Source organism: Panulirus ornatus, chromosome 72, assembly GCF_036320965.1.
Source record: "Panulirus ornatus isolate Po-2019 chromosome 72, ASM3632096v1, whole genome shotgun sequence".
NCBI classification, from domain to species: Eukaryota; Metazoa; Arthropoda; class Malacostraca; order Decapoda; family Palinuridae; genus Panulirus; species Panulirus ornatus.
Genome location: NC_092295.1, coordinates 3,280,657 through 3,352,745, shown reverse-complemented (window position 1 = coordinate 3,352,745; position 72,089 = coordinate 3,280,657). Strand labels below are relative to the sequence as shown.

The 72,089-nt window shown below is 39.8% G+C and overlaps 4 protein-coding genes across 5 annotated transcripts in view; 3 read left to right on the top strand and 1 right to left on the bottom strand.

Annotated features, from left to right (window-relative positions):
- LOC139748106 (uncharacterized) overlaps positions 1-4,381 on the top strand; it is a 21,342-nt gene extending 16,961 nt beyond the window's left edge. For both annotated transcript variants that reach the window (XM_071660742.1, XM_071660743.1), the window contains exons 11-12: positions 291-437; positions 4,031-4,381. In XM_071660742.1, the coding sequence (XP_071516843.1) occupies positions 291-437; positions 4,031-4,081 (198 nt within the window). In that variant the 3' untranslated portion in view covers positions 4,082-4,381. The remainder of the gene's footprint in view (positions 1-290; positions 438-4,030) is intronic.
- An 8,098-nt stretch (positions 4,382-12,479) lies between these two features.
- Positions 12,480-21,592, bottom strand: LOC139748107 (uncharacterized). Its single transcript, XM_071660744.1, has 3 exons — positions 18,973-21,592; positions 16,896-18,937; positions 12,480-15,162 (listed from the first exon to the last, which is right to left on the bottom strand). Exons 1-3 carry the CDS (start codon positions 21,320-21,322, stop codon positions 14,695-14,697), a joined length of 4,860 nt encoding a protein of 1,619 aa, XP_071516845.1. The 5' UTR covers positions 21,323-21,592; the 3' UTR covers positions 12,480-14,694.
- Positions 21,593-23,705: 2,113 nt separating this feature from the next.
- LOC139748088 (mucosa-associated lymphoid tissue lymphoma translocation protein 1-like) lies at positions 23,706-45,285 on the top strand. The gene is given in 17 exon segments (XM_071660700.1): positions 23,706-24,016; positions 25,145-25,321; positions 27,178-27,329; positions 28,512-28,686; positions 29,128-29,284; positions 29,470-29,571; positions 30,220-30,312; positions 31,444-31,540; positions 33,487-33,693; positions 34,230-34,246; positions 34,248-34,462; positions 35,943-36,130; positions 37,909-38,025; positions 38,911-38,972; positions 39,564-39,770; positions 42,921-42,989; positions 45,148-45,285. Coding segments are annotated over 16 exon segments (2,124 nt in total). The 5' UTR covers positions 23,706-24,016; positions 25,145-25,172; the 3' UTR covers positions 45,265-45,285.
- Positions 45,286-63,774: 18,489 nt separating this feature from the next.
- Positions 63,775-70,936, top strand: LOC139748033 (uncharacterized). Its single transcript, XM_071660597.1, has 5 exons — positions 63,775-63,906; positions 68,215-68,312; positions 68,799-68,919; positions 69,784-69,870; positions 70,446-70,936. The coding sequence occupies exons 2-5, from the start codon at positions 68,221-68,223 to the stop codon at positions 70,563-70,565; spliced, it is 420 nt and encodes a 139-aa protein (XP_071516698.1). The 5' UTR covers positions 63,775-63,906; positions 68,215-68,220; the 3' UTR covers positions 70,566-70,936.
- Positions 70,937-72,089: the final 1,153 nt, after the last annotated feature.

The window sequence follows — 72,089 nt, the reverse complement described above, 5'->3', positions numbered from 1 at the left end:
TGTGCCATTTTGATAACTGCTACTTTCTGTACACCTCAAAGCTTTGGAACTCTCTTCTCATGTCTTTCCCAAGAACTGTGACCTGGCACATTTTAAAAGATGGGTTTTTCATTTCCTCCAAAGTTCATTGATACTTTCCCTTGTCTTTTCTTTTTCCCTTTCATAATTCTCTCTATTTTTCAATTAAGGTCAGGCCTTGATGTGGACTTTTGTCCTTGACTGGAGAAAGGAAAACAAAATTCTTATTCTTTTAAGGTCTCATGTTAATGATATATGTTTAATCTTTTTAGATGGAGTGTCTAGAAATGCTGATTGAAGATAAAGACATGCAGGAGCTACTTGTACAAAGTCTGTGGGTACTCACCAATAAGCTTGAAAAGTACTATCATCGAACAAACGCACTGTTCCATGGTGATGGTGCAACTTATCCTCTCACGGTAAGTAATGATTTATGATATTATTCATGTTTCTAGAATATATAAACATTACATGAACACTTATATATGTTTGTGGTAATTTGTCTCAGTAGGCTAGACTAGTCCTCTGCCAGTGGCCTCTTAAAGGGTGAGGCACAAAAGGCTAAGAAGTGGCACTAGAGTTCATTCACAAGTTATGGAGACTCTGTTGCTGTGGCCACTCCCTTGAGGGAGTTCCTAAATGGAACAGGCATCAGAGATATAGATAGATAGGTACTAGTTGGTTGGCAGCGTACGATCAGGGAGGTATATTACCAGTACTACCCGCTGGGGTATCGGGAGGGTTAGTGATGGCTGCATAGTGCACCAGTGTTTCAGTGGTTGTCAAGTGCACTCCTCTGACCCAGGTAGCTGCCTTTTCTTTCTGTCTCACCCTCACATGGACTTCTGGCATTCTGTCCACACACATACAATCTCTCCTTGTTACACAGAACTCTTAACTCACACAGCTCATTCTTCGTAACTAGATTTTCCTGCGGTGAGCGCTGTGTGCTAGCCCTGGCTTTTGGCATAATGATAGGAGCAATAGATAGAAGTAGTAGGTAGGAACATTTAGTTAGGAGTATTAGGTAGAAGTCGTTGGCAGCACATTAGGTAGGAGCCTTGCGAACACTATGTTAGACTTGCCCTCTGCTTGTAGCCTTTTAAGGGTGAGGCACTAATGGCCAAGTAATGGTATTGGAGTTCCTTAGTTATGGAATTCCAGGAGGAAACAGGCTTCAGAGATAGATAGATAGTGTATATCTCACTATCAAGTTGGCTTTCTGTTTTAAAGGTTATGGTACAACTTACCACTGTCCTTAGTAGAACTATGATTCATGTAGAGTTGACCATTGGTGATTTGCAAGAGAAATTCTCCAGTAGATGGCTAGTTCCTATAAACAGTGCGTACATTGCAAAGTCGTTTGTACTGTTGCTATGCCCACATATGCAACATAACTCAAGCAGTCCTCAAGTTTCCTCAAATTAATGAATTTCTACTACTGAAAGTTATTGTAACCACAGAACCCCTTTTCTGGCTCGTCTTCAGCTTCAAGGCCATTTTCTATGTAGAAATTGAAGAAAGTTGGGCATGGGTTCCTTTGACATGGGAATGTTCTCCATGATCCTATACTCCTTACCTTCTGCTTATAATGTTAAGCGTCGTCAAATGTGACTTACGACTTTCTATGTTACAACTTCAAAGGTAGTGTCCAGGAACACTTGGCATTGATAGCTGACATGTATTCACTAATGACTGCTTTGACATGATTCATTTGTTTTTCAAAAGATTCATAATAGCACATATTTTTTTTATATATATTTCCTGTATTAATACGGCAATGCCCAGAACAAATGAAGAATAGCCAAATATGTTCACATCAACCCTAGTTGTCTTGTATAATTTATCACAGATATGTATAATGCCCCAAAACCTGATCCTCCATCCACAGACCTTTATATTGATGTGAAAGATAAAAAATATTGTAAGAAGCAATAGGAGGATTAAATCCCATCTCAAAAAGTTAATTTTTCTGGCCTAAGAATTATGATTATACATAGATGTAAAAGAAGTTCTGAAAGAAGCAATAGGGATTTTTGATCCCTACACAGAAAGTTAATTTTCACTGGCCTGTAGCATCTATGTTCTGTATTGAAAAACTTCTGTGAGTCCATTAGAGGTGTTCGAGAATCTTTGTTAATGAGACAAGAGGGCATGTTTTGTGTGCAAGAAGCCTGCATGATGACATGATGAAGTATGCATTGTATCTTATGCATGGATGCTAACCATTTGTTGTCATAGGTTCCTGTAGGTGAAGAATGAAAACATTAGTAATTAACTTGTATAGTGAAGTAGGAATATTGACTGTATATTGTATAAGCTATAAAGTTGTAAGAAAGGCAGGGTGTGAGAGAAAGTCTTTAGAAAGATGATGGCAAGACATCTAAAGATGATGTGTTTCTAATGTCCATGTAGAATGTGACATTTCTAATTATTTTCACAAAGTGAAAACTGCTTTCATTTATCCCTTTCTTCAAACTCTATCCTGGATGACTCTGACTTTTCTTTTCCCTCTAATACACCTTTTACTCAGCTTATGCCCCTCCTTGTAATCTCTTTTCATACTCTCTAAGAGTACTTCTCTTTTTGGATACAAGTAAGGTGTATAGAGCAGATGGCATCCCTCCTTGTATTCTTAGGCGGTTTGCATTCATGCTGGCTTATCTGTCTGTTTTGTATCTTCTTAAAACCCACTGTTTCTTTTCTTTGGAAAATGGTTTTTTACAGCCTATCCCAAAGCAGGATGATCATTCTAATCCCTCCAACCAGGTTACCTGTTGCTCTGACTAATACTATTTCCAAGGCCTTTGAATCTCTTTTGAACCTCTGCTTTTGTAAGCATCTCGAAATTTCACAGTCTGCTCTCACATGCCTGGTCATCCAGTATCAGAGACTTTAGAAAAACCTGTGTTGTTGCCCTATACTAATATATATCAAAAGTTTTTAACAAAGTGGGATTGTAGGGTCTAATCTCCAAGCTCCCTTCCTTTGGTTTTACCACTTACTCTTTTTTCTTTCATGTCAAGGTTACTCAGTGACACATCTGTATCCATAATTGTTGGAGTCAAATTATCCCTTTTTCTGGTCAACATAGGTGTCTCATAAACTCTTGACCCTTTTTAACTCCAATCTTTTTTTTCCTTTTTTTCAACAAATAATGAAATGTGCTCGTACATTGTTTCCATCACAGCTTCCATTTTGCCCCAGGCGTACAATTTCAGTTAATTTACTGTCTGTGATTCTCACCTTATCAATTTGGTTGTTTTTGTCTTCTCCGATTTCAAATCTGTTTTCATTTTCCACTACTCTCCATGTTCTGTCATCAACTTTCATTGCATTCTGTTTGCATCTCTGTCTGTGCCTATTCTTGTTTATCATACCTAACATGGTCAGTCTTGTTTTTCCTTCTGTATCATTTGATGCAAGTACTTTTGATTAGATATTACATTATATATAAAATCCTTGCTTGTACAGTTTCTGAGGGGTTTTAAATTTTGCATCTTTTTCCTCATTTACATTCACTGAATGTATCACAGTGGTTTTACACAACTTGGTGTTGGTGTGTAGAACCACAGTTAACATTTAATATCCTCTTATGTTGTACCTAACACAGTAGAGCTTCTGAATTCAGAATAATGGATGTTCATTTCTTTATTTGTGGTCAGATTCATATCTTACTGTATGATAGTTCTTTTATGTTGATTTCACCACCACATCAGTGACCATTTCTTCCCTATAGAATTTGAATTCATCATTTAACCCACTTCCTTCTATCATTCCTAATTTTTTCTTGTGATTTCATTTTTTCCCCTCAGTCGTAGCCACCTGATTGTCTTGCCAGTTCACAGTCATTTTTATCATTGTTTGTGTCAGAGATACAGATAGATATTCCCCTTGGAAATAAGCTGGATAAACTTTTAGAAAGAGATCCTGGTTAGCACCGGGATTTTTTTTTTTAAATTAGTCTTGGGGTGATAATGATAAATAAATTACATTGTTTTTTCTTCTGCAGAGCTGTACACGCAAAGTGAAGCAGAAAATCAGTGAGCTCGAGATCCTTTGAAATAATATTACAATTCTAGATTTTTCCCCCAAGGGGTTTGAACATCATGCCTTCTGGTAGGTAGTCTTAAAAATCTACTTCCCTTTGTTAATCTAGATGTGTTCATTATTATAAAGGACAGTATGCTAGTTTTCAAAAACCTTGTTACTTTCATGTGTCCAAGCCTTAATCTAGATGTCTTTAAAATTACTTAAAAGGGGCTTCATGTCATATTCTAAAGCCTTGTTCTTTTGAGTATCAGACCTTAGGGATGCCAGATGTAAAAGCTGTTACTTTTTTTAAATAAAACTAACAATAAGATTTAACTCAATTTTCTTCCCTTATTGGAATCTAATTCATATTTGACATGATTTTGCCAGTGAGCAGGGCTAGTGAATAGTACTTACTGTAGGAGACTATATGGGGTTATGCCAAAAGTCATGTGAGCTATATGTTGTCAAGTGTTTTGTGTGAAAAGGAGAGGTTGTATGTTTGTGAAGTGAATGTGAGCATCCCAAGTGTAGGTGAGGTAGAAGGAAGAGGCAGAAACATAGGCCAAAGGAATGAAACTACACAGCCGTCACTAAACCTCCCAGTACCGAGGTGGGAATTACCAGTAGAATTTCCATGGTCAGTGGCTGCCATCAGAGTACTGCCTACCAAGGGAGAAAGAGAGAATCTTCTTTCATACGTGTTTGACACTTCTCATGTTAGCAAGGTACTGCCAGGAACAGATGAAGAAGGTGTATTGTGTAGTGTGCATAGTGTAATATTTCTGCTTATATTCATCTTCACCACCAAGTGTACTGGGATTGGAATAAAGTGTACTGGGAGTTTGAGTCAAGTGCAATGATTGTCCAGTGTAACCAAGTTGTACGAAAGTGTCAAGTGTCATGGGTTAGTACCCCACTTTGCTCGTGTGATGTACTGGTGAAGATTTCTGTAAACAAGCAAGTGTTCATACTTGTATAGAATTTGTGGTTAGGTGATTCCTGTCAAGAGTTAAAATATGCCTGACAACACAAAGAAATTCAGGGAAACCCAAGATGTACATTTTCTGTACCAGTACACTAAAGATGAATTAAACCAGGTGGCATCTATTTATGAAATTTCTGAGGTCACATACCAAAAGTGATATGCAGAGAGAGTTAATTGATGAACTGGTGTCTTTGTCAATGTTGGAGGAATCTGAAGGTATTGGAAATTGTAGTGGTGGTGAGATGAAGATGAGTGAAAAAATGGCAATGGAAAGATTGAAGTTAGAGTTTGAATTTAAGAAAATGCAGCAAGAGGCAGAGAAAGAAAAAGAGGGGACACAGCCAGACAAAGAAGTAAAACTTATGAAGTTACAGATAGAGGAGAGGACAGTTATGAGAAGAGGAATTGGAGATGAAGATAATGGCATAAATCAGTTACCTGAGTTTGTAAAAGAAGCTGAGGACTTTTTATTCAGTTTGAAAAAGTTACAACTATTAAAGAATGGGATGAAAGTGACTGGGCTATGTTGGTGCTGTAAATTTAAGGGTAAGGCTAGAGGCATATGCATCTCAGAGTATGATGGAATCAGTGGATTATAAGGCTGTTAAGGAAGCAGTGTTGAAGACCGTGAAAATAGATGCAGAAGTGTACAGGAGGAGGTTTAGGGACTTCAAGAAAACTAGTGAATGAACTCATCTTGAAGTGGCTAGAGAATGTGGATTGAAATTCAACAGGTGTTGTAAGTCTGAAGAAGTAAAGGCAATGGATGAATGAAGACAACTAGACCTGTCGGAGTATTTCAGAAGTATTGTATACCCTGAAATTAATTATGAAATAAGTGAGAATTTGATGGATTGATGACCAGTTAGCAGTGGCACACAAAATGTATAAGGAGAAGGTTTCACATAAACAAAGTGGAGTAAGGCAGAATTATGACTGAAATTATAGCATGAGAACTATTCAGATGTTAAGCAGCCTAGTCCACATTATTAAGTGGAAGATCCACCTAACTATGTGTCACAAAATACTGTAGGGAACAGATCCCAAAGACAAACACAATACAAGTATCCAAGACCTCAGTCCAATTATAACCCTTATATTAGTAGACAGGAGAGACCACCAATGAAATGTTTTGGTTGTGGAGAAAATGGTCATGCTAAATATCACTGTCAGAGAATCCTAAAAGTATGTGGGATTAATTGTTGCTTGAGGAAAACCCCAGAATATTTGTGGTGTAAGAGGTAGTGGGTACAGTGAGTAAAGCAAAATTGTAAATTTTGGGTCATTTATTACTGAAGTTTGGATTAAAGGCATTCCTGAGGAAAAAATTATGATATTGAGAGATCCTGGAGCAAACCAGAGTTTAATTCTGAAAGATGTATAGAGTAGACAGAGGAGTCTCACTCTGGTGAAGAAGTGTAAGAGGGTTAGGGATGACTGTCCCATTACATAATGTGAATCTTGAGAGTAGGTTTGTGAGTGGCAGTGTAAAAGTTGAGATAAGGAACTTCCTTACCTGGAATGCAGATGTTTTTGGTGAATGATTTGGCTGGCGACATGGTAGTCCTAGTGTTTATTATGTGTGAAAATCCACTTGATGTAGAGACTACTGTAAAAGTGAACCACATGACATAAAAATGTGGTGGATGTCTCAGAGGAGTATAAACCTGATGGACCTGATGGTGATATACAGTATAATAAAATTGTTTACCCAGCTTGTGTTGTGACTAGGGCAATACCAAAAAGAGGAGAATAATTTGAGGATGATTTAGAATGATATATTTGGTAAAGAGGAGTCTGTAGCCAGGAATAATACAGTGAAATTGGGAAATGAGGAGTGCACTGTTATTTACATCCTGTCTGAACCACTCACACCTACTAGATATTTTATCTAAAACTATTATTGTTCCACTACTTAAGGATAAGAATAAAGACATCATTGTTGAGCAGTTATTGGCCTACAGTGCTATCTTCTTTGATTCTGAAATTACTCTAATGTGTTATATTAAACATGTGCAAGGGGTATATGCATACATCTCAGCACCAGTTTGCTTACAAAAGTGGATTAGTTACTCAGATGGCTGTATATGTTCTCAGACATTTTATATCATTATACAATAGTAAAAAGACTCCCATATATACCTGCATCATGGACATGAGTAAAGCATTTGACAAGGTTTGTTGCAAAGTTTTTTTTTTTTCAGTCTCTCACATTAGCGAGGTAGCGCAAGGAAACAGACGAAAGAATGGCCCAAGCCCCCACATACACATGTATATACATACACGTCCACACACGCAAATATACATACCTATACATCTCAACGTATACATATATATACACACACAGACATATACATATATACACACGTACATAATTCATACTGTCTGCCTTTATTCATTCCCATCGCCACCTTGCCACAATGAAATAACAACCTCCTCCCCCTCATGTGTGCGAGGTAGTGCTAGGAAAAGACAATAAAGGCCACATTTGTTCACACTCAGTCTCTAGCTGTCATGTATAATGCTCCAAAACCACAGCTCCCTTTCCACGTCCAGGTCCCACAGAACTTTCCACGGTTTAAAGAAGTATTTACTAGTAAAGCTTCTGACAAGGCCTGTTGTGAAGAAGTCCTCACTATCTTGTCAAATAAAGGCGTACCTGTACATTTTATGAATATACTATGTGTGTGGTACATTTGACATCAGTTGTGTTTGAAGTGGGGGATTGCTGTGTCACAACCATTTTTGACGTGTGGCAAGCAGCAGGGAGGAGTATTATCTCCATACTTGTTTAACATTTATATGGATGGGCTTACTGATAAACTGAATGTGATCAAGGTTGGGTGTTCAGATAATGAGAACATTGTGGTATTTTGTCCCTCTGTCCAGTTTACAGTATCTAATCAATCCCAGTCATACATTCATATCAATGCAAAAATTTGATTTAAATACTAATAAATAAGACAAAATGTATGAAATTTCAAGCAGTTAGGGCAGTGGCATACTCATGACCATCAGCCAGCCTTGACGGTGTTGACCTTGATTTTGTGTATCGAGTATAAATATTAAGGGAATGTTATAACAAATAATGGGTATGATGTCTTAATAATAATATATATCTATTCTATCTATGTCTCTGATGCCTGTTCCAATTGGAACTCCCTCAGAGAGGTGGCCACGGCAACAGCCTCCATAACTAAAGAACTCCATTACCACTTCTTGGTCTTTAGTGCCTCACCCTTAAAAGGTCAGTGGCAGAGAGCAAGTCTAGCATAGTGTTTGCAGAGGCTCCTACCTAATGTTCCCAATGGCCACTCCTATCTAATACTCCTGATTCCTACTTAAGTCTAAATGTTTCTATCTACTGCTCCTATCGTTTTGCTAGAAGGCAGGGCTAGCACAATAATGCTCACCACAGGAAAATTAAGCTATGAAGAACGAGCTGCGAGAGTGCTAGCACGTAGTGCTAACTGCAGGAAAGTCTAGTTATGAAGAATGACCTGTGTGAGTTAGGTGTTTGTAAAGGTTACATATTATAATTAACCATGGAAAGGTCTGTGGGGCCTGGATGTGGATAGGGAGCTGTGGTTTCAGTGCATTACACATGACAGCTAAAAACTGTGAACGAATGTGGCCTTTTTGTCTGTTTTCCTGGCGCTACTTCACCAAAGCAGGGGGATGATGATTCCTGTAAGGCATGGTAGCATTTATATATATGTATATGTATATGTGAATGGATGGGCCATTCTTTGTCTGTTTCCTGGCGTTACCTCCGATGTGGGAAGCAGTGATCATTTATAATAATAATAATGATAGGGGATAGGGGAGAAAGAATACTTCCCACGTATTCCCTGCGTGTCATAGAAGGCGACTAAAAGGAGAGGGAGCTGGGGGCTGGAAATCCTCCCCTCTCATTTTTAATTTTCCAAAAGGAGGAACAGAGAAGGGGGCCAAGTGAGGATTTCCCTCAAAGGTTCAGTCCTCTGTTCTTAATGCTACCTTGCCAATGCAGATGGCGAATAGTATGAAAAAAGAAATGATAATAATAGTGTCAGGGTCGACGTGCTGTCAGTGGATTGAACCAGGGCATGTGAAGTGTCTGGGGTAAACCATGGAAAGTTTTGTGGGGCCTGGATGTGGAAAGGGAGCTGTGGTTTCGGTGCATTACACATGACAGCTAGAGACTGAGTGTGGACAAATGTGGCCTTTGTTGTCCTTTCCTAGTGCTACCTCACACATGCGCGGGGGAAGAGGGGTGTCATTTCATATGTGGCAGGATGGCAACGGGAATGGATAAAGGAAGCAAGTATTGATATGTACATGTGTATATATGTCTGTGGGTGTGTATGTATGTGTATGTTGAAATGTACAGGTATGTATATGTGCATGTGTGGGCATTTATGTATATACGTGTATGTGGGTGGGTTGGGCCATTTTTTTGTCTTTTTCCTTGTGCTACCTCGCTAATGTGGGAGACAGCGACTAAGTATAATAAATAATAATAATAATAATAATAGTAATAATGATTTTCTTCTTTCTGTTGTACTTGTTTAACATATCCCATGTTAGTGAGGTAGTGCCAGGAACAGATGAAGATAAGGCTTCATTCTATAGCTGTCATGTGTAATGCACCAAAACTGCAGCCCCATAACCCCAACCAGGCACCTACAACCTTTCTGTGTTTTTTTCCTGCTATTTCATATTCTCTAGTACAGCCCACTAACTGAACATCATCCCATTTATCACACTACTTCAATTCACTCAGTCCCTTGCATGCCTTTCACCCTCCTGCATGTTTAGGTCCAAAGCTCTCAGTCTTTTTCCCTTCCAACTTCCTATCTTCAGTTTTATCTTTGCCTTCATCTTCACTTCTGACATATATAGCCTCTTTGTCATCCTCTTTTCACTTGTTGAGCACACCTTCAGCTCTTTCAGCCAGTCTTATTATCACACTTCTCCTCTCTTACTCTGTCATTACTTACACAATCAACTCTCCTCGCATCACATTTTGTTCTCAGATTTTTAATTTTCAACACATGCACCCTCAAACATTCTCATTTTATAGCCCATGCCTTGCATCTCTACATCTACATTATCAGTGGAATAACTCTTCCTTCAGATATCCCAGTTTTCAACCTCCCACATATTTCTCAACGCTCATAGTACCTCCACCCCTCACACACCCCATGAATCATCTCCATTCCATTTGTTGCTTTGTTCTGTTCAAGGTATCTAAAACCCCATTTCCTCCAAATTTCTCCATTCAAACTCACCCCCCCCCCTAACTAACCTGTCCCTCTACACTGCAAGACCTAATAACCTTATTTTTACTCACATTTGCTTACAGTGCCCTCCTTTCACTTTGTTCTAAATTCAGACGCCCACTTCTGCAGTTTCTTACTTGAATCTACCACAAGGGTTGTGTCATGAGCAAACAATAACTGACTCACTTCCAGGCCCCCCTCACCCAATACAGACTGCTTACCTACCCCTCTCTCCTGGACCCTTGTATTTACCTTCCTCACCATGCCATCCATAAACAAATTAAACAACCATGGTGACATCACACACCTCTGCTACAGAATTACCTGAAGGGAACAGGCATTAGAAGTTGGTGACTGAGTTTGGTAAAGTGTGTGAAAGAAGAAAGCTGAGAGTAAATGTGAATAAGAGCAAGGTTATTAGGTACAGTAGGGTTGAGGGACAAGTCAATTGGGAGGTAAGTTTGATTGGGGAAAAACTGGAGGAAGTGAAGTGTTTTAGATATCTGGAAGTAGATTTAGCAGCAGATGGAAGCAGAAGTGAGTCACAGGGTGGGGAAGGGGGTGAAGGTTCTGGGAGCATTGAAGAATGTGCGGAAGGTGAGAATGTTATCTCGGAGAGCAAAAATTGGCATTGTTCCAACAATGTTATATGGTTGTGAGGCATGGGTATACATAGGGTTGTGCAGAGAAGGGTGGATGAGTTAGAAATGAAATGTTTGAGGACAATATGTGGTGTGAGGTGGTTTGATCGACTAAGTAATGAAAGGGTAAGAGAGATGTGTTGTCATAAAAAGTGTGTGGTTGAGAGAGCAGAAGAGGATGTGTTGAAATGGTTTGGTCACATGGAGAGAATAAGTGAGGAAAGATTGACAAAGAGGATATATGTGTCAGAGGTAGAGGGAACAAGGAGAAGCAGAAGACCAAACTGGAGGTGGAAGGATGGAGTGAAAAAGATTTTGAGCGATCGGGGCCTGAACATACAGGAGGGTGAAAGGCGTGCAAGGAATAGAGTGAATTGGAACCATGTGGTATACCGGGGTGGACGTGCTGTCAATGGATTGAAGTGTCTGGGATAAACCATGGAAAGTTTTGTAGGGCCTGGATGTGGAAAGGGAGCTGTGGTTTCGGTGCATCACACATGACATCAAGAGACTGAGTGTGAACAAATGTGGCCTTTTTTGTCTTTTCCTAGCGCTACCTTTGGGGGGGTTGCTATTCATTGTGTGATGTGGTGGCAACGGGAGTGGATGAAGGCAGCAAGTATGAATATGTACATGTGTATATATGTATATGTCTGTGTATGTATATGTAAGTATACATTGAAATGTATAGGTATGTAAATGTGCATGTGTGGGCGTTTATGCATGTGTATGTGGGTGGGTTGGGCCATTTTTTCATGTTTCTTTGCGTAACCTTGCTAACACAGGAGACGGCGATGAAGTATAATATAGAAAAATATATATATATATATATATATATATATATATATATATATATATATATATATATTCCAAAAGAATGAACAGAGAATGGGGCCAAGTGGGGATATTCCCTCTAAGGCTCAGTCCTCTTTTCTTAACATTACCCTGCTTACATGGGAAATGGCAAATTGTGTATGAAAAAAAAAAAAAAAAAAAAAATATATATATATACCAGTATCCCTGGGGATAGGGGATTAAGAATACTTCCCACGTATTCCCTGCATGTCGTAGAAGGCGACTAAAAGGGGAGGGAGCGGGGGGCTGGAAATCCTCCCCTCTCGTTTTTTTTTTTTTTTTTTTTTTTTTCAATTTTCCAAAAGAAGGAACAGAGAATTGGGCCAGGTGAGGGTATTCCCTCAAAGGCCCAGTCCTCTGTTCTTAACGCTACCTCGCTAATGCGGGAAATAGCGAATAGTTTGAAAGAAAAGAAAAAAGATATATATATATATATATATATATATATGAATGGATGGATTGAATGAAAAAACAAACAGGAGAGGTGGTGACTACAGGGAGTCTCCAGCTTACGAATGAGTTATGTTGATGAACCCAGTTCATAAGCGGATTTGTTTACAAGTTGGAAAATGTTAAGAAATGATGGTAATTCACATAAAATTTGATTAAATACCTAGACCTAACTAAAATAATGTATTGAATATTGTATTCTGAAGCAAATATGGCTAATGAAACATTATGTCATGCAACATTTAATGAAAAAAATACATATTTAAGTGGTTCCGTGGTTCATGAGAAATCAATTGTAAGTCAGATGAGGAATTACATATAATTTTTTGGAGCTCATTCATAAGTATGACTGTTCATAGGTCTGATGTTCGTAAGATGGGGTCTCCCTTGATTCTGTGTACATTACGCCCATACATATATAGCTTATTCATTTCATTTCCAAGTAATAATTGTATGATTAGTTTACCCTTAACAAGATTCATGGATAACAAATTTCTGCCAAAATTTAAATCTAATCAATTTAACTTACACAGGTATTTATGAACAATAACATAAATATGGGAGTGTAAAAGATACATGTTTGATCTTAAAAAATTCTAAGTTATGTAAATTATGTAGCAGTCATTATAAAATCATAATTCATAAACCTCATTTGACTGTAAATCACAGAACTAAAATACCAATACAGCCCTACCAGTTCCTGGAAAATCAATTTTTAAACCACAGCAAAAATTCCAAATTTAGCCAGTTAAACTTATTAGTGTTATTGAAAATTTAGCTTTAAATGTGCTCCTGTGTCATGCACTTTGAGCAATTCATACAAGTAATACTATAATCATATGCGTGAAATTTATGTCACTGGCTCATTCTCTTTCAACTTAAACCCAATGCTTCCAAAATGTTGACAAGCAAATACTGCTATCAAGTTAACTAATGTTTCCTATTTTACGTAATCATTTCATGCTTAAGGTTTATATGTCTTTTCTACACTAGTGATACATCACATCACTTATTAAGAAAAATGAGCCAGCCACATGATGTCTTCCTATATTTTCTGGCTACACAAGGTTTACTTGTTTGTACTTCACAAATTAATTTATAAAATAATCAAATCTTATAAAAATACTTACAACAAAGTATTATTCTAAAGCTTTCATTCAGTAATACTACAGCTGTGGCAAAGATGTGGAAATGAGGGCATCAGTGCCATTCATATTTGTACAACTAAACATACTTCCTCCATCCCTAAACAGCTATACTGTAAAAGTTTGTACTTTTCACTTACTTCAAATTAGAAAGTGTCTTTTCTGTACATGTACAGAAATGTAAAATAACTCAGTTTTCAAAGGAAACATTGAAAATAAATATCTGCTTAACCAACTTAGACATCTAAAGCTCACAAACACAGAAGTCATCAAAAATTACTTGTGCAACTGTATCTCCCTCCCTGACCAATGCCTGCCTTCATCAATCATATTCAGTCCCCTTTACAAACAAAAAAAAAAAAAAAAAAAATCATGATTATGTTTGTTTTTATAAAGTTCACAGAAGTTTCAAGTATATTCAGTATTTTTCTCAATTCGTTGTCCCATAAAATGATGAAACAGTATACACAGAATTGATACCCTTCTGAAAAAAGTAAGGCTAAGAGGAAGTTAAAATGTATAAGAATTTAAGCTTTGTTTACAATTCCAATATGTCAAACAGAAACATAGCAAAAGCAGTTATGTGACCCAGACCAAACTATTAACTGTAATTATCATTTAAGTTACTCACATCAGTTGCATATAAAAGAGCCATAATGAATCATGTCATTGTCATAATTTATGAATGAAAAAATATCACAATATAGCACCACATTTCTGTATTATCCTAATATATCTCGTTACTTTTTTCAAGTATACCGCACAGTAAATTTTTACACACCACAAAGTAAAAGCATTATTTGAAAGCTATGTCTGCAACACTGATTTTCTTTACAAAAATACAAAATATATGATATACATTGAACTGTCATATACATTAAAAGATTTAAGTTATCAACCACTTAATTATGGTTGTCCTCCATGTGATGGATAAGGGCCCACACTGTTCAGAGATTTACAAGATAATTTTAAGGATATGATTCATATTACATTAAATCAGTTAATATAACACTGCTAAATCTGTATTCTTTTTATGATCATTCAAAGGAGATGAACACCATAATCCCTTTAAAAGCTGGCAAAAATTTACTGCCCAAGGCTGGTCAAAAAATAAGTTAATGTCAACATTAAAATTTTATAAAAATTTATTTCAAGCTGTTTAAAATTCTAAACAGGAAACAATGTGATACTTTATAACTACTAAACAACCCTGCATATCATCCATAATGATAATGAAAACAGTGCATTTTATTTAGGCCATTATTGCTATCAACATAGAAACCTGTATTTTCTTCATACTTTCAAAATTGCTCACCTTGCAGTGTAACAGTAAACATACCTCTGTTTGCTTCATGGAAAATATAACCACTTTTCCTTAGAAATTCTTTTATTGTTGGTTTCAGTCTAGCTTGTCCTCCAAAACTATGAGCTCCTCGACCTGTAATCAGAGACACCTGCATGCGGTGTAATCCTCGAGCTGTTAGCACTCGTTGTCTTTCATTAAGGAATGCTTGAGCTGCACTTAATGCTTCTGTAACATGCAAATGGTGCAGATCTAAACAATTGGCATCCTTAATATGGGCATTGGTTGTTTCTAATATCTTCTTAGATGCCCGTTGATTGGCCTCACATAATTTGATTGAGTGCTCATTTCCTATGCGAGCATAATAAGCTGCTACAGCTTTCATCCCCTGACTGGATGCTTCCTGTGCTTTTTTGAACGCTTCCTGACGCTGGCGATAGTGTAACTGAGCCTCATCACGATAAACCTGTATCAAAATTACACATACCTTTACACATTGAAATATGTATGCTACAATAAACATGAATGGATATCTTATATGTACAATAGAATTATCTATTATGTTGAACTCCATTTCCATAGTTTGGGTCAAGTGTGCACTTCCTCTCAGTTCATTTTTTAATAGTGAACAACATGGCATGAGCATGACATGTCCCCATTCAAAGGCCATCTCAGGTGACAGGAATACACTATCAGAAAAAAAGTAAAATTTAATCAGGGCTTTGCAGGCATTTGTAAACTTGACTCTTGAAGGTAAAAAGGTTCTAGGAAGAGGTAAAGACAAAATGGGGAAAAGAGTTCCATACTTTAGGTGTCTCAAGGAAGAAGGATGTATCATATAATGTTCAGCCCATCAATCAGGGAAGTTTTATTGTCTAGATATTGGAATGGTCCCCATTCAAAGGCCATCTCAGGTGACAGGAATACACTATTAGAAAAAAAGTAAAATTTAATCAGGGCTTTGCAGGCATTTGTAAACTTGACTCTTGAAGGTAAAAAGGTTCTAGGAAGAGGTAAAGACAAAATGGGGAAAAGAATTCCATACTTTAGGTGTCTCAAGGAAGAAGGATGTATCATATAATGTTCAGCCCATCAATCAGGGAAGTTTTATTGTCTAGATATTGGAATGGTTCATGACAACATCATGGTGAACCAGCACTGTGCTGTCCATCACATTCCCCTTCCTGACCTGTTAGCAGTGATGACCTTTGTGAATACAAACTTGTTGGTATTACACTACTGTGTAAACTTGCTTAATGTTCCCGTTTTGCTAAAAAACTTTTAATGTCATCCTCAGCCATAATAATACTGTTGGGGAAAGTCTTTATCAAAAATTCCATAACTGCTCAGAAGGGTTGTGTGTACAATATTCACTGTAAAGAGTGTGATCAGTTTTACACTGGTCAAACTGTAAGGTTTATGGAGTTAAACATGAAATAATGTTAGGTATGGTCAAGAATCTAATGCAATATTTGTTCACCGTTGAAAAATTTTTAAATATGTTACCCAGAATGTAGGTTAACCTGATTTTGTAACTTGAGAGAGGCGAGGATGACCTGTGCCCTAATCCATTTGACTGTCTCTCTACTCATTTCCGAAGGCTTAGGCTGGGGTGTCTAAATGTGTGAGGATGTAACAAAGATGAGAGGAGAGAGTAGTGTGTTTGAGATAAGAAACATGGATGTTCTGGCTCTGAGTGAAACAAAGCTCAAGAGTAAAGGGGAAGAATGGCTTAGAAATGTTTTAGTAAAGTCTGAGGTTGGTGAGAGGACAAGAGCTAAGGAAGGACTAGCACTACCACTGAAGCAGTTGTGGGAGTGTGTGAAAGAGTGTAAAGAAGTAAATTCTAGACTGATGTAGGCACAAATGAAAGTGAATGGTGAGAGATGAATGACTATTATTGCTTATGCACCTGGCCATGAGATCATGTGGCAAGTGTTTTGGAAGCTTTTTTTTCCCCGTAAGTTTTGATGCAAGAGACCAGGTATTAGTAATGGGTGATTTGAATGTCAAAGTAAGTAATGTAGCAGTTGAGGGTATAATTGAGGAGCATGGGGATTTCAATATTAAGAATGGAAATGGTGAATAGCTTCATAATTCAGAGGTTTTATGTACCTGATCCACCTCATGGAAATGAAATTACATATTCAGATAAATAAAATTCCAACAGAGATTCAGATAAAAGATATTATAGATCACCTGAGGATCATCTGGCAATATGTCTTCATTCTCCTGCAGAGCAAATGATTCTTCTTGTTCCTGCTGGGCTAAGCTATTTTGCTGTGCCTGTCGAATCATTTCTTGTTCATACCTGTACAGAGCCTCAGGGGCTATCACAGTTTTGGGAATTCCTTGTTCTGTCCTGTAGCGACTACAAAGTTTTTCTGAAGTATCTTTGTAAATGAAACCACTTCTTGCAAATTCTTCTCTTAGTGCAACAGGATCAACTTCAGGATATTCTGCCTGTAGGCGCTGTAGACTGAGACGAGACGAAAAAGGAAGGTTGTCAAATACTTTATCTCCTTGACTTAATTGTAATGCTTGCTCTAAATCCATAATTTCCTGGAATCGCTGTGGTGGGTCTAATTGGAACCCCTGATCCAGATTTTCCATTTTATTTCCACTCCTTGAACATGCCTCTGCATCTTCCTCCTCCTGCAATCGCCTTGCATAACTTTCATCCTCACGAATAAGGCTGTCTAAAACCTCTGTTTCGTGCTTAAATTTGCCATCAAGAGTATCCGTCCAGTATTTATGAATCATGTGACAAAATTCTAAAGGAAGAATAACGCTACGGTCCTCTACTGTCAAGTCGCCACTGATTTCAAAAGAACCTGATGGACCAAACATGCTATTGAGCTGTGAGGCAAATAAAGGGTCCATTACTAATGTTATGTATTGGGCTCCTCCTCCATCCTCGTCATTGTTATTATTCTCTGTCGACTTCTTATTTTCAACTGTTGCATTTTTCTTCCCTCCATGTTTCTTCTTGGTCTTCATACGTTTAATTTTTGTCATACTGAGATCATTAAAATCTTTCCCAGTTAATCGGGTAACTCTATCATCAACAGAATCAGGAAAATTGAAAGAATTTTCCAATGATTTTTTACTATCCAAGTCCTTAGGTTGCTGACTTTGCTTAAACTTCCTAGTTCTTTCTTCTGTCAACATATCTGATGATATATCACTGGCATCAGCGAATGACGAACGGTCATCCCTGCCATCCCCGGTGCTTGTTGTCTCTGAGGTTGATTCTGTATCCATGTCTAGTTCCCTGGGTTCTTCACAATTAACATTTGCATCAGTAGGATCTGACATTTCGTATCCACTATCCAACAGGACATTCATTGCCCAGTTTAAGTTATATTTGCATTTCTCAAATACATCTTGAAGATCCTCCTCAGGAATCTTTGGAAAGAATGCAACCAAATTTCGAAATGGCTCAACCAAAGTGATGTCTAATATACATTCAGTCATCGTGCCTTTATCTAATTTAAGTTTACCAGTAGTTAAAGGTCCATTTTCAGGAAGAAGGTCATCTCCGATGTTCTTGGGAATATAATCTTGCTGGCAATACATTATCTTCATCCCATGAAGATTATTATCTTGCTGAACAGCTTCAAAGTCAGTAGACTGAGTTTGGGTTTCTGCATCAGTTTGAGTTATACTAACTTTTGAGTTTACCACATGAATATCTGAATCTGGCAAAGAATTACTAGAAATATCATATACCTCCTGGTCATCTGAATGACCAGAACTGGTACTAGCTGCTGAAAGAGCTCGAGTATGCTGTTTCTGTCTCCTACATTTTCGTACAGCACCAGTATGTGGCTGTGGTTCTATGGTAACACATTCTCTCTCTTCCCTTTCTGTATTCAGGTGACTTGTGGAGCTAGGTAATAACTCTGGTTCACTTGTGTCCCAAGAGGGTGTGCCGCTTTGAACAGGATTCCATGAAGCTACACTAGGATCTTCTAATACATTGGTCTTTACATCCACATTTTTTAACCACTTTGTTGGATCTCCTTCTGTTCTTTTACGTCTTGTTCTAGTTGGCTTACAAGCACGTATGTCAGTGTCATTGATTTCTTTTCTTGGAGAATCCCAGTCCAAAAGGCTTACTCCTCCAGCTGTATCAACACACTCCCATGAGGCTAAACTGTCGTCAAGTAACTGGTCACCGAAGCCTTGGGAGGAATCCTCTACAGTCACTTTGTGGGATAATTCATGTTCACTAGTATCTTGTTCAATCAGAGTGAAAGAGAATTCTCATTACTTATAAGGATATCTGTGTCATTTTTAGTTAAATTCTTTTCTTCACACACTTTTTTTCCATTCTCTGGAAAATCTTTCCAAGCTTCCAAAAGGATATCATGTGGTTGTATCTGAACATCAGTTTCAGAACTACATACGAAATTTACCTTACTGTGACTCGAAAAAGAGTTTTCAGGTATTACCATCTCCACATGTGCATCACAGCCACCAGATGGGACATAGTCATCATCAGGTAAATTTTCATGTTCTTCATCACTTGCGTCTGGTTTTTCTGCCTTTCCCGGCAAAGCATCTGTATTTGTCTCATCGCTATCATTCACTGTTTCTGACACAGCTTCTGTTAAACTTTCCCTCGAAGAGACACGTTCTTGATTATGATTTATTGGCAAAAACTTGTTTTGCTCCTCATTTTCCTTTGATCCTGTAATAAGCAGTGACTGAGATTTATCATTTTTCTCTTCCATATTGCTACACAGTTCATACATGATTGAATCTTCATCAAGAGTTTCATTTGCATCAAAAGTTACCGTGCCTGTTTCTAGTCCTGCGGCACTTCCACCAAGACGTTTCTGTAACTGTTCTTTCATGGCAAAGTCAAAACTCATGACCAGTTCACTGAATTTCTGGTCAGTTATTTCCTCTTCCCCAGAAACCTGTAATGTAATATCATCCCAATCTGTCTCATTTTCAACATTAGTGTTAATATATGCTTCCTTAATTATTTCTATTTTCTTTTTCTCGGATACATCTATCCCTTGCAACCCATCTGTAAGTTCTGGTTTGCAATTTGCCTGCTTACATGCAGATTGATCTTCCATGCTCTGTGTCTTCTCCTCATCCTCATTTTCTGTCCTTTCATTTTCTTGTTTGGTAATTTTAAAATCTTCATGACAGGCTGTATTTTCAATTTCATATTTGCTGACATCTTCCTTCTCTTTTGTTGACCCTCCTACATCATCACCTTGAACATTGCTTTTTTCATTAATATGAGGCACTTGCAGTTCCCTAACTAAATCAGTTTTATCGCCATCATCTTCAGTTGTAACACTGGGGGGAGACCACATGGAATCGGCTTCATCTCCTTCAGACTCGTATCCTTCAATTATTACATCTGCATCTTCATCCTCTTCACCAGAACTCCAGTCATCCTTTTTACTTAAATTAGCTTGAAACTGTAACTGTGAAGTGCTCACTCGCTGTGCATTCTGGTTATTTCCTTTCGGCACTTTATTCCAAACTTCTTCCAACTCGGGTCCACAACTCCATACTTCATCATTTTCATAGTTTTGTTCACTCAGCTTAAATCTTTGCAGGTCAGCAATTAGGTGTTCAACCTTTACATCTGACTTGTATCGGCCTTTCATCTCTACTATTTTACTTTTAGGTACTCCGTGAATATTTCTTTTCGCAAGTTCTTTTGGGTTTAGCCTCCATGGGGTATCTGGATCTATAATATCCACTTCATAACCAAACTGAAGAGCTAACTTGATATATGGCCTCATTTCCCATATCTCTATATTTGTATTGTCGATTATTATTGGAGTCTTACCTTCTTTAAGCCTCTGACGTGCCCTGTGCTTATTCCACTGATGCGCATTGCTAAGCTTATTGGCCTCGTATTTATATTTCCCATGTTTATCATGGAAAAAGTCATCCGTGGAGAGGATAACACCAGTCCGGCCCTTCAGTTCTCTGGCCAAAGTTGTCTTGCCAGAGCCAGGCAAACCCCGCAGCAAGACCAATATCTTAATATCCTGTAAGACTTTACGAACAATTTGATCTTTTTTACTGATTTTTCCTGTTTTCTGTTTTGCTTTCGACTGTGTGGGCTGTTGCGGAATGTGGACTAAGCTGCGGCTCATTCCTAAAGGCCATATTCCATTAGTTGACGTATTTTGGTAAAAAGCATTAGGAACAAATTCTGGGGCTAAGACCCACTGAGAAGTATCATGTTCCCGAGCGACCTCAGCATCTGCCACACCAACACCCCTCAGGGGTGAACATGATGGTGATGATGAATCACTGTCTATTGCACATAACTTATTAATGGGGGACGCCATGACTTTCTCTACATTGTCACTAGTTACGGCTGTATTTGCTTCCTGTCTTGAGCCTAAAGAGTCACAAGGGGAGTGTCTTACCCCATCCTGAGGTAGGGAATCTGCGTTTAATAAATCCCAGGCATAGCCTGGCAGGTCAGTTTTGTCTATCATGGCCAGTAACATCTCAGAGGCACTACCTGAATCCCAGTCACATGACTGGAGGATCATTTTGATGACTTCATGTTCAACAACCGTCCCGAAGATCTCCTCAAGGTTTGTTAGCACTTCACCATGGTCAGTCCCCGCCATAGTAACACTTCAAGTCCCAGAAACTGATAATAGGATAAAAGTGCGCCACATTCGTGTACAGACATTAATAAACTACTATTACCCTCTTTATCTCGACTAATCACGTCTCGAGCACCTGTAGGCAATATATATATTACTTGTCTTCCTCCACCTTTACTATAGAGTCTATATTAAGTTTATAGACTCGTAAAATCAGCATGTAAAGTACTGCTTCACGGGTACTGCCATGGACTTCACCTCTCACTATTCTTACCACACGACAACTATAAGGAATGGAATTTACGCAAGACAAACAAACTTGGTCAGCCATACATGTATGTGGCAAGGTGTTGGATCCTATAGAAAGCCGTTGTTCCCTCCGCGATCGTCACTTCGATAGAGTTCAACATGGTTTTCAACCCTTTATTCCTTACTAAAGGGATGGGATCCTCCTATTGCTGTCACAGGGTGTTGGTGATCATGTCTTCATTTTGCCACAAGATCAGTTTTTACTTCATCTTGTTGACAAGGAACTTCTATGTATTCGCTCAAATGTTTACAATAGCATGTCCAGAAGGCGCCATTTTTGTTGTCGTTGCTTGAATGATGCAGTTCTGATCATAAATCTGGCTGGGTTGTATACCTTGCCACCTATAACTAAGCACACTTGGTGCTTATTTAAGTCTCAGGTGGTTAGATAATAAAGCTAACTGAAGTTGAAATATTTTTATCTTTTACGTTTTCCTTTGAGACGCATCATACTCTTGTATGACCTGTTATTTGTTGGGGGACATAGACATTTTGTTGGCAGGCATGTCATTATTGCAGATCAATACTGTTTATCATAACAAACCACTTTGTCACCTAGTTATCAACATTCTTGATTAATACACACCTTTGATAAGATAATTTTCATATGGTGACTAATAATACCTCGTTTTCCTGCTAAATGACGCAGAAGTTCAATTAAATGCATTTGCACAAAAGTTGAGGTGATATATTGCAAGTTGATTGTGATGTATTATAATTTTGTTCTATATCCTGTGGCAAATATTTTTTTCAGAAGTCTTCGTCCATCTGGTCTTGTGGTGTTTGGTGACAAGGTTATCATCATGCGTCATGTTTGTGTACCAGACATGTTATGAGTGGCGGGCAACCCCTTTATCTTCAAGTACCATAATCATTAGACCTTCTCAAAAACGAGACGAGTTAGTAATGATTATAATCTGGATGAATAACTTTAAATTATTTCTACAACTGTTATCAGTTTGATATAATAATAGTAAATAAGAACTCATTTTGAAAAACATTTTTGTGTAATCATTATACTTGTTCCTTGCTCTTGCTTGTCATATATATATATATATATATATATATATATATATATATATATATATATATATATATATATATATATATATATTATTCTTATTATTATTATTATTATTCATCCATCTGTCGCTACTACGCCACACAGGAATCAGCCTCGCTATCTCCTGCTTCAGCGAGGTAGCGCCAGGAATACAGACAAAAAGGCCACATTCGTTCACTTTTTTTTTTTTTTGCCGAAGAATGATTGATGTAGGGTGATGTTGTGGGACTACTGTAGGCTAGATAAGGTGTTGATGTCTCGTGGTGATACTGTAGGGTAAATGAGGTGTTACAGGTCCCATGGTGGTGTTGTTAGAGATAATGAGTCGTTGTCGCTGTTGTTAGGAATAATGAGTCGTAGACGTGTCCCTGGGGTGCTGTTTAACTACCAGTACACACTTAAGTACGATATGTAACGTTATCAGTGACGCTGTCAGATAACTGTGATGGCTCCTCGCTAATGGCCATTAGTTAGCTCCATCGTCTTATGAGTTGGTTCAAATGATAGACAGTTTAAATCCTTCTATATGAATAATGTGAGGCTTTCTTGAATTGGCTGTTACTTAACAATAACCATGTATTTTTGTAGTGGATGTTCCGTACAAGATCGAAAGATGTTTTAATTAGTTTAGGACGAAATTTCTTAAGGATAGATGTCCAGGAAGTTTATAAAATGCAAATGTAACATTAAAAGAAACGAACTGTATTTCCAAGCGAGTTAGACTATAACCAAATACAAGTCTAACAACCACTAGTTGTAGTTATGGTGTAAGTTATCAACCCCTAATGTAGACTACTTATATGTAGTTGTAGTAGTTAATAATCTATATAAATCGTAATATGGCGTCACGTTCGTGTATATATATATATATATATATATATATATATATATATATATATATATATATATATATATATATATATATATATGGCATCAGGGAGGAGTGGCATTATCACGAAAGAGTTACCTCATAACTAAATACTAATCGTAATTATATCTCAATGTGACTTGTATCTGAGTAATTTTTTCAATGTAACAAAGTAACATTAAGAAGTTTAGGAACTGTAGTCAAGATTCGTGTTTATACATCGGTTTTCTTATCAAGATTTTAATGTATTATTGTGGTGCAGATGGTAAGTGTCTTGTCATGTTGTAATGGTGATGTTCGAGCCATCATAAGGTTATGTGTGAAGAAGGAAAATATCACAGAAAGACTACCTGAAGGAGAGAGATATATAGAGAGAAAGAAACAGAAATGGGACAAGTTGTGGCCATGGGGCAAAGGTCAAGCGTAAACCAGACGACTACATAACTGCATGACGTATTATGACCAACATTATAAGGTAAGGAAGAGATCTTAAACATTCAAAGTAAAATGTAAATACCAAATTACATGCTAAAAGTAGTAGTTTAGGGACGCCCACATGTTGCTTTCGTGTATGTGTCTTGTTTCAAGTAAACTTGGAGTCGTACTTATTTCAAGTAAACTTTTCAGGTAAGAGTCTTGGTGTAGGTTCCTTGTAGCACCTACCTCTATACTGTAGAGGCTCCTGCAATCCAGGCCTGCGCTGCTCTCCTTGTTGCAGGGAAAGGTAGACTCCTTTAGAGTCAGATGTATTTTGAAGAGACTATGCTTCCACTGATACAGCCTCGCCAGAGGTCATATTTCACTTGTCTAACCTGGGGCATGTGGAGCTGCATAACTATATATATATATATATATATATATATATATATATATATATATATATATATATATATATATATATCTTGTCTTCTCTGTGGCAGTTGCATCATGGCCATGTAGGGTCTTGGGATAAGTTGAAATGGTGTTTATTGTGATGGGTGATATCCACATTGTATGCTGGAGAGTGTACTTAGCAGGGTGTGTTTAATGGTGTGATTTTCAGTTACTATATTACAGTAGTTTTTTGACACTTGAATTTTCAGTTTTGTCTTTAACTCAGGTCAGGTGACATTGTTTTGCCTTTAATTTCCTTTCATTTCATGTACCCCAACCTAATCTTACTTTTTTCTCAAACTTTTTTGCTGTAGTATCCATATTAGTGACAGATACAGAAAGGCTGCATTAACTCGTATGCATTCTCAGCTGTCATGAATAATACTCTGAAATTATAGCCCCCTCCCCACAACCAGTCCTTACAGACCTTTCGTGATTTCTTTCTGCTGCTTCTTATGCCCATTTTTAGTCCATTGACAACACATTACCCCCTGTATACCATATTGCTCCATTTCACTCTATCCCATGTATGCATTTTACCCTCCAGAATGGTCAGGTCCTAAGAAACCAAAATCTCTTTCACTCCATCCTTCCATATCCAGTTTGATTTCCTCCTTTTCCCCTCCACTTCTGATACATATCCTCTTTGCCAACCTCTCCTCATTCCTTCTCTCCATATGTACATAAAGTATTAAAGTTTAGATAGCACAAACTTATTTCATGATTTCAGATCAACATTAATGCTCTAGAGCAGCATAATGGCAGGGAATGGGCTACAACCACATACTCTTCTTGAAGATTTACCGACTCATTTGGTCTTGGACATTGCAGAAGCTTTAAATGATGCTGACATCTGGTCTACATTGGCCAGGATCCTCAGAAATAATGCTGGCGATTTTGTGTTCAGGTCTGTATATATGTGTTTACTCATCTAAATCAGATGTTCATTTTCAATTGCAATATAATGGCTAGCACAGAGTCCCCATTCAAGGTGACTGGAGGGTGTGAGCTGGATTACCTGTCTTGGTTGAGATTGAAGACTTCTCTGGAGATGTTGATATTCTGTTCTGGGTGAGCCATTGTTCCAGTTGTGTAATGTAGTGCTGCATATTATTGTTGTTACTGTGTCAGGGTGTTGTGATGTGATTGTGAGGTTGTCTGCATATGAGCAGACCTTTGTGTTGTAGTTTGCTTGAGGTGCTGGGAGGTTATGTAGGAAAAGATTTAGAAAATTTGAGAATTTATTGCTCCTTGGGGAACTCCACTGCAGAAGTTATATATGTTAAAGGTGAAGCCCTTTGTGAGTGACTTTCATGGCAACTTTTTATCCCTGGTGTACAGGGTGGTGTCAAGTATATACAGCAAATATTTTATTACCACACATCTCTCTTACCCTATTATTACTTACTTGATCTCATTTCCAGATGTAAGGATGGAGCATGTGCAATATCACAGCTCCTGTTTGTTTATGTTTATTTTTATATTCATTCCTTTTCAACCAGTCCCTTTCAAATTTGTGTAGTCTGGTTGCCTCTGACTGTACTACACAAGTATGTTCTGGAAGTGAGTTGTTCGTGACAACCATTTGAGTGGCGTCATCGGCATAGATGTCTGTGCTCATGATGCCAACTGGTGGAGGTATATCAGCTGTTTAAGTTATGAACAGTGTTGGTGATAGAATACAGCCCTGAGGGAAACCACTTGATAAAGGAAATTTGGGTGATGTATAAATGATGATTTTTGTTGTGAGTTGATCTAGAAAGTTACACAGCAGTCAGTCTGTAATCTCAGGCATACCTAATTGTAGGCTGATTGTCCACACTTTGTCCAAAGCTTTGCCCCTGTCTCTATGTATAATTATGATTTATTCCTAATACTTTGGAAATAGTCATTTTTTTGCTGCAACTGTGATTGCTTAGGTAGTGCTTAGGCTCCTTCAGAAGCCATGTTGATTAGGGTTATGGAAGTTTTTTTCATGGTGCCTTTTTGTCCTAGGTTCATAATTCTTCCAAAGAGTTTCCTTAGGATTTGTAGGAGGAATATAGGGCAGTAGTTTTTTGGATTTGTTTCTGTCCTTCTTGGTTTTGGTATCATTGTTACTATAGGCTCTTTGAACCTTTGAGGAAAGTATCCTGTGCTTAGCACAACATTGTAGATATTGTGAAGGTACTGAAGTCCTTTTGATTTGCTTCTAATCTCTCTTACTGTTTCCTAGGGGTGTGTTTTTAGTTTTCTTATGGCTGTGTGACGTTCCAGCAGGTTTATTGCCAATGGGGGCATTTATTAGGGGACACTCATGCTGAGTCTGTGGTTTGTTGTGGGATGGTTCTCTCTCCTCTGAGTTAGCCAGACGATTATTTCTTTTTCCTGACCTTGGTTCTAGTCTATCTTTTCCTCAAAGCTTATGATGATTAGTGTCCTTGCTTATTCAACCCTTTTGGATGAAGAGGGAAGAAGCATGAAGGGGGCACAGGAAGTATGTCTGTTTTTGTTATTCAATATTCCTGTGAATTTGTACTATTGTGACTTTGATATATTTTTTCGATTTACCTTTTCTTTGGATTATGGTAACTGGTTATGAAGGTAATGGTGAAATGCTAATGAATGGGCTGTTTTGATTTTATCATATATAGAAAGTTTAAAACAAGTGTCTGTAGAAATTTAGGGCTTTACTAATACTGTATTGATTTCTGGTATGGCAGAGTATTGGTGACATACTGATTTTAGGTAGAAAGTATGGGATAAGCACTTTTTTCTTTTCAGTGAAGAAGAAGTGTCACTTATGAGAAGAAGTTTTTCTCCGGGACTGGCACTATTAAACAAGCTTAAACAGCATGATATAGAAGTGCAGATGTTACAGTATCTTATGAGAGAATGTCAGCTCTACAATATTCTCAGAAAGATTGTAACTAATGGTATGTTAAAATTTTTTTTGTAAAGAGTGTATAGTGAGCTATGTAATTATCAAATTGTTCAATACAGTATGGGAAGGACGTCTACAGTTATGATGCCCCCATCTCTTAGACTTTATTTCTATATACTGACAGTATTCAGAATCACTTCATCTAGCTTTATCTGTTTGTCTATCTCTCAAAACTTCATCTGTTTTTTTAAGGTGTTTGTAGCTTAATTACCTAATATAATCTTTTGTTGATATTTCTTTGCTGATTTAAAGAAAATTGATAACAAGAAGTCCTTGATTAAATTGTTTTGATTTCTCCTTAGTCTTTATTAACATTTTATAAGGTTTTTTCACACTTGACACCATGATTAAAGTTACACTTTTTCTTTCTTGCTCATTAGGTGATCTGTTAAAAGTTTTTTTAGGTTAGTGATAGGAATATGAAATTATATATCTATATAAATGGAATAAAGTTTAATGGAAATGAGGTATTGTATTGTTATTCAACATATAACTCTTAAAACATGAACCAAAGCACTTCTTCATCCTTACAGAAAGTGAAAATTCCCATGAGTAGGTGTATAGAAATACTACATGTACATTCATGATCATGATGTTTTTATCCAGTGAATATTTAGTATCTTGTATATCAGATGATAAGAAGGATAACAATAGAAAGGAAATTCCATTTATTTTGTTCATCTTCATATGCAGAAAATTCATTATCATCATTTTCATGATGACTGCTTTGAATGGATGAACTATCACTCACCATATACAGCAGATCAGTTATAACCCCATCGTATAAAGTGAATTCATTAATATACAAGATAATGGTTCTCTGAGTACAGACATTGTGAGATCCTGTATGTCACATGGCATGTGAATTTCAGGCTCATACCAGTGCTACAGTCATTCTAAACAACCTGCAGTGTGATAGATACAGGGTAACTTTTGGGACACATTTAAAAAAAATGCCTCATATGTCATAGAGTATGGTATATTTTGATCTTGTGTTTCCAGGTTATTGCAGAATTGTAATGCTTGGAGGAGAGGGCTTGTGCTACCTTGGAAAGTAGTAGGAGACAGTGTACTGGGTATTGACAGAGTATTTTGCTGATAAAGAATATCTCTTCAGAACACCTAATCCATTTAAACCTAAAATTGATTCAGATTTCCTTTCTGTTTATGACAGTTCCTGCACAGATAAGGTTACCAGTTGACGATACCTATTGTAGCATCAGACTTGGAGAACAAGTTCTCATTAGTGTTGATGTTGATGGATCTCCATACCCAGAATTTCAGTGGTATTTCAAGAACACCTGTTTGGAAGGACAAACCTCTTGTACACTGACCGTAGATAACTTCAGGTAAAGTCATTTTACTTGTGTTTCTTCATAATCAGTGATTAAGGGAGATGAGAGAGCTCCACAGTCTTTAGAAATTATTTTAGTAATGTCTCAGTAAACATCTGTGGGTAAACCCACCATCTGCTCTCAAAGAAAGGATCTTGCATAAACCGTTGCTCACCTCAATCTTTTTCATAGCATGAAGGTTAATAGACTGAGCCTAAAGATGGATGTGTATGAACAGACACATCCAACTCCTTTCTTGGTCTGCACATTCGTCATTACCCATTTTGTTTTCATTTGATATTGTATATTTCAGTGGCAGTAGGTTAGGGGTAAGAATGAGTATGTTTATTTAAATTGCATGCCCTTATATAAATGCATTTCAGTGAAAATGGTGTATTGAAATTTTAGCTGTAAATTATACAAATTTAAGCAGTACAATGGGTGTTTCTTCAACAGTATTGAGAATCAAGGTGAATACATTTGTAAAGTGAAGCAAAATCTCATGGAAGAGCTGTTGGAGCAGACTTCCCCAAGATTTATATTGAGTGTTGAAAGCATGCCTCCTACAATAGTACGGGAACCCAGTGATATGGAAATAGAAGCAGATGGGGAGGTTGGTAAATTTCAGTTGAAGAGTAAATGTTACATTTATTTAACTGTTCACTTGTACTTAATAAACACTGTTGAACATAATAAGGATTTGTTGTCTTGAATCTTGCTAAAGAGCTTAATACTTAATGCTTTACCTATATCATCTTTCTTATCAGTCTGAAAGTATTCTTTCTTTTTATTCAACAGTTGGTGCTAGCTTTTGAAGCAATCGGCTACCCAATACCAAAAGACTACAGCTGGTATAAAGATGGTAGACCTTTTAAAAAAACTTTTGAGCCAATACTCAGAGTAAGTTTATTGATAATAAGAGACTCTCAGTCTGGTCATTTCTATGGGGTAGTTTGTTTTTTAAAAGTTGATAAGATGGCACAATTCATTTCCTATGTACTTTCCCAATTTCTGGCCCTTTTTCCTTCTCAGTGTGTTTTGTTGCTGAGGACACAGAAGGAATATTCAGAACATTTCTGAGAATGTTACTTGAGATGCAGTTTTCCTATGTAACTACTGGCAAGAGGTTTATAACCTCAGGGGTATTGAAGAATCCCTTACTACTCTTAGAACAAATTTTTGAGGAAAAGAACATTTTCTTTTTTAAGTTGTTGATGTTACAGTGTTAGACCTTTATAATTCCTCTTAAGTGATGTTAGGCTAAAGAAGTTCAGGTTAGTTTTTTGGAGTCAGATTAGTGAAAAACAGATCTTGAAACCTTATTGTTTTAGTTAGTACAGTTTACGATCACTTGGATAAAGTTTTGTAAGAGTTAGGGTTGGTTAGCTAGTGAATGTAATTATGTAAGAGTTAGGATTGGATAGCTAATACATATAATTCATTAGATTAATGATATCATGACTTTATTTTTTTCTTTTTTTTCTTTACGAATGTGTTTCTAATTTCTAAACAAGCTTTCAAAAGATGCTGATTTATTAATCCTTACAGGTGCAGAGAGTGGACTATGAGGTGTCAGGTTCTTACTTTTGTGAAGTTTCAAATGGTCTTGGACTTTGTAGATCAAGAGTGACTACAGTCAAGGTAATTTTTCAATGATTCTTTTGATTTTTTATTATACTTAACAGCTGTCTTCTGTGTTAGCAAGGTAGCGCACGGAAACAGACGAGGAATAGCCCAACCCACCCACATAAACATGTGTATACATAAACGCCCACACACGCACATATACATACATATACATTTCACCTTATACACACATATACATACACAGACTTATACATATAAACACATGTACATATTTATACTTGCTGCCTTCACCCATTCCCATCGCCACCCCACCACACACGAAGTAGGTTGAGCCATTCCTCGTCTGTTTCCTTGCCCTATTTCACTGATGCAGGAGACAGCAATTAAGTATAATAATAGAAATATATCTATATATATATATATATATATATATATATATGGATGGGTACATTTCCTAATCATGGCCATCTCAGATGAAAAGAACGCTAGAATGCAGAACAGAAATTTAAATTGTTCAACTCTTTAGCTGTATGTAGATGTGACTCTAAAAGGTTGAAAGGTTATAGGAATAGGGGAAGATGAAAGGGAAAGAATTACATAGCTTTGCTCTCTGTGGAAAGAAGAAGGCATCATAGTGGACTTCCTCATGTGGCTGGTTTTCTCACAGAACTTATGGGAAGCATCAGCAAGGCATATTTCATGGGTCCAGTCTCAAGAGGTAAAATGAATATGACATCTGATGAGAACCTTGGGTAATTATGACCCATAGAATAGGGAGAGGGCTGTAACATCAGAGCAGAAAGAGATGGGTGAAGAGAGGTGGTAACCTGTATGTTAATGAGGCAGAAGAATTAGGTTAAACTTCTGTTTTCTTTGTAACATTGCTCTTTTCGAGGTATTTATTCAGTACATTGGTAGTGTCCCCTTACATTCCATCCTTTTGCCTTGTTTTTGTGTGTTTCATGAATGGTTTGAAATTATTTGGGTGGTGAATGTCCTGTATTAGGAACTTGTGTCAGAAAAGTAGTGACTCCATTATTTTCTGGAAAAGGCTATGCGATGTGCATGATCTGTTCTGTTATGCTGCAAAATTCAGATAAGGTAGAAATGGATATATTTATAGACTTGTACAAACAAATGGATGCATTTTACATTCAGTCTGACTAAGATGATTTTCTGTGACAGGTTGTTCCTCATACTTTTGCTTCAGTAGTCCCACTTAATAGCACACATCCAATGGCAAAGCCACCATATGGTCTTCATAGTAGGGGAAATCTTTCAGGTAGGTTCATTGCACATGTCTGTTTAATTTAATTTTTTTGTCATGATTAGTTATCATTTACATTTACTGTTACATTTAGTTATGTTTTTACTTTTACATTTGGTGTTAAATGCTCTACTTTCTTTGAACCCAATAGCTACTGATGATGAGTGAAAAGTTTAGATTGGTGATGGAAGTGCAGTAAATGTAGGGATGAGGTGTTAGAAATGTTTAGAGATAGACTGCTAAAGATTATAGAATTAGTCATTGGATAGAAGGTTGTGAGATATAAGAATGAAAACAGAAATCTTGGTGGACAGATGAGATTAGAAATGCTATGGAAGAGGGGGTAAAAGCATATGATAGATTGCTGAAAAGGAATATACTAGGGAAGTTTAGCAAAGGAGGTAGATAGAATATATGTAACTGGAATGTTAAAAAGCTAATAGAGGAAAGTAAAGAAAAGATTTTGGGAGAAACTGGGAGAGGGCATGAAGGTTGATGATCCCACGATCCAGTACCAATATTTAGAAATAGTAAAGGAATAATTCAGTGAATGACATGCTTTGTAAAAAGTATTATTCAATTAGTATATTTTGTTATACAGACTGTATGAAATATGATTGCACATGAAATTTGCAAAATGAATGTAAAACATGAATTCCTCCTTTGAAGTGAGAGGTTTTTGGATGAGACTGTACTCCTAATGATAGGGCCCTGCCTAAGATGATTTTCATGCATGGTGTAACATTGAGTAGGCAGAGTCCAGTAATGCTCAGAACAATCACTGACTACCAACCAACCACTCCTTCACTCCACTCCATTCCACACCTTCACAATGAAACAGAGATCTTTCCAGTACAGACTCACTTCAGCATTCTTGTCACCCAATTCTGTGCAACAACTCTAGACCCCCTCCCACCCAAACTACTCTGTAACTAACCACCAAGCTCCAGATAGAAATAAAAAGCTTACCCGTGCTTCACAGCTCGGTAACACCTACTCACAGGTTCCACATCTGCCAACGATTATAACACTGACAAAGTACTTACATGCTGAAATAACCAGAGAAGCTCTAAACACCCGACATCCCAACTCAACTCATTCATAAACTCTGTATTCTATATCTCTGATACCTGTTTCCAATTGGAACCTGCTCAAGGGGGTGGCCATGGCAATAGAGTCTCCATAACTAGTGAACTCCATTGCCATTTCTTAGCCACTGTCAGAGGTCAGCTCTAGTGCCGTGTTTGCAGAGGCTCTTTCCTAATGTTCCCACTGACTACTTGTACCTGATGCTCCTGCCTAATGTTCCTACCTAATACCTCTACCTACCAGATATCATAAACTACACTCCTCTGGCAAACACAAGTCACTTTCTTCCACTTATTCTATGGACATCACTACACACACCATTACAACATATCCCAAGACCCTTCATGCCCATGATGCAGCTACCAGCTACCAGAAAGAAGACACCGAGCACTTAATACTCAGTTGTCCTGCACATAGACACATACACAGCATCACAACAATGTAGGACCTGTGGTCCCATGCAATGGATGTGACCAATTTCCTAAGTGTTGGAGGAGCCTAATAAAGGTAGAAGGTACTCCAGTGGAAGTAAGAATAGTTCTGAATATTTATATTTCAAAAAATAGGAAAATGTGCCTTTATGCAAAATGGTTGAAGTAGCCATCATACCTTTTGTAAGCTTTATTTTTATTGCACATGCAAATACCTCTGCCTGCATATGTTCCTGACTATATTGTTTCATATGTTTCAGTTACTGCTGTAAAGTTTGCGAGACTTGAGAATTTGGAAATGATTTGCAGCCAAAATGTATAGGAAAGATTGCATGTCTCACACTTTTATGACTACAGGAAAAGGCATAATTAACATTAAGAAGTGAATGTGCTGTTGCAGAAGTGAAGTGTCCTCTTAAAAAAATTTTTTTTTCTTTATAGCACGTAATAAATGGGCTTTGCTGGTTGCAAATTCAGACTACATACCACACTTCAGGCCTTTGCTTGCTCCAGCAAGAGATGCAAAAATCTTGGCCCGAGAGCTCACAAAATTGAAGTTTCGATGCATGTTGTATGTCAACTTGGGAATGGCTGATTTTCGCAATGCTGTAAATCTTTTCTCAAAATTTCTTCAGGAAGGAGATTATGGTAAGATTCAAGAGAATATGCAGCCTGTTTTTCTAAATATGGCAATTTTAAGCATGAGAATTTGTTTAAATTATTGAATCTTAATACATAAGAACAGTTGAGTGAGTCCTCGTTTGGCTCCTAGCTCTGTTCCTTTTTTTGGAAATTACAGAAAGGTAGGGTATTTCTAGCTCCTGCCCCTCCTTGTCACCTTCAGCAACATGCAGAAAATGTATGGGCAATATTCTTTCTCCTCTATCTCTAGGGATAAAGATAAAAGGTATATGTATATGTTTACCTTTACATTCTGTTGTTTTAACTTGACATTCACGTATAAAAGCATTTGTAGAAGTATTAAGTAAATATCCACAAAGATAATACAGAGCCTTCCCCTGTGCCAGCCTTATGCTTAAGTTATTTACTAATTTTCTTCATACTTAATCTAGTCTATAATGCCCTTGATAATAGTCATCACTGATAATGAGATGTTATGAATTGCTTCTCTGTTTTACTGAGCAGGTTTTTAAGTATTGATAAAAGTTTATATTCTTTTACAGTTGTGTTTTACTATGCAGGGCCATGGATTCAACAACAGTGGAGTTGATTTCATGATGCCTGTAGACATTGGTGCCGAGCATGTATGGAGAGATGAAAATGTTAAGGTATCCGACACAATGGCTCGGCAAGATGATTGCATTCCAAATACTTGGGTCTCTAATATCTTTCAGAAGGCCTTTCCCGCACTTCTTTTCTCAATCTATGATACGTGTCGTACACAGCCATCTTTTAGGTAAAGGTTTCAGGGAAAATTCTTTTGTTGTGGGTGTAATTGATATCTGATTATATATTTAAATGCATATGTTTTAAGTTCTAATGTTTAGTTATGTAATTATTTTGGTTAGATTCTTCATTAGAGTGTAGGTGGGGTTGTCAGAGGAACCCTAGAGATAGGATGGAGGAGGGAATTAGTAAGAAAATACTGAAAGGTCTTGGATCATACAAGGTTCATGTTTGTGATGAAGATGTGTGCTGAAGATGTGTGAAGATTCATTAGACAAACTAGTTGAAATACTGTTCAAAAGGTCACTGGAGAAAGGCAGAGTGCTTGGGAAGTACAAAAAAGGCAAAAGTCTTACCCAGCTATAAGGAGACATGGAAGAGGGGCTGAACCACACACCATTGTGCTTAACAGTTATAGTCTGAAAGTTACTGATAAAATGAATTAGAGAAAACTAATGCTTTTTACTAAAGAGAAATTTCTTGAGTGAGAGGCAACATGGTTATAGGGAGAGGAAGTCAAATGACAGACCTCTTAGATCGCTATGTGAGAGTGAGCATTGTCTTAGATAGGAAGGAAGGCTATGTAGATTGTTTGTATGTTGACTGCTAGAAACCATATGATGCAGTAATATTTGGGAGGTTTATTAAGAAGCTGGGATACCAGACAGGAGACTCCTCCAGTGGATAAGAGATTATCTTACCAGAAGGAAATAATGGGCGCATGTCGAAGGAGCCTTCTTCAGGTGGGTTGAGGTCACCAGTGTAGTGCCCCAAGATCTGTTTTGGAACTGTTATTTTTCTGCCTGAAGGTATGGACCCCTACCAGAATATTAAGGGAAGTTGGTCTGATACGTGGCTGATGAAATTCAACCCTCATGAAAGTAAAGTGATGTGAATGGGACAAGGGAAAAGAGGGCATATGTATGGTTATTATCTAAGTAGAAATAAGCTTCAAGATTCTTTGCATGAGAAGGACCTGGGAGTCAGCACCATCCCTAATCTATCACCATAGTCCCTCATAAAGAGAATAATAGAGGAGACAAACTGTCTTCTGGCAAATATCAGATGACGTTTCTAGTATATGGAGAAAAAAGTAATTAGCTAAGTGTTCATATCATACATAAGGCCAAAACTACAATACACCTTTCAAGTTTGGTCACCTCACCTTAAGAAGTACAGACAGAATTTTTATATTCATAACCCATTTTGGCACAGATGGTGAAGCCTCAGTGACATGCCTTCTGGCATGGGCCTGCCACTCCAGCAACTTGGGCAGCTGTGTTGTTGCACATAGTTGTTAAAATTTTGGTTATCATTCAGAAACTAACTCTGATAATCACCTATGATATAAAATCAGAAGATTAGATTGGTGGCAGTGAAAAAAGAATTGGTATAAGCTCATATATTCCATCTTTCCATCCATTTTTTGATGCATTTTTTCTTCAGCACTCCTGCAACACCTCTTACTCTATTATTCTCATATCTTACAGACTGAGGTTGCCTTCAATGATAGAGACGTATCAGGATGCCCGAGCAAATTCGTACACACTCTTTGCTACATCAGAAAATCATGGTGCATATGAATTTGAGGATTCTTCTTCACAACTGATGGAACATCTTGCAGAATTAGTGGGGAAACACATTCCTGTAGAGTTACTGGGACAGCAGGTTAGACAGTGTATGTAACAACAATGATTACTTTGAACGTTGATAATGGAAGGTTAAAATCAGTTTTTAGATAAGAGTTTTTAAAGAAATTGCAGGGATGAGAATAGTTCTAGTACTTTTTAATTATGGTTTTCTTGTAGTAAGGAGAAAAATTTTAGGTTATTATTACTTCGGTTCACCATTTGAGTTAGTATGCCATTATCTTGTACATAGGTAGTTGAAACTGCAGTGGAAAATACTGCAGTAGGCAAGGGACTTCTGTGCAAATTTGATTTTAAGTAGGAGAACTAAGTGACATTATGTGACCCCCCAGGTCACATATCAAGTGATACATTCTAGAAATTTTCACATGTTGGTAAACCATACATATATAAAATCTTTATTAGCATTAGCCTATTAATGATAAAACATTTTGTTGATAAATTGAGGTTCATTTTTGTTGTGAAATGATTTATAGTTTGTTAGCAAAAGTGACGAGTAAAAATCGAATTGAGAAATTCATGTTTGCAATGAGAAGGTATCTTGATTGCTGTTTCATATTGCTCTGACCTTATATACATGCCTTATGAGCTGTCTTGGAGTGAAAGGTCATCAGTCATTTCAGTTTGTGTTTCTCACTACAGTGTATGATTCTAGTAGTGGAAGACTGACAATTATGGTTTTGCTTATGTTCATGATTTTGAGTAATACCTGAGGGGTTATAATCAGTTCATCTCTTGATAATCCTGACCGTAGAATAGTAGAGTAATGTACTTGCATATTCTACTATGGTGTTGTTGTATGGAGCTACTGTGGAAATAATCATGGCCACAGAACAGTAGCACATTATACTAAGGTACATAAGCCCCCTTACAGACATTTAGTGTATGGAAATTTTTCCCTTAGGGAAATTGTAAGCCACCACTGGTAAATTCCCGTTAGAGGATGTAAATCTTCCTTTACGGAAATTTTTATTTTTTTATTATACTTTGTCGCTGTCTCCCGCGTTTGCGAGGTAGCGCAAGGAAACAGACGAAAGAAATGCCCCCCCCCCATACACATGTATATACATACGTCCACACACGCAAATATACATACCTACACAGCTTTCCATGGTTTACCCCAGACGCTTCACATGCCCTGCTTCAATCCACTGACAGCACGTCAACCCCGGTATACCACATCGCTCCAATTCACTCTATTCCTTGCCCTCCTTTCACCCTCCTGCATGTTCAGGCCCCGATCACACAAAATCTTTTTCACTCCATCTTTCCACCTCCAATTTGGTCTCCCTCTTCTCCTTGTTCCCTCCACCTCCGACACATATATCCTCTTGGTCAATCTTTCCTCACTCATCCTCTCCATGTGCCCAAACCACTTCAAAACACCCTCTTCTGCTCTCTCAACCACGCTCTTTTTATTTCCACACATCTCTCTTACCCTTACATTACTCACTCAATCAAACCACCTCACACCACACACGGAAATGTATGGAATTTTTTTAATGATGTGAAAAAGCAACTAATTTGGCCAGTATTTAATTTTTTTAGAATTTCAGATTGCATTTGCTAGCACACAAGCATACTTCATTGACATTTAATTCGTAAAAGTGCATGGTGGTACAAGTATTTAGGGAAGTTTCATTTGGTTTTGAAAAATATACTGCAAGAAGTTTGGAAAGCAGCATATTCATTATGTTTAGGTGATGAGTAATTAAAGCAAATTGTTCACATTATTTTGTATATGGTATAGCCCATGATGTATGAACAGTTTAGTATTAGATTTTACCAACTTTTCTTTTATCTTCAGCTTTCCACCGCTCTCCAAAAGTCCTTAAGAAGGATCAGGTACCTAAGACCTCAAGTGATTTAGCCCTGCAACGTTCCCTTGCAGATCCTGATTCCCCATCTGAAATTGACAGCTCAGGTGAATAGACTTAGGAGGTTGATTTTATAGATAGAAATCAATTCCTCTTCAGTTGTGGTTAAATATTGAATTGAGATGCAACAGTTCCATTTGAATGATGAAGACATAAAAGTGAAACAGTATTATCCAACCATTGCTCTGTATCTTTTATATGCCTATATAGTGCCATTTTATAAAAGCATGGAGAACAAAGGTGAGTGTTTGAATTGCAGAGGTAAAAGTCTATGGAGTTTATTTGGTAAGTTGTATGGAAGTGGTGAATGAGAAAGCAGTGTCATGCAGAGAACATGAGACTGGTGAAGAATGATGTGCTTTCAGGTGTGGTAGAGGGTGTGTGGATTAGTTGTTTGCTTTGAAGAATGTGTATGGGAAATTCATATTAAAAACAAAGGTGTGTATGTAGCATTAATGGATCTACATTAATGGATCTTATCCCTGGGGATATATTCATATGAAATCTATCCCAGGGGACAGGGAAGAAAGAATACTTCTCATGCATTCCCTGCGTGCCACAGAAGGCGATTAAAAGGGGTGGGAGTGGGGCTGGAAATCCTCCCCTCCTGTTTTACTTTTCCAAAAGAAGGAATAGAGAAAGGGGTTAAGTGTGTGAGAGGACTCTTTTCCTCAAAGGCTCAGCCATCTGTTCTTGATGCTACCTCACTAATGCAATAAATGGTGAATATATATGAAAAAAAAATTATATGTATACAGATGCATTGCACATGACAGCTACAGAATGGATATGAGCAAATGTGGCCTTTTTTTTTCTTTTTTATGTTCCTGGTGCTACCTCGCCAACATGGGAGACAGCAGACTAGTATTAAGTATATAAGTGCACGGAACAAGTTATTATCTTCTGTTTATTGAAGCAGCATGTATTTACAGAGAACGGAGTGCTTAATCGCTGGGAAAATCTTGGAAATGTTGGAGTCGTTACTAAAGGAAGGGTAAGTTTTCAGGAGATTTGTTTTCTATTATTCTATAGTCTTTTTCATCCAAAAAATAAGATGTATGAATTGCTTTCAAATTTAGTTGATTAGTTGAAAAGTGCCAAAATGCATTTCTGAGGGAAGTTCATGAGTGTAAATGATTGGTCATTATATATACATGTATGTGTATGTCCATATACGTTTATGTGAGTGGATATGTCTTTCCTTCTTTGTTTCCTGGCACTACCTTGCTAACGCAGGAAATGGCAATCAAGTATAAGAAATAAAATCTACACTCACAGATTGCCCCTCCTCCAACAAATATAACACTACCAAAACACATACACACAGAAATAACCTGACAAGCACTAAACATCAGATCTCTCCGACTCAGTCTTAAACTCTAACCCACCAGATCTAGCACTCAGCTTTTTCCTTTTTTCTGAACTCTGTCCAATTTCTCATCATTCATTTGTGTCCTCCAGCATGACCAGATACTCTCTAGAACCACTATGTGGATTGCTTCAATGATTATCATGAATTTTGAAAAACTGATGTGTTGGTTATTGTATTCATAATTTTGATTTTTTTTTCAATTTCAGATTCAAGGTTGGAGACTTAGACCTGGAAATAAAAATTCAGTGCAATCAACAGAAGTTATCCAATATTTGGCAGAGCCAAAATGATTATCCAACTTGGGTCATTAGTAACTGTATAGATATTATGATGATAATAATGCAGAATGGTAGTCCTTTTGATCCAAGTGTATTAGATGGTGGACTGGATCTTGATATCTGCCCCAGCATAGGTGAAAAGGTAAGTTGATAGAGAATATTTGCAGCCACGATAAATATCAAGTATGATTGCACAAACTTGAAATAGGATGTGTATAAACAGAAACACCAGATCACAAAGAGTCAAACATAATAAAGCAAAATATCCCTCTATTACCCATGCAACATGGCTGTAGACCTATTCTTTTAACTGCCACACTGCACACAGACCTCACACAACATATCCTCGATGGCTTCTACCAACTTTGATTCCTATTTACACTGTATTAGTGGCAATGAACATCAACAGAGCATTTGACACTGTACCCTAGTGTACTCTTACACAAAAATAGCCAATGTCATGGCTGGGTACCAAGCCAGAGTTACTTGCAGAGGCTCTGCCTCCAAGACACATAAGATCTATAGTGGGTTGCCCCAAGGAGTAATTCTTTCTCCATCCCTCTTCAGTCTCTTCTTATATATGACCTACCATTAACTCCTGCAGACCACAGTGTGAAGATTTATCTCATGCAGACAACTTACAGTCACATCACAGCACCGTAACACCACAATAGCAACAGCAAACATGCAAAACTACATCGCACAATTGGAACAGTGGCTCTTCCTGAACAGAATGTATGCATCTCGATAGAAGCCTTCAGTCACCCCTTTGAATCCAGACAATCCAGATCCAACCTGTATCCTCCCATCACCTTGAATGGCCAACAAAACACTAGCTTTTCTTGCCATCACATTTGATACACATATTTGCTTCCCACATATTTGCTTCTCTTGCCACAAGCACTAACACAGAACGAACTAACTGCTTTCAGTACCTTAACTGGCATCAGATTTGGACAATATAAAGAATCCCATAGTATTCTCCACAGACAAATCTTTAATTCTGCCTTAAACTACATCTCACCTTTTTGGTCACCCACCCTATCAAAAGCAAACATAACAAAGTGCAAACTAGACAAAACAGAGCATTTAGAAAAGTAAGTGTTTGACATGCAGCCATGAACATTCCACGTACACAATACAGCAAAAATCTTCCCAGTGCAGTCTCTCCTTAATTTGCTCAGGACTCACTTGTTTGTAACTAAAAAACCCTTTTAATCCAAAACATACTCCATAGAAATAAAAAGCTTTCCCAAGCTTCACAGTACAGCAGTTTATACTTAGATACCCTTACCCCCAACAAACACAACACTGACAAAACATATGCATACCAAAATAACCTGACAAGCACTGATTTATCACCCTTCCAGCTTAGTCCTGAAAACCACCCCATCAGTTATACACCCATCTGGAACCACACACCCTAGACATATACAAGTTTTTGTTAATTCCCTGGATATCACCCATCTCTACAACACTACATCCACTATTTCAGCATATTTCCAGACCCTTCATGCCCATTATGCAGCTACCACAATCTGAACACAGTGCTCTATTGTCCCAAACTCTTCCCATATAGACATACATATAGTACCAATACACTTGCTGATCAGAGGTCCTGCCCAGTGAATAAGGCCAGCTTTCTAAGTGCTGTTGGGTGCCCCATAGAAGAAGGAAGATGCTCCTGGGGCAGGAAGGTAGAGGTAAATGAGCATAATCCTACACTCACCTTGACATCATCAGTTCCTCCTCTCGTCCCGTATGAATATCATTGATTTAACTTCGTTAATCATGTGTTCATTAGAATATTATTCCATATGTTAAAGATTTTAGATCTATATACCTCCAATTACATAGGTTAAGGTAGACTGAATGCCTTTTTCATAATATTCTACCAAGTTAATGCTATTTCCCCTGTTTGAATTTCAAATATCATGTGATGATAAAACATTTTCCATCCAAGGTTAGTTTGTTCTTTGGGTCAGAAACCTGTCAGCCCCTGCCTGTCACTCCTTATTAACCACTCATGCAGTAGATGTGGCCTGCAGCTTGGTCGTAGTCTACCCATCTGCATATCAATAGTTTTAGTTCCACTTGCTGATACACCAGTTGCACAGACTGTCTGTAACTCAAAATCCCCTTTTTTTTTTTTTTTTTTTTTTTGTTTGGCTTCTTCCACCATATCATGGATAAGTGTCAAATGATTCACATGGGATGTAGTGTATGATTTTTTTTTTTCAATATACAGTCCAAGAAACTTCTTTTGATAGAGCCTCTTGTAACATTTTTGTTGAAGGACATGAAAAAAATATATATGTAATATGATACTGTCTTTGCTGCTTATAAGAAGCATTTTTTCTAAAATAAGTGTTCCAGGAGCCATCCTTGTCTAATAATCTTATGGTCATGTCTAGTCTGACTATAGCACTAGTATTAACCTGAAATTCCAGGACCATCATATGACATACAGGATCGCACAACTCTGTATATAATAAACAAGTACCTAGTAAATAATCTCAAATTATTTTTTTGTACAGTGGAACTATCACTGGATTATTGATGTAACACAAACCATGCAATGCTGTAGGTGCTAGAAAGGTTGATCTAGTAAGTTGCCTCTCCCACCAGTATCTGAGAAACAAGTCTCTTTGCCTTCCCCACCACTATCTGAAGAACAAGGCTTCTTGCCTCCCATACCAGAATCTGAGGAACATGGATTCTCTATTCCAGCACCAGTATCTTATCCTCAACTCACTATGGTGTGTGGGATCCTCAACTCACTGTGGTGTGTGGGAAGAAGATATCTGAAGTAAACTCTTAGATTTAGGGCATTCTAGATGAAAAACTATGGAATCAGATGGTAGGCCACTCTGATCCTGAAGTGAAATGTGAGTTTTAGAAAATGAAAAACTGTCCCTCTGGGGCGGTTTTCCAGGTTGCTATCTCCTGCCTAACCGTACCATCTTTTTCAAAAGCCTTTTCTCTTAATTGCCCATAACCACCTACAGAAATTTGTTTGTGTTCTAAGAATGTTAAGACCACTAGTGTAACCAATGTCTTTGACACTGATAAAATGACATCATCACTGAGTGGCTGTTACTGGTTGGTAGAGAGACACCTGCTGAAAAGGTGGTTTGCAAGGGATGAGTTGTGTTAAGTTTGACAGATGGCAGGGAGTTAGATTGTTTTTAACCCCCGGGGTCTTAGATATTCCATCAAACCTGACAGTACACCACCCTAGTGTGAAACTTCTTAATCCTTTGAAACTCACCTTTTTCTTAACTTCTCACAGATCACTGTTAAACTGAGAGGAAGAACATCACCCATAATTTGTCCTGTTGCTGGAATTCAAGTTCTTGAGGTATGTGAAGATTTGATTTCATAGGCATTGTCATTTTGTTAGTTATTGGAATGTTAGATATTTCTTTTAAGGGTATTGGTTCCAGTTTAACAACACAGGGTGCCTCAATAGTATGGATTTTAAGGGATGTATTTTAATGAAAGTTTTAATATTTTCACTTTTGTTTGACATAACTAAATCTGATTTTTCATGTTGTGTATAATCTACCTTCGTTAATGGAGTTTTGGATTATCACGAACATTTGGCTGATATAGGCATTCTTGACATACCTAAAATCCAAGGGATACTTTGTTAAGGAGATTTTGATTAGAAAAAATATTTCCATACTTTTGTTTGATAATATTCATTGAGCTTATTTTTGTAAGTAAAGTGATATACAACTCAAAAAGAGCAAAAATTACTTAAGTTCATTAGGAGCTGTTATTATTTTTCATGCTTCACTATTGCCAGGTGCATGATGTTTGCCAGTCTTCTACATTTGCCAGGTCTAATGTTTTTGTAACATAACACTTACATCTTAAGATATCCACCCAATTACATATATTATCATCATTTTACAGTTTTTGCATTATAACTCATTTCTGTTTACACACCACTTATTCATGCAGATTCATTACATTTATAGAAAGGATGATAAAACAGTCTAATTTTATGAGGTCCCACATCTTGGATTAACTCAATGGTCATACAGCCTATTAAGTATCTGTATGCTGTGTGTCTTTATCATGTCTTTCTTCATTTTGTTCATTCATCCACCATTCTTGACCTATAAAAGTATTTCTTCACTTTTTCCCAACAAGCTTTTATGCATATCATTTTATGTCTTCTTGTTTTTCTGTCCAATATCTCACAGAGGACCTTTCACAGTCTGGTTGTGAGCAGCTCACCCCTCGCATTTTTCTCTTACAGAGTGGGTAAATTTAAGGCCCCTAGCCTTTTCATGCAACTGGTCTCTCTTAATTCTGATACCATCATTGTTCCTCTCCTCTGGACCTCCTTTAGTAGCTTTTCATGTTCATAGACTTAAGAGTCTCCTAACTAACCTGAGCACTAGATATCAAAAAGCTGGTAGCCATCTTAAGGACGTCAGTCAACAGCTATTTGAGCATGTGTTAAGAGGGAAAGTCGTTTTTAGATGGCAACTACACTTAATACATAGTTCAAGTTAAACTGATTTGATGACAGTTTTGAGGCAGACCAATAGCACGCAACATGACTCACAGAAGCTGAGACACTAGCTTCAACACCTGTGTTAATAGCAACATGGTCTTCTGCTTCTCTGCCAGTGAATGGTGCTGGCTGTCCATTGTCATGGAGAAGGAGCCAGCCCCCAGTAGTATCCTCCTCTGACTCGTGCAGCTACTGATGAGATGAGCACTTGCTTCTCAAAATAGTTTCCAGAGAAGACCATTGAATATAGGCGTACAAGATCAAGCAGCCTTTCCATTCTGTCCAAGCTGGCTCAGTAGTTCTCTCTTCTTGTTACCTCAGTACTGGCGGAGAGGTTGCTCAGTATGATAGGAAAGGTGTTCCCTCCTGAATGCTGCTGCCTGTCAGATTTAAAGTTCCAGAACCTGATGCTCATCAAAAGTAATTGGCAGTTTTAAGTGAAAGACCAGTGCAATATGCTGATGTCTTTCAATTCTTAGATATAATTGGCCATGGCAGTGATTATGCACTGTCTCTCTCTACCTGATGTATAATCGTAAGAATCGTGATTACAGTTTTCATTGTAATCATAATTACGATCACTTTATTTTATTTTTGGAAGGATATGTAATAGTACATATGGATATGCTGGGTAATGGTATTTGAAATCAATTCCATTTGTGGTGGAATCATATGCCTGAATTGAATCGCTGTGTACGTGGCATAAGTGGTATCAGCTGATTGAATGACATTGTTTTTAGGTGCCAGTGTGTAAGGGACAAGCCCAAAAATTATTTCATTGGCCTTTTCTCTTAGCCAATGGAGTAGTCATCAAAATAGACAGAGTTTGGAATATTCTGGATATTGAGTTGATGGATTTCAGGTCTTCTAACTCTAGAGGGTGTTTCAATTAATTTCTGTTTAAAACTTTTAATGTATTTATTTTCAATGAACAATACACCTAAGAATTCTAATTGTAAATATTATAGTAATTTTTCTTGTTTTTCAGGATGGTCTGTCCCTAGCACTAACCTTCACCTGTAAAGGCATACTACCGTGTGAAAAGTTCTTTAACCTTGGATGGCCATCATTATCCAAAGAGTTTAAATCCAATATTCTCAGCTAACATTTTCTTCAAATTGGGACTGCCTTTTCCATGTGAAATGTATGAGAATACCTTAGAACAAAAGTGATATTAAGAAATATGATTAGAAAATGTACAAATGATTTTAAAAGTGCCATGCTATTCTACTTGAAGACTATCCATAACACTTTAGTTGTTGCAGCAAAACAAAAACTAGGTCAAGTATTTCTTTAATGTGTATAACCACTGCTTCTGTTTACCTGGATATTTATCGGTACCTATTGTATATGCTTGTGATGGGTTTTATTCTTATCTTCGTTTCAAGTTCCAGGTTACTGATATGGAGTTATCAAATCATGAATTACTGTGGATTGGCTATACTTGGTAAACCTCGTGAAGTTCAACTGGGTGAAAAGTAATCCTTTTCAGTGATACAGGAAGGGTGGCATAAAGCATTTCTCTTCTGTGATTTGCCCTACAGGCACGAGAAGTGTTCTTTCAGAATATTGGGGTTAGGACCTTTTAATCCTCTGACTGCCTGGTTGGAAAGGCTGGTTTCCTTACCCATAATTTTCATTCACAACTGATAGCAGCTGCTTGCTTGTTTCAAACGAGCCCTCAGTCAGTGAGAGACTGCAAGAGAGATGAAGTCATCAGCCCACTGGCTAATGGCTATTGAAAGCTAATGTAATTTTCCAGTCATATGGCCTTTTTCATCCCTTTGATTAGTAATACTTTTTTTCTTTGATTTTTTTTTTTTTTTTTTTTTTTATACTTTGTCGCTGTCTCCCGCGTTTGCGAGGTAGCGCAAGGAAACAGATGAAAGAAATGGCCCAACCCACCCCCATACACATGTATATACATACGTCCACACACGCAAATATACATACCTACACAGCTTTCCATGGTTTACCCCAGACGCTTCACATGCCCTGATTCAATCCACTGACAGCACGTCAACCCCGGTATACCACATCGATCCAATTCACTCTATTCCTTGCCCTCCTTTCACCCTCCTGCATGTTCAGGCCCCGATCACACAAAATCTTTTTCACTCCATCTTTCCACCTCCAATTTGGTCTCCCACTTCACCTCGTTCCCTCCACCTCCGACACATATATCCTCTTGGTCAATCTTTCCTCACTCATTCTCTCCATGTGCCCAAACCATTTCAAACCACCCTCTTCTGCTCTCTCAACCACGCTCTTTTTATTTACACACATCTCTCTTACTCTTACGTTACTTACTCGATCAAACCACCTCACACCACACATTGTCCTCAAACATCTCATTTCCAACACATCCACCCTCCTATGCAAAACCCTATCTATAGCCCATGCCTCACAACCATATAGCATTGTTGGAACCACTATTCCCTCAAACATACCCATTTTTGCTTTCCGAGATAATGTCTTTGCCCTCCACACATTCTTCGTTCCCAGAACATCCCCCCGTGACTCACTTCCGCTTCCATGGTTCCATCCACTGCCAAATCCACTCCCAGATATCTAAAACACTTCACTTCCTCCAGTTTTTCTCCATTCAAACTTACCTCCCTATTGACTTGTCCCTCAACCCTACTGTACCTAATAACCTTGCTCTTATTCACATTTACTCTCAGCTTTCTTCTTTCACACTTTTTACCAAACTCAGCCACCAGCTTCTGCACTTTCTCACCCGAATCAGCCACCAACGCTGTATCATCAGCGAACAACAATTGACTCACTTCCCAAGCCCTGTCATCCACAACAGACGGCATACTTGCCCCTCTCGCCAAAACACTTGCATTCACCTCGCTAACAACCCCATCCATAAACATATTAAACAACCATGGAGACATCATGCACCCCAGCTGTAAACCGACATTCATTGGGAACCAATCACTTTCCTCTCTTCCTACTCGTACACATACCTTACATCTTCGATAAAAACTTTTCACTGCGTCTGGCAACTTGCCTCCCACACCATATACTCTTAAAATCTTCCACAGAGCATCTCTATCAACTCTATCATTTTTTTTTTTTTTTTTTTTTGCTTTGTCGCTGTCTCCCGCGTTTGCGAGGTAGCGCAAGGAAACAGACGAAAGAAATGGCCCAACCCACCCCCATACACATGTATATACATACGTCCACACACGCAAATATACATACCTACACAGCTTTCCATGGTTTACCCCAGACGCTTCACATGCCTTGATTCAATCCACTGACAGCACGTCAACCCCGGTATACCACATCGCTCCAATTCACTCTATTCCTTGCCCTCCTTTCACCCTCCTGCATGTTCAGGCCCCGATCACACAAAATCTTTTTCACTCCATCTTTCCACCTCCAATTTGGTCTCCCTCTTCTCCTCGTTCCCTCCACCTCCGACACATATATCCTCTTGGTCAATCTTTCCTCACTCATTCTCTCCATGTGCCCAAACCATTTCAAAACACCCTCTTCTGCTCTCTCAACCACGCTCTTTTTATTTCCACACATCTCTCTTACCCTTACGTTACTTACTCGATCAAACCACCTCACACCACACATTGTCCTCAAACATCTCATTTCCAGCACATCCATCCTCCTGCGCACAACTCTATCCATAGCCCACGCCTCGCAACCATACAACATTGTTGGAACCACTATTCCTTCAAACATACCCATTTTTGCTTTCCGAGATAATGTTCTCGACTTCCACACATTTTTCAAGGCTCCCAAAATTTTCGCCCCCTCCCCCACCCTATGATCCACTTCCGCTTCCATGGTTCCATCCGCTGACAGATCCACTCCCAGATATCTAAAACACTTCACTTCCTCCAGTTTTTCTCCATTCAAACTTATCTCCCAATTGACTTGACCCTCAACCCTACTGTACCTAATAACCTTGCTCTTATTCACATTTACTCTTAACTTTCTTCTTCCACACACTTTACCAAACTCAGTCACCAGCTTCTGCAGTTTCTCACATGAATCAGCCACCAGCGCTGTATCATCAGCGAACAACAACTGACTCACTTCCCAGGCTCTCTCATCCCCAACAGACTTCATACTTGCCCCTCTTTCTTTTTCTTTGATATATTGATATTTAGTGTGTAAGAGAATATGTTTGTATGTATATATGTAAGTATATAGATATACATTATATGTAGTGTAAATATGTCTATTGTTTTGTCCTTTGTGTTAATTCTTTACCAGGTATTGCCGCCTCATATACTTTGCTTACAATTAATGGTTTGTATTGTATAGGGAGGGAGTTTGGCACTCATGGGACCCCATCTCTTGAGCATTATCTACTCTGGTACAACTTTTAAACGTAAGTTTACTGTCCACATTTACCACATCCTTGTTCAGTTTATTTGTTTCATCCTCCACTCATACCATAACAGTCCTTTTTATCAAAACTGTTCACTGTTTGCATTATCAGTCAGGTTTAAAGACATAAAGGTTATGATCAGTTCATCTCACACTGTTCTTTCATCTGTGGTGAGCAGATTTAAGGCTTTTAGCCTTTCTTAGAAACTGAACTCCCTTAATTATGGTATAGTCTTTGTTGCTCTCCTCTGGACCTTCTCTGTTAGGTCCTTCTGCTATTACCAAACTTGAGAAATATTCTAGTTTTGGCCTTATTTAGCATATGAATGGGTTATTGAATATTTCCTTCTCTATATATGTGAAAGCTCATATAATTCATGCCAGCAGACAGTTGGTCTCCTATACTACTCTCCTGATGTGGGACTCTGGTGACAGCTTAGGGATGATGTCGAGTCCCAAGTCCCTCTCTTACACAGAATTCTGAAACATATTTCCTGGTAGATGATGTTCATATTGGGCGTTTCTCACCATGTCCCATTGTTAGTGCTTTAGAGTTACTCAGTTTGAATTTCATCAATTATGTATCAAACCAACTTTTGAGAGTGTTAAGGTCCTCTTGTAACTCAGTGTAATCCTCCTCACTTTTCATATCCCACATGACTCTGTGTCATCTGCAAACATGTTCAAGTAGGAGTCCATACTCTCCAGCAAGATGTTCACATAGAGCAAGAAAAGTGATATTCTGAGAACAGAACTCTGTAATGCTCCACTGATGACTTCCACCCATTTTGAGAGGGCTTCTCTGATATGCATTATTTGTTCCCTTCCACTAAGATAATCTGTCTCTCAGATGAATCTTTTTCTTATTCCTGACTCGAGATCCAGCTCCTTAACCAACCTCCTGTGCGATACACTCAAATCCTTTTTTGGCAGTCCAGATACAAACCATCCTCTTGGCCTTCCCTTTTGTCCAAGATAGTTCACTCTTTCCTTGATATCTTATAGTTCTGCACACTCCCTCTCCTGCATATATAGTCAAGTATTATCAAGTTTTAGGATTATGAATGTAATTCTTGTGATGTAATCTGGCTCAAGCTGAGGAATTACTATACTTTTATAGCAAGAGCTGAGTTATCATTAAAGAAAAGAAGTTAAACTTTGTCACAAAGTAAGTAGAATGTCTGAAAGAGTGACAGAAGTAATTATTGTATACCCAAGAACCATCAAATGCCGTACATGCAAACTTTCCATCACACATCACCAGACACCATCTATTGAAAAGCGATGACCTACAATGGTCCATTTGAATCGCCGCAATTATGCCCATAACTCACAATTCACCTTATACTACAGTGACCCAACCCAATTTTCCTAGGAACCACAGGTGTTACCCCCTCCCCCCCTTGACCTACCAGTCTCCTCGAAGTGTTGTCAGTGTTGTTATGTCAGAGTGAGTGTGAGCCACAGCAAGCACAGGCTTACCATAAGACTCTCTAGTGTTGCAGTAATCAACTGTACCTTCGTCGAGGATCACAAAGATGTCCACTCACACCCCATGGTAAGATAATGTACCAGAAGCCACTAGTACCCTATTTCATCACATTCTAACCAGTATAGACCATAATATTGTTAATGGACTGTCATAGTAGATAGCATTAACACTCATTAGAAGCATCAAAACCATTGCCTCGTTACGATACCCATATTAACTAGCGTTTGGTGACGTATGTATTACCTTGCCCCGTTGGAAAAGTCACGTGACCATTCGTTCCAAAACTTTTTTTTTCGGTAAAGTTAATTAAACCTAATCAAATCTAACCTGACCTTGGTTAGGCTAGGTACACACCTAATCAATTTAAACCTTACCTTGATTAGGCTACGTAAACACTTAAATTTACCTTACTTTGATTAGGTAAACAGCTAATCAAATGTAACCTGACCTTGATTAGGTTAGGTACAAACCTAATCCAATTTAACCTAACCTTCATTAGGTTAGATATACACCTAATCAAAATTAACCTTAGCTTAAGTACGAATCAAATTCAACTTATTTGGTTAAGTATAATCCAAATTAACCCAACCTTGATTAGGTTAGGAAATTAGTGTCAATTATTTTCCCATATTTGAAATGACCTTAGTTGCCTGGTTACAGTTACAGAAAATTGAAATAATTACATATTACAAATACTTCAAAACTATAAGTTGACGTACACGTTTTGGACTTGACTTAAACAAAGACTCAGTACAGATGGGCGTGGTATAACCATAGCTATTATCTTTTAAGCCAGTAATCCTTCATAATGCCCGAGTTTCATGATGTAAATACAACTTGAACAATTAATTGTTTCTCCCAACTGTCTGACATTGTTACCCACCGAACCAGGTCATGCGATGCGTCCTGGGTAAACCATGGGAAGGTCTGTGGGGCCTGGATGTATACATAAGGAGCTTTGGACTCATGCATTACACATGACTGTTAGAAAATGGAGTAGGGCAGATGTCTTGTCTTGTTCACATTATAGAATTTCATGATCGTTATGATGCCATACCAAACACCACAAACACTTGTTTACCAACGAAGTCTCAATTCCGCCTCTTGTATATAGATTTATGTATTCTAACTGTTCGGAGTCTACTATCTCTCTCTTGATGATGAGATTACACGAAAGTGCACTTGGGACTTGTGTTTCATATTTCATCGTAGTTATTAACAAATATATGTGTGTGGCTGTTAATAACGTGACCATCACACGAGTCCATTAAAATTTTTGAACGTAAGGTACAACCTAATTCAGACAATTTATTGAAGTCTTGCAACTCACAACACGTGTGTTGTTAAACCAGTCAGTTATCTAAACTACTGAATTGCGATTACCCTTCATGTGTATATGGATAGTTTAATCATAAACATGCCTTAGGCATCCGGTTCATAGATATATCACCTTTCCTGGTGTATATGAATAACATGTCTGGTGTACTTGTGTTTACATGTGGTTGTGTGTTGTGATGGTAATGTTATATGAAGGAAAGTAAAGATGGTTTGAGTTCATCATCTTACAAGGTTGAACAAGACAAACTCCATCGTTAGCCTGGTATGTGGTGGATGAAATTCATTTCATGTAAATATAAATTAGGATAAGAAATGGGCAAGTGTTGTGACTGGTATGATGAAATAGAAGGTGGATCTCAGGAATGTTTGTGTCAAAAGCATTTTAGTAAGACTCGAGGTTGTTGATGTAGCCATGTATAACTAGTGAGCTGGATGTAATAACCATGTATAACCAGTGAGCTGGATGTAATAGCCATGTATAACCAGTGAGCTGGTTGTAATAGCCATGTATAACCAGTGAGCTGGTTGTAATAGCCATGTATAACTAGTGAGCTGGATGTAATAGCCATGTATAACTAGTGAGCTGGATGTAATAACCATGTATAACCAGTGAGCTGGATGTAATAGCCATGTATAACCAGTGAGCTGGTTGTAATAGCCATGTATAACCAGTGAGCTGGTTGTAATAGCCATGTATAACCAGTGAGCTGGATGTAATAGCCATGTATAACCAGTGAGCTGGATGTAATAGCCATGTATAACCAGTGAGCTGGATGTAATAGCCATGTATAACCAGTGAGCTGGTTGTAATAGCCATGTATAACCAGTGAGCTGGATGTAATAACCATGTATAACCAGTGAGCTGGATGTAATAACCATGTATAACCAGTGAGCTGGATGTAATAGCCACGTATAACTAGTGAGCTGGATGTAATAACCATGTATAACCAGTGAGCTGGATGTAATAACCATGTATAACCAGTGAGCTGGATGTAATAACCATGTATAACCAGTGAGCTGGATGTAATAACCATGTATAACCAGTGAGCTGGTTGTAATAACCATGTATAACCAGTGAGCTGGATGTAATAGCCATGTATAACCAGTGAGCTGGATGTAATAGCCATGTATAACCAGTGAGCTGGATGTAATAGCCATGTATAACCAGTGAGCTGGTTGTAATAGCCATGTATAACCAGTGAGCTGGATGTAATAGCCATGTATAACCAGTGAGCTGGATGTAATAACCATGTATAACCAGTGAGCTGGATGTAATAACCATGTATAACCAGTGAGCTGGATGTAATAACCATGTATAACCAGTGAGCTGGATGTAATAACCATGTATAACCAGTGAGCTGGATGTAATAACCATGTATAACCAGTGAGCTGGTTGTAATAGCCATGTATAACTAGTGAGCTGGTTGTAATAGCCAGAAAAGGCACTAGTGAACCGGGTTGTAAGTACGAATGAAAATGTTTCTCAAGTTGTTCACATGTTGTACTTCACAGAAAAGTTGTAATATGATTATCAGGTTGTGATACCACACGACGGGAAGACACATAATAGTACAACAAAGAGTTGTACATAAAAGCTAAGAACCATAAATATGTCTAGCATGAAGAGAAAAGATTAAGTCGTGATCTGTTCATAACCTAAACAGTTCTGTGAAAGATGCATGGATGAAACACCCAAATACCTTACTATGAAACAGAATATTTTTGGGTAAAGAAGGACATTATTTACAGATAAAATGGTAAATAAATGAGATCAAGTGAGTGGAGACATGTGAGTAAGTGGAGGGTACACAAGAACATCTAAAATTTGGTTTGTTTAAGATAAAGTTTCAAAGTAACCCACAAATGGGCCATAGAACTCACCTACACTTAAGCAATTACAATCAAACTGGGTAATGGATGATTATATTAACAGGTTGTTAAATGTATAGGTTACCTGTAGCTATGATTTGAAGTCTAGTGGTAGGTTGATCAATGAGATGGTGTCCAGGAAGTACGTTAATGTGAGGCAAGTGTCTGTGTGTGTGTGTGTGTGTGTGTGTGTGGTTGTGATGGGTTGTGAGTGTAGGGGGGGGGGAGGGTTATAAGACACTCGAGTCTTCTTGGAAATGAATCGCCGCCACGACCCATTATTTTGTTAGAGGTAATAGAACCCATTACTGGCCCAGTGGAAAATAAGTGTTGTGGTGCGTGCCACACACATCATAGCAACGGTGAGGGAGAGTGTGTGACATACCACAGCTGACATACCACAGCTGTGGTATATGATATACCACAGCTGTGGTATATGTCCACAACTCCACTCGTTCTAGTAATTACATTTCCTATACAACAAGGGAGTAGATTGTGCTTACCAGGTAATCATAATCGCCATCGACCAAGACGATTACAATTACTCTCTCTCTCTCTCTCTCTCTCTCTCTCTCTCTCTCTCTCTCTCTCTCTCTCTCTCTCTCTCTCTCTCTCTCTCTCTCTCTCTCAGCGAGGTAGCGCCAGGAAACGAGCCACATCCGCTGACACACACACACACACACACACACACACACACACACACACCTCTGTCTCTCACAACCAGACCACCCCTCTCTCTGTCTCTCACAACCAGACCACCCCCCTCTCTCTGTCTCTCACAACCAGACCACCCCTCTCTCTGTCTCTCACAACCAGACCACCCCTTCTCTGTCTCTCACAACCAGACCACCCCTCTCTCTGTCTCTCACAACCAGACCACCCCTCTCTCTGTCTCTCACAACCAGACCACCCCCCTCTCTGTCTCTCACAACCAGACCACCCCTCTCTCTGTCTCTCACAACCAGACCCCCCCTTCTCTGTCTCTCACAAAGACCCCCCCTCTCTGTCTCTCACAACCAGACCCCCCCTTCTCTGTCTCTCACAAAGACCCCCCTCTCTGTCTCTCACAACCAGACCCCCCCCCTTCTCTGTCTCTCACAACCAGACCCCCCCTCTCTGTCTCTCACAACCAGACCCCCCCTCTCTGTCTCTCACAACCAGACCCCCCCCTCTCTGTCTCTCACAACCAGACCCCCCCTTCTCTGTCTCTCACAACCAGACCCCCCCCTCTCTGTCTCTCACAACCAGACCCCCCCTCTCTGTCTCTCACAACCAGACCCCCCCTCTCTCTGTCTCTCACAACCAGACCCCCCCTTCTCTGTCTCTCACAACCAGACCCCCCTCTCTGTCTCTCACAACCAGACCCCCCCCTCTCTGTCTCTCACAACCAGACCCCCCCCCACACACACAGACCTCTCCATGGTTTACCCCCAGACGCTTCACAGTGCCCTGGTTCAGTCCATTGACAGCACGTCCACCCCGGTATACCACATCGTTCCAATTCTTTCTATCCCGTGCACGCCTCTCACCCTCCTGCATGTTTACACCCCCCAGTGCCTCTAAACCTTTTTTCATTCCATCCACCTCTCCAGTTTGGTCTCCCATTTTCTGTGTGGCCTGGTACAGGTGTTAGGCAGTAGTATTACCCATTAACCAGGACACGAACTATATTACCACAACCACCTCACTACAACCACCTCACTACAACCACTTCTACAACCACTTCTACAACCAACTCACAACAACCACCTCACTACAACCACCTCACTACAACCACCTCACTACAACCACTTCTACAACCACCTCACTACAACCACCTCACTACAAACACCTCACTACAACCACCTCATCTGGAGTGAAATGTAAGTGTTCAGTAAAGTGTAAGTGATTATTATGTATGTGTTGCGGGGAGAGAACACACACACACACACACACACACACACACACACACACACACTTGCTTATACCAGTTACCCATTCGATCGACCAGTCCCTCTGGGGAGGATGAACAACTAGGGTGGACCGTGGACCGTCTTCCAGCGACCAGGATTCGAACTTGTGCGTGTGTGGCAACCACCTACCACTATTCAGGTGGTGGTGTGGTGGTGTTGTGGTGTTCAGGTGGTGGTCAGGTGGTGGTGTGGTGTTCAGGTGGTGGTGTGGTGGTCAGGTGGTGGTTGTGGTGTTCAGGTGGTGTTGTGGTGTTCAGGTGGTGGTCAGGTGGTGGTGTGGTGTTCAGGTGGTGGTGTGGTGGTCAGGTGGTGGTGTGGTGGTCAGGTGGTGGTGTGGTGGTCAGGTGGAGGTGGTGTGGTCAGGTGGTGGTGTGATGGTGGTCAGGTGGTGGTGTGGTGGTCAGGTGGTGGTCAGGTGGTGGTGTGGTGGTCAGGTGGTGGTGTTGTGGTGGTCAGGTGGTGGTGTGGTGGTCAGGTGGTGTGGTGTTCAGGTGGTGGTCAGGTGGTGTTGTGGTGTTCAGGTGGTGGTCAGGTGGTGTGGTGGTGTTGTGGTGGTGGTCAGGTGGTCAGGTGGTGGGAGTGTGTCATGTAAGGTCAGGGGTTGCCAAGTAGTGGTCATAACTGAGTGAGTCATGACGTAGATGGTGACACATCATTCCCTCACTACTTGTAAACATCCTGTGTGTGTGTGTGTGTGTGTGTGTGTGTGTGTGTCCTCTCCTCCCCTACAACCACAACCACAACCAACTCACAACCACCATTGTGTGTCTCTCTCCCTTACAACACCGTCCCGTGACCTGGTGGTGATGATGATGTCACACCACTGGGAAATGGTGACTCAGGTCACGTGACATGGTAGTGATGATGTCACGCCACTGGGGATGGTGACCCAGGTCACGTGACCTGGTGGTGGTGATGATGTCACACCACTGGAAATGGTGACTCAGGTCACGTGACCTGGTGATGATGATGATGTCACCGCCGCTACTCACAAGGTTGTGAGTCACATCCTCTTGTGAGCCCCAGGTGTTGAACACCTCCCTGCCTCACTGACCAGGTTGTGACGAGGCTTCCCATCATGTTACGAGGCTTCCCATCATGTTACCAGGTTGTGACGAGGCTTCCCATCATGTTACCAGGTTGTGACGAGGCTTCCCATCATGTTACCAGGTTGTGACGAGGCTTCCCATCATGTTACCAGGTTGTGACGAGGCTTCCCATCATGTTACCAGGTTGTGACGAGGCTTCCCATCATGTGTCCAGGTTGTGACGAGGCTTCCCATCATGTTACCAGGTTGTGACGAGGCTTCCCATCATGTGTCCAGGTTGTGACGAGGCTTCCCATCATGTTACTAGGTTGTGACAATGCTTCCCATCATGTTACCAGGTTGTGACGAGGCTTCCCATCATGTTACCAGGTTGTGACGAGGCATCCCATCATGTTACCAGGTTGTGACGAGGCTTCCCATCATGTTACCAGGTTGTGACGAGGCTTCCCATCATGTTACCAGGTTGTGACGAGCCTTCCCATCATGTTACCAGGTTGTGACGAGGCTTCCCATCATGTTACCAGGTTGTGAACGGTTGTGACGAGGCCTCGCATCATGTGACCAGGTTGTGACGAGGCTTCCCATCATGTGACCAGGTTGTGACGAGGCTTCCCATCATGTTACCAGGTTGTGACGAGGCTTCCCATCATGTTACCAGGTTGTGACGAGGCTTCCCATCATGTGACCAGGTTGTGACGAGGCTTCCCATCATGTTACCAGGTTGTGACGAGGCTTCCCATCATGTTACCAGGTTGTGACGAGGCTTCCCATCATGTTACCAGGTTGTGACGAGGCTTCCCATCATGTTACCAGGTTGTGACGAGGCTTCCCATCATGTTACCAGGTTGTGACGAGCCTTCCCATCATGTTACCAGGTTGTGACGAGGCTTTCCATCATGTTACCAGGTTGTGACGAGCTTCCCATCATGTTACCAGGTTGTGACGAGCCTTCCCATCATGTTACAAGGTTGTGACGAGCCTTCCCATCATGTTACAAGGTTGTGACGAGGCTTCCCATCATGTTACCAGGTTGTGACGAGGCCTTCCCATCATGTTACCAGGTTGTGACGAGGCCTTCCCATCATGTTACCAGGTTGTGACGAGGCCTTCCCATCATGTTACAAGGTTGTGACGAGGCTTCCCATCATGTTACCAGGTTGTGACGAGGCTTCCCATCATGTTACCAGGTTGTGACGAGGCTTCCCATCATGTTAGCAGGTTGTGACGAGGCTTCCCATGTTACCAGGTTGTGACGAGGCTTCTCATCATGTTAGCAGGTTGTGACGGGGCTTCCCATCATGTTAGCTGGTTGTGACGAGGCCTCGCATCATGTGACCAGGTTGTGACGAGCCTTCCCATCATGTTACCAGGTTGTGACGAGGCTTCCCATGTTACCAGGTTGTGACGAGGCTTCCCATCATGTTACCAGGTTGTGACGAGGCTTCGCATCATGTGACCAGGTTGTGACGAGGCTTCCCATCATGTTACCAGGTTGTGACGAGGCTTCCCATCATGTTACCAGGTTGTGACGAGGCTTCCCATCATGTGACCAGGTTGTGACGAGGCTTCCCATCATGTGACCAGGTTGTGACGAGGCTTCCCATCATGTGACCAGGTTGTGACGAGGCTTCCCATCATGTTACAAGGTTGTGACGAGCCTTCCCATCATGTTACAAGGTTGTGACGAGGCTTCCCATCATGGTAGCAGGTTGTGACGAGGCCTCGCATCATGTGACCAGGTTGTGACGAGGCTTCCCATCATGTTACCAGGTTGTGACGAGGCTTCCCATCATGTTACAAGGTTGTGACGAGCCTTCCCATCATGTTACCAGGTTGTGACGAGGCTTCCCATCATGTGACCAGGTTGTGACGAGGCCTTCCCATCATGTTACAACCCTGGAGGAGGCGTTGTAGTTGTAGTTGTAGTTGTGAGAGGCATCGTAAGCAGTTTGATAATGGAGTTCGTGGCCAGCTCAGCTGTACGTCACACACACAGACACACACACACATACACACACACACACACACACACACCAGTACTGACTGTATCCGCTCAGACCTTCAAGCTTGATGGCTGACTCACCATGACGCGAGGGCGTGTGTACCGGGCAGGCAGGGAGGGCGTGTGTACCGGGCAGGGAGGGCGTGTGTACCGGGGAAGGAAGGAGGGAGGCAGGTAGGGCATGTGTACCGGGGCAGGGAGGGAGGGAGGGCGTGTGTACCGGGTGAGGGAGGGAGGGCGTGTGTACCGGGGCAGGGAGGGCGTGTGTACCGGGCAGGCTGGGAGGGCGTGTGTACCGGGGAAGGAAGGAGGGAGGCAGGTAGGGCATGTGTACCGGGGCAGGGAGGGAGGGAGGGCGTGTGTACCGGGTGAGGGAGGGAGGGCGTGTGTACCGGGGCAGGGAGGGCGTGTGTACCGGGGAAGGAAGGAGGGAGGGAGGGAGGGAGTTCACCCTCCTCACTGCATGGTGCACATCCTCCTCACTGCACAGTGCACACCCTCCTCACTGCACAGTGCACACCCTCCTCACTGCATGGTGCACATCCTCCTCACTGCACAGTGCACATTCTCCTCACTGCACAGTGCACACCCTCCTCACTGCACAGTGCACACCCTCCTCACTGCACAGTGCACACCCTCCTCACTGCACAGTGCACACCCTCCTCACTGCATGGTGCACATCCTCCTCACTGCACAGTGCACATTCTCCTCACTGCACAGTGCACACCCTCCTCACTGCACAGTGCACACCCTCCTCACTGCACAGTGCACATTCTCCTCACTGCACAGTGCGCATCCTCCTCTGCACCGTGCGCATCCTCCTCACTGCACAGTGCACACCCTCCTCACTGCACAGTGCACACCCTCCTCACTGCACAGTGCACATTCTCCTCACTGCACAGTGCGCATCCTCACTGCACAGTGCGCATCCTCCTCACTGCACAGTGCACACCCTCCTTACTGCACAGTGCACACCCTCCTCACTGCACAGTGCACACCCTCCTCACTGCACAGTGCACACCCTCCTCACTGCACAGTGCATACCCTCCACACTGCACAGTGCGCATCCTCCTTACTGCACAGTGCACACCCTCCACTGCACAGTGCACACCCTCCTCACCACACAGTGCACACCCTCCTTACCACACAGTGCCCACCCTCCTCACTGCACAGTGCACACCCTCACTGCACAGTGCACACCCTCTTCTGCACAGTGCACACACTCTTCTGCACAGTGCACACACTTCTGCACAGTGCGCACCCTCACTGCACAGTGCACACCCTCCTCACTGCACAGTGCACACGCTCCTCACTGCACAGTGCACACCCTCCTCACTGCACAGTGCACACCCTCTGCACAGTGCACACCCTCCTCACTGCACAGTGCACACCATTCTCACTGCACAGTGCGCACCATCCTCACTGCACAGTGCACACCCTCCTCTGCACAGTGCGCACCATCCTCATTGCACAGTGCGCACCATCCTCACTGCACAGTGCACACCCTCCTCACTGCACAGTGCACACCATTCTCACTGCACAGTGCACACCCTCTTCTGCACAGTGCGCACCCTCCTCTGCACAGTGCACACCCTCCTCACTGCACAGTGCACACCCTCCTCACTGCACAGTGCGCACCCTCCTCACTGCACAGTGCACACCCTCCTCACTGCACAGTGCGCACCCTCCTCACTGCACAGTGCGCAACCTCCTCACTGCACAGTGCGCACCCTCCTCACTGCACAGTGCGCACCCTCCTCACTGCACAGTGCGCACCCTCCTCACTGCACAGTGCACACCCTCCTCACTGCACAGTGCGCACCCTCCTCACTGCACAGTGCGCACCCTCCTCACTGCACAGTGCACACCCTCCTCACTGCACAGTGCGCACCCTCCTCACTGCACAGTGCGCACCCTCCTCACTGCACAGTGCGCACCCTCCTCACTGCACAGTGCGCACCCTCCTCACTGCACAGTGCGCACCCTCCACACTTTCTCCGAAGATTGGAAAGTTGGCTCCTGCTCCCGCCACACACACTCTCTAACCTACTAAACTCTTTAACATGTACATTGGACGTCTTACACTTAACACTTGAAGAAAATGGTGGAAAACATATTTCAATTGTGGGATGTAAATTACGGTTTTCTGTATATATAATGAACCCTGGATGTTGATAGGCTCAAAGCTTAACCAATCACCTTTTTTAAACAACCATTGAAGTAATTCGTAACTAATGATAGGCTATGGTTTCATTTGATGTTGTGTGTTTGTGTGAGAATTTAGTTTTTATCGTTCTGTTGTCTGTATGTGTGTACGTTCCTCTACCCTAGAAAGGTAGTTACAATATCTAACAACCTAGTCTACCCTGGCAAGGTAGTTACAATATCTAACAACCTAGTCTACCCTGGCAAGGTAGTTACAATATCTAACAACCTAGTCTACCCTGGCAAGGTAGTTACAATATCTAACAACCTAGTCTACCCTGGCAAGGTAGTTACAATATCTAACAACCTAGTCTACCCTGGCAAGGTAGTTACAATATCTAACAACCTAGTCTACCCTGGCAAGGTAGTTACAATATCTAACAACCTAGTCTACCCTGGCAAGGTAGTTACAATATCTAACAACCTAGTCTACCCTAGAAAGGTAGTTACAATATCTAACAACCTAGTCTACCCTGGCAAGGTAGTTACAATATCTAACAACCTAGTCTACCCTGGCAAGGTAGTTACAATATCTAACAACCTAGTCTACCCTGGCAAGGTAGTTACAATATCTAACAACCTAGTCTACCCTGGCAAGGTAGTTACAATATCTAACAACCTAGTCTACCCTGGCAAGGTAGTTACAATATCTAACAACCTAGTCTACCCTGGCAAGGTAGTTACAATATCTAACAACCTAGTCTACCCTGGCAAGGTAGTTACAATATCTAACAACCTAGTCTACCCTAGCAAGGTAGTTACAATATCTAACAACCTAGTCTACCCTGGCAAGGTAGTTACAATATCTAACAACCTAGTCTACCCTGGCAAGGTAGTTACAATATCTAACAACCTAGTCTACCCTAGAAAGGTAGTTACAATATCTAACAACCTAGTCTACCCTAGAAAGGTAGTTACAATATCTAACAACCTAGTCTACCCTAGCAAGGTAGTTACAATATCTAACAACCTAGTCTACCCTGGCAAGGTAGTTACAATATCTAACAACCTAGTCTACCCTGGCAAGGTAGTTACAATATCTAACAACCTAGTCTACCCTAGAAAGGTAGTTACAATATCTAACAACCTAGTCTACCCTAGAAAGGTAGTTACAATATCTAACAACCTAGTCTACCCTAGCAAGGTAGTTACAATATCTAACAACCTAGTCTACCCTGGCAAGGTAGTTACAATATCTAACAACCTAGTCTACCCTGGCAAGGTAGTTACAATATCTAACAACCTAGTCTACCCTAGAAAGGTAGTTACAATATCTAACAACCTAGTCTACCCTAGAAAGGTAGTTACAATATCTAACAACCTAGTCTACCCTAGCAAGGTAGTTACAATATCTAACAACCTAGTCTACCCTGGCAAGGTAGTTACAATATCTAACAACCTAGTCTACCCTGGCAAGGTAGTTACAATATCTAACAACCTAGTCTACCCTAGAAAGGTAGTTACAATATCTAACAACCTAGTCTACCCTGGCAAGGTAGTTACAATATCTAACAACACCCTAGTTCAAATCTGTACATCAATATAGTTTAAATTTACCAAGCGAAAAAATGTTTGAAAAGAAAGAACAGACATTTGATTACATAAACCAAATTGATGTACAGATGTACAGACATTTGATTACATAAACCAAATTGATGTACAGATGTACAGACATTTGATTACATAAACCAAATTGATGTACAGATGTACAGACAGTAGTGTGTTGTTACAAACCCAAGTGTGTACTATTTACTTGTGTACATCCATGATATAACCTTGATCCACAAGGTTGTGATGTGTGGTTAGGATCAATGTTATAGAAAGATATAGAAGAGAAAGCAATGTGGCATCTATGTCTGGTGTCTGGTACAGGTCGAGGTCAAATAATGTGATGTGAGGTCACATGACCTTCCTGGGGGTCACGTGGGATGTGCTGCTGTCTCATAATGTGATGTGAGGTCACATGACCTGGGGTCACGCCCCACCTGGTTGGTGACCCAAGAGAGGTCAAAGGTTAGGTTATACGAACTATATATATTCATTTTACTGACTAATGATGAAATTACGGGGTCGTGAAGAGGACATGGGAAGTTACAAGAAAGGTTTAGATAGATAGATAGATAGATAGAGAGAGAGAGAGAGAGAGAGAGAGAGAGCGTATCTTTAATAATATAGTGATAATGGACAATAAAAGACTATCTTTGTTAATAAAAGATAAAGGAAGATTAAAAGGCTATCTTTAATAAGGAAAAATAAAGTCTTAAATGATATAAAGATAAAGGAAATTAAAAGGTTTTCTTTAATGATATAAATGGAAAATGAAATTATCCTTGATATAAAGATAAATAAAAATTAAAAGGCTTTATTTAATGATGTTAAGATAACGGTAAAATAAAAGGCTGTTTTAGCCTATCTATAAGTGAAATTTGTATTCAAAATTATTAAGATTTGTATTTAGAATTATTTAAATTTGTATTTAGAATTATTAAAATTTGTATTTAGAATTATTAAAATTTGTATTTAAAATTATTAGAATTTGTATTTAAAATTATTTGAATATGTATTTTAAATTATTTATATTCTTGCTTGAGAAACTTGTTTTAGAAATCGTGTAAAGCACTTGGTTATTGGTTTAGATGCGTTGGAAAAACCAGCTAAATAATTTGTTCTTTCGTAATGTTAATAAATAAATGATTTAACGAACTTATTCCTTAGCACTACATGTATATTTCGACTGTGACGTCATTAAATGCAGTGTGCTCAAAACATCACCAAATACAACGACAGTTTGACCATTTCAGCTGTACTACATAACCCTCTAGGTATATTGACCTGACCTTGACCTTGTAGGATGTGATTGTCAAGTCATATTTAAATATGGCTTCCTACCCACATACACAGCGGGGTCAGGTCGGACATAGTGTTCTGTGCTTATTTCACCGAAAAGCATTTCATTTTCCAGCTCAGCCGCTTCTCACAAGATCCTCACATCGAGTATGTGTCATGTTTTGCCCCTGGTCATACGCAATTGTGAATGACCGGAAGCCGTGGCCATATCCGTATATACCGTCCCACGCCAGCCAATCAGCGTTGAGAAACGTCGTGACGTCATGGTACAGTCATCCCTCCCAGTTCTCGGAACACACACCTTTTTCGCGGGAGTTAAATTTGAAGATCTCGTTTTGATGATAATTATATAAATTAGCGTACAGTATAGAAACTCCTATTTTCCATAACACGATGGTAATTTTATCGAAGTATCAACAAACAATAAATAATTCAGTTGGAGTGTATTATCCACCAAATAGCGAATATTATTTGCGCGCTAAATTTAAGGGAGGTAGTGGTCGGTCAGGCATGGCGGCGGGCATATATAAAGGGCGGGCCTGGCCACCACCTGACAGTCTGGTGGTGGCAGCAATTAGGTGAATTACATCCAAGCAGTTCACACGTCCACACTACTCCTCACTTGTCACTGGTAAGATCTCGCTCTAGTGGTTGATGTGAAAGACGTAGTTTTTATATTGTTGAAATTAGTGCCGCTATTTAACAAGAACTGTCTCGTTCGATGTTAAAATGGATTATCGTCAATTTAACGTTATTTTATAGCTATATATAGTCAAAGAATGACATAGAAATTTACCTTAACAAATATATATGATAGTTAAGGTCTGAGGAGTAAAAGAAATTAATAATTAAACGGTACATTATTGTGATATAGTTAGAAAAATGTTAAAATTGATAATTAAACGATACATTATTGTGATATAGTTAGAAAAATGTTAAAATTGATAATTAAACGGTATATTATTGTGTTATGGTTAAAAAAAAAATGTTAAAACCGGTAGGAGTGAATTAGTGTCAACATATCCTCTTCTCGTGGCTCGTGTGTTGGATCATTTCTGTTTTAAAAATTTTAATTTCATGCACAGTGAAGCTTTCCAGTGGGGGGGGGGGGGGGAAACCCACTACATCAAAGTGGTCAAATTACTTTAAGAAGATATAAGTGGGTCATGTGCTTGTCTGCTGTGGATATTGTACTGTTTTCTAGTTATATAGATATTAACTGGTTTTTCTACTTACAAGCCAATTGTAGTATTATCTTAAATTGTTTTAATTAGGTAATTAAAATTTGAAAATGCTAGTTTTTAAATATGGTGAACTTTCTATATTGTTTTTTCCCTGTACTTCTATTTCGTCCAGTTTATTCGTTAGAATGAATTGGTCGTTTGAGGTCACTTAACATAAAGTTAGGTTTGACGTCTCTCTCTCTCTCTCTCTCTCTCTCTCTCTCTCTCTCTCTCTCTCTCTCTCTCTCTCTCTCACACACACACACACACACACACACACACACACACACACACACAACTTTCTTTTCTGCTCCTCCCTCAACCACCTCACCACACCAAGCGGTAACACCTCACCCAACCATCTCTCTCTCTCTCTCTCTCTCTCTCTCTCTCTCTCTCTCTCTCTCTCTCTCTCACACACACACACATACACACAACTTTCTTTTCTGCTCCTCCCTCAACCACCTCACCACACCAAGTGGTAACACCTCACTCAACCATCTCTCTCTCTCTCTCTCTCTCTCTCTCTCTCTCTCTCTCTCTCTCTCTCTCTCTCTCTCTCTCTCTCTCTCTCTCAACTTTCTCTTCTGTTCCTCCGTGTGAGCAGGAGAGGGGAGGAGGTGTATGTGTCTGGTGGTTCTGGCACACAATTACAGAACCACATCTTCAATCACTCGTTTCTTAAATTGTCACTTGGCCATTGTGTGTGTGTCAATAATTGTTGTTTACAATGAATGATTGCGGGAGGTAGTGGTGGTGTGGGTGAGGTAGTGGCTAGGTAGTGGTGTCTGGTGTAGTGGCGTGGGTGAGGTAGTGGCTAGGTTAGAGGTAGTGGTGTATGGTATTAGTGGCGTGGGTGAGGTAGTGGCTAGGTTAGAGGTAGTGGTGTCTGGTGTAGTGGCGTGTGTGAGGTAGTGGCTAGGTACTGGTGTCTGGTGTAGTGGCGTGGGTGAGGTAGTGGCTAGGTTAGAGGTAGTGGTGTCTGGTGTAGTGGCGTGGGTGAGGTAGTGGCTAGGTACTGGTGTCTGGTGTAGTGGCGTGGGTGAGGTAGTGGTTAGGTTAGAGGTAGTGGTGTCTGGTGTAGTGGTGTGGGTGAGGTAGTGGCCAGGTTAGAGGTAGTGGTGTGTGGTGTAGTGGCGTGGGTGAGGTAGTGGCCAGGTTAGAGGTAGTGGAGTATGGTGTAGTGGCGTGGGTGAGGTAGTGGCTAGGTAGTGGTGTCTGGTGTAGTGGCGTGGGTGAGGTAGTGGCTAGGTTAGAGGTAGTGGTGTCTGGTGTAGTGGCGTGGGTGAGGTAGTGGCTAGGTAGTGGTGTCTGGTGTAGTGGCGTGGGTGAGGTAGTGGCTAGGTAGTGGTGTCTGGTGTAGTGGCGTGGGTGAGGTAGTGGCTAGGTAGTGGTGTCTGGTGTAGTGGCGTGGGTGAGGTAGTGGCTAGGTTAGAGGTAGTGGTGTATGGTGTAGTGGCGTGGGTGAGGTAGTGGCTAGGTTAGAGGTAGTGGCGTGGGTGAGGTAGTGGTGTGGGTGAGGTAGTGGCTAGGTAGTGGTGTGTGGTGTAGTGGCGTGGGTGAGGTAGTGGCTAGGTTAGAGGTAGTGGCGTGGGTGAGGTAGTGGTGTGGGTGAGGTAGTGGCTAGGTAGTGGTGTATGGTGTAGTGGCGTGGGTGAGGTAGTGGCTAGGTAGTGGTGTATGGTGTAGTGGCGTGGGTGAGGTAGTGGCTAGGTAGTGGTGTATGGTGTAGTGGCGTGGGTGAGGTAGTGGCTAGGTAGTGGTGTCTGGTGTAGTGGCGTGGGTGAGGTAGTGGCTAGGTAGTGGTGTCTGGTGTAGTGGCGTGGGTGAGGTAGTGGCTAGGTAGTGGTGTGTGGTGTAGTGGCGTGGGTGAGGTAGTGGCTAGGTAGTGGTGTCTGGTGTAGTGGCGTGGGTGAGGTAGTGGCTAGGTAGTGGTGTATGGTGTAGTGGCGTGGGGGAGGTAGTGGCTAGGTAGTGGTGTATGGTGTAGTGGCGTGGGTGAGGTAGTGGCTAGGTAGTGGTGTCTGGTGTAGTGGCGTGGGTGAGGTAGTGGCTAGGTAGTGGTGTCTGGTGTAGTGGCGTGGGTGAGGTAGTGGCTAGGTAGTGGTGTGTGGTGTAGTGGCGTGGGTGAGGTAGTGGCTAGGTAGTGGTGTCTGGTGTAGTGGCGTGGGTGAGGTAGTGGCTAGGTAGTGGTGTCTGGTGTAGTGGTGTGGGTGAGGTAGTGGCTAGGTAGTGGTGTGTGGTGTAGTGGCGTGGGTGAGGTAGTGGCTAGGTAGTGGTGTCTGGTGTAGTGGCGTGGGTGAGGTAGTGGCTAGGTAGTGGTGTGTGGTGTAGTGGCGTGTGTGAGGTAGTGGCTAGGTTCACGGTCAAGGGGAGGAGTGGAGTGTTCGAGGTGGCTGGCCTCCACCACTAGACACTTGTGGGCTTCCGTGAAGCCACATGATGGTCGTGAACTCCACCACATGGTGGTGAACTCCACCACATGGTAGTGAACTCCACCACATGGTGGTGAACTCCACCACATGGTGGTGAACTCCACCACATGGTGGTGAACTCCACCACATGGTAGTGAACTCCTCCACATGGTAGTGAACTCCTCCACATGGTAGTGAACTCCTCCACATGGTAGTGAACTCCTCCACATGGTGGTGAACTCCACCACATGGTGGTGAACTCCACCACATGGTAGTGAACTCCACCACGTGGTATTGAACTCCACCACGTGGTAGTGAACTCCACCACATGGTAGGGAACTCCACCACATGGTAGGGAACTCCACCACATGGTAGGGAACTACACCACATGGTAGTGAACTCCACAATTGATGGTATTGAACTCCACCACATGGTAGGGAACTCCACCACATGGTAGTGAACTCCACCACGTGGTGGTGAACTCCACCACATGGTGGTGAACTCCACCACATGGTGGTGAACTCCACCACATGGTGGTGAACTCCACCACATGGTAGTGAACTCCACCACGTGGTAGTGAACTCCACCACATGGTGGTGAACTCCACCACATGGTGGTGAACTCCACCACATGGTAGTGAACTCCACCACGTGGTAGTGAACTCCACCACGTGGTGGTGAACTCCACCACATGGTAGGGAACTCCACCACATGGTAGGGAACTCCACCACATGGTAGTGAACTCCACCACGTGGTAGTGAACTCCACCACATGGTGGTGAACTCCACCACATGGTGGTGAACTCCACCACATGGTAGTGAACTCCACCACGTGGTAGTGAACTCCACCACATGGTAGTGAACTCCACCACATGGTAGTGAACTCCACCACATGGTAGGGAACTCCACCACATGGTAGTGAACTCCACCACATGGTAGTGAACTCCACCACATAAGTTTTTTATGTGATATTTATAATTTTTATTATATATAATTCTTATACTTAATCTTAAATTGCCCTTTTACCATAATATCTTTTTGTATCATATATGCAGTTTGACAATGATAAAAAAAACATAGTATTATTATTATTAATATTATTATTATTATTATTATTTATTATTATTAATATTATTATTATTATTATTATTATTATTATTATTATTATTATCATCTTGGATTTATTAAGGACTATTTTGCTGTTATTATTACTAATGTAAACATGGTGTGTGTGTGTGTGTGTGTGTGTGTGATCATGACCACATGAGAGGTAGTTAACACCTTGTGTTCTCACGTGACCCCAGGTCAACATGCGTGGGTCATGGTTAGTAATGTCAGCTCTGGTGTTGATCTTGGCTTCAGCCTTGGCCCTAGCTCTCCCAGTGGACCACACGGACAACCAGTAAGTTTAGTTACGTTAACAAGTTATTCTCATTCTATATTAATAACTTATTCTCCTAAATAAAAATATAAAAAAAAGTTATTCTAATATTTCAGTAAGTTATTCTCCTTATGTATTATATTAGTAAGTTATTCTCTTATATATAAATAAGTTATTCTCGTAATAATATCAGTAAGTTATTCTCCAAGTATATTGATAAGTTATTCCCCCTCTATATCAATAAGTTATTCTCTTTATATATTAAATAATTCCCTGTATATATTAATAAGTTATTCTTATATCAATAAGTTATTCTCTTTATATATTAAATGATTCCCTGTATATATTAATAAGTTATTCTTATATTAAGACACCATACGAACCACTTAAGACTTTCCTAACCTAATATACCTCGCAAATATTACAATAACAATATGAATTTATTTAATGAAAGTTGAATTATATTTTGTAAGGTTGGGAAAGGTAATAATTACTTGATCCTTTCAGGTCGAGTGGGTGGAAGACTGTATATGCCATCAGGGATTACTTTAGGCCAGTAACGGATTACTTTGTGAAGGAACTTCCATCAAAAACGCCATCAGATGTCGCTGATGATGTTCATGAAAAGGTAATTATTTATGATGTTCATGAAAAGGTAATTATTTGTGTGATTATGTGTGTAGAAAAGGTAATTATTTGTGTAATGTGTTTAAAGAAAAGGTAATTATTTGAGTGATTATGTGTTTAGAGAAAAGGTAATTATTTGTGTAATTATGTTTAGAGAAAAGGTAATTATTTGTCTAATTATGTGTTTAGAGAAAAGGTAATTATTTGTGTAATTATGTGTTTAGAGAAAGTCACTGGTAGGCCCGGGGGGGGGGGGGGGGGTGTAAGGGGAGTAATTCTACAGGGAATGAGTTGTTACATGATACAGTACAATGTGAGGTAATTACATTAGAGAGTAATTACCTTAATATAGTGTTAAAGTATTGAGTTTATATAGTCCCGTGGTGTAGCGGCTCAGGTTATGGTATATATATATATATATATATATATATATATATATATATATATATATATATATTCCTATGAATCTCCGGGGAAAATGAAACACGATAAGTTGCCAAGTGCACTTTCGTGTCATAATCACATCATCAGGGGAGACACAAGAGAGAAATATAAGTCAGTTGATATACATCGAAGAGACGAAGCTTGGACGCTATTTGCTAAACATGTTCTAGCTTCGTCTCTTCGATGTATATCAACTGACTGTTATATTTCTCTCTTGCGTCTCCCCTGATAATGTGATTATGACACGAAAGTGCACTTGGCAACTTATCGTGTTTCATTTTCCCCCGTGGACTCATAGGAATATAAATATAGCGTTAATGGGATGGCCTTGATTAGGACCTCATCTGTCCATACTGTCTCATCTAACACTATAATCATTCTAAATGTTGCCATTACGTTAACGATCATTGTAATGTTGCAGGTGACCGATGTGAAGGAATGGGCACAGGAGAACGAGGCTATTCAAGGACTGGTCAGTTCACTCGTTCCCATCAAGAACTGGTTAAAGGTAAGTACCCTCTGGTGGCCTTAATACATTGGTTTATTGTTGACTTCGGTGTAAGTACGAATTAATTGAGCATCCTAGTTTAATTCTTTTGTTATACGTAGTTGACACACCATTTGTTGTAAGTACGCTTAAAGAAATTATCTTTACGGACTGGTTAGATGGATTTCAAAATGTACTATGTCCACTGTGTATATCTATCTATCTATCTATCTATCTATCTATCTATATATATATATATATATATATATATATATATATATATATATATATATATATATATATATATTCTTAATCTACGGGGAGATGAAACACAATAAATTCCCAAGTGCACTTTCATGTCATAATCACATCATCAGGGTAAATGCACGAAAGTGCACTTGGGAACTTGTCGTGCTTCATTTTCCCCGTGGATTAGGAACATATTGATATAGTCCGGTAATTAGCAATGTCATAACATAACATAGAAGGTATAGAGTGTGTAGTTAGGAAGGTCAGAGTAGATTAATAATGGCACAAGTGGTGGATTGGAACCACGTAGGACTTGGCATGTTTGTAAGTGTGGTTGTGGGTTGCAGGAGAAGGCGGACACCTTGAAGGACAAGACCTTCCAGGATATGTACGATGGTGTGAAGGATCGTGTTCTGACCCTGGACGAGAAGGTGGCCACATGGATCCAAGACAGTAACTCCAACTAGAACCATTCACCATTTTCTTCCACCTCTCGCTCGCCCAGCCATCACATTCCATACCTGGCTTCTTTACATTTCATCCTGAAATCGTATGATAACAAGCAGTCACAACACCCAATAATAAACATTGACAGAAGCCTTGATCGCCCACATTATGCTTTCTAGTTTTACATATCCCCCCCACCCCCCGTTTTCCACAACCTGTGCATTTGTTTTAGAATGTTCATTTATAACTTGACTCATTTATAACTTGACTCATTTATAACTTGACCTTGTACCGAGGACAATTAGCCCTCTACAGACATCACCCACCTGAATACATGAACCCCTTCCTCCATTGTCTGCACCACAGTGGGAAATAAATGAATTAACATTTGTATGGTATTTTCACTACCTGTTATCCCACATGTCTTTATCATTTATCATTTACGAAGGCATTTTTATTGTTGAATGACCTGTTTCTTGAGAGTAAATGTTGACAATTATTTTGCCAACATGTTACGAGCAAATGAATACCTTATATGTATATATATATATATATATATATATATATATATATATATATATATATATATATATATATATTAGAATTGGCCAGGTACCTAATTTATCAAGCAGTCTCAGATGAACTGCTGGTTTAGGTATTTGACCAATAGCCGGCCACTAGCAGGGTTCGAACCCCTGCACTGGGGTCATTCCTGTATCTAACATGTAGTCTTTAAAAACCAAGGAACCAGTTAACGACTTGCAGTGATTTTTATAGTAGTATTTACTCGTGTCAAACCCACATATACATTAAGGGTTGAATATACCAATATATTCTTCGTGTGATATCACGAAAATGAAGTGGTATAGAGACAGTAAATTCTATAATAGTAAAATAGCCATAATAGCTAGTAAAGGTACGTAAACACTTGAAAAAAATAACTAGTAATGCATTAGGAACAATACAACTACACCAAGTTTAGTTAATTTGTAAGTAAACCTTAAAAAGTATACCTTGTTCATCATCGCCATTTTAGATTAGATTCTTACTGAAATCTTTGATTCTGACTTTGTTTACCTGCAACTGTTTTGCAAGGTAGATCTTGTTGATCCAACTTCCCTCATGTTTGGCCATGTAAATATTGCTGTTGACAGCAAGTTTTCCCCGTTCCTTGGTACATCTCAATACAGGTCAATTCATGACATAGTCTGTATTACAGTCTGTATATCACTCTATGGACATGTCATAATGGAGGAACCTATTATTCCTGCTGAACTACCAATAATACGAGCAATATTGGTGGTTTGAACTGCCTCTCAAGGTCACACTTGAATAATTTAAAATGATTTATGTTCACTTGTTCAAAGGCGTTCATGAACTGGTCCTTGTGCCAGGTAGAGGCTAGACTTCAACGAGGTTGTTAGGCCTTTTTAACTATCAGCAGTACTCTAGTGTTCACTACTTCATTATACTGTAGTGTTCACTACTTCATTATGACGTGTACGTATCTTTATTTATTTATTATTATACTTTGTCGCTGTCTC

What these genes read in the sequence shown, in the direction of transcription:
- LOC139748033 (XM_071660597.1), top strand. Translation starts at nt 68,221, where the DNA reads ATGCGTGGGTCATGGTTAGTAATGTCAGCTCTGGTGTTGATCTTGGCT. An exon ending in GTGGACCACACGGACAACCA is followed by an intron (nt 68,313 to 68,798) that starts GTAAGTTTAGTT and finishes TGATCCTTTCAG; the next exon opens with GTCGAGTGGGTGGAAGACTG. An exon ending in CCATCAAGAACTGGTTAAAG is followed by an intron (nt 69,871 to 70,445) that starts GTAAGTACCCTC and finishes TGTGGGTTGCAG; the next exon opens with GAGAAGGCGGACACCTTGAA.
- LOC139748107 (XM_071660744.1), bottom strand. Translation starts at nt 21,322, where the DNA reads ATGGCGGGGACTGACCATGGTGAAGTGCTAACAAACCTTGAGGAGATC. An exon ending in TGACACAGATATCCTTATAA is followed by an intron (nt 18,938 to 18,972) that starts GTAATGAGAATT and finishes TGATTGAACAAG; the next exon opens with ATACTAGTGAACATGAATTA. An exon ending in TATTGCCAGATGATCCTCAG is followed by an intron (nt 15,163 to 16,895) that starts GTGATCTATAAT and finishes ATTTTGATACAG; the next exon opens with GTTTATCGTGATGAGGCTCA.